This window comes from Cygnus olor, chromosome 3 (genome assembly GCF_009769625.2).
Source record: "Cygnus olor isolate bCygOlo1 chromosome 3, bCygOlo1.pri.v2, whole genome shotgun sequence".
Taxonomy (NCBI): domain Eukaryota; kingdom Metazoa; phylum Chordata; class Aves; order Anseriformes; family Anatidae; genus Cygnus; species Cygnus olor.
The window spans coordinates 60325482-60397200 of NC_049171.1; the positions used below are offsets into that span (position 1 = coordinate 60325482).

At 43.2% G+C, this 71719-nt stretch overlaps 2 protein-coding genes across 4 annotated transcripts; one reads left to right on the plus strand and one right to left on the minus strand.

Annotated features, from left to right (window-relative positions):
• Positions 1 to 4720: 4720 nt before the first annotated feature.
• TBPL1 (TATA-box binding protein like 1) lies at positions 4721 to 18948 on the plus strand. 3 transcript variants are annotated; one of them, XM_040552704.1, is made up of 7 exons: positions 4721 to 4914; positions 10857 to 11043; positions 11661 to 11743; positions 13594 to 13657; positions 15347 to 15450; positions 15545 to 15639; positions 18429 to 18948. In XM_040552704.1, the coding sequence occupies exons 2-7, from the start codon at positions 10909 to 10911 to the stop codon at positions 18497 to 18499; spliced, it is 552 nt and encodes a 183-aa protein (XP_040408638.1). In that variant the 5' UTR covers positions 4721 to 4914; positions 10857 to 10908; the 3' UTR covers positions 18500 to 18948. The 3 variants fall into 3 exon arrangements, with proteins under 3 accessions (XP_040408638.1, XP_040408637.1, XP_040408639.1); XM_040552703.1 differs by having other exon boundaries at positions 4721 to 4899; XM_040552705.1 differs by lacking the exon at positions 4721 to 4914 and adding an exon at positions 5299 to 5838.
• A 6787-nt stretch (positions 18949 to 25735) lies between these two features.
• Positions 25736 to 54752, minus strand: SLC2A12 (solute carrier family 2 member 12). The gene is given in 6 exon segments (XM_040553221.1): positions 25736 to 26019; positions 27246 to 27378; positions 29736 to 29747; positions 29750 to 29857; positions 46396 to 47718; positions 54462 to 54752. Coding segments are annotated over 6 exon segments (1791 nt in total). The 5' UTR covers positions 54580 to 54752; the 3' UTR covers positions 25736 to 25922.
• Between the last annotated feature and the right edge of the window lie 16967 nt (positions 54753 to 71719).

Below are 71719 nucleotides of genomic sequence, written 5' to 3' on the forward strand. Positions count from 1 at the left end.
GGGGCCGGACCACCGGGGAGATGGAAACAGGGAGTCTGAGAACTGCAGCTGCCTGCCCTGGGAGGAACATCTGCGAAATCCCGTGCTGCAGCAGGCGGGGAGGAGGAGTGGGCACAGGCAACAAGCGTTCGCAGGGATGCATGCACAGATAGCTGTCCCGCTGGATGGCTTCCCGGATTGCTGCTGCGGCACAGCCCTCCCCCACCAGAGATGAGGCAAAGACCATCGTGTGTGACAACAACCCAAGTGAGAGAGTGGCCTCTTGCTTCAGCATCCTGTTTCACGTGACGCTTTTTGATGGCCAAGCTGACCAGAAAGGTAATAGTTTTTCCTCACTGATAACATGTTCTTTTCTTCTTACACAGGGACTTTTATACCTCTGGCATATCAGAGTCAATGCAGAAATTAAATAGAAAACGACAGCTACCTTGGAGTATTTGCCACCACCTCATGACCATGCTTGTTTTGTTTTTTTGTTTGTTTGTTTGTTTGTTTTCTGTAGAAGGTCACCATTGTTTTACAGATGGGGGGAAAACAAGAGGCATGGAGGAGATGAGGCTGGCTGAAGGTGACACATAAACTTGGTATAGGCTTAGGACCAGCTCTTTTGGTGTACAAACTTATGAGCTATTCTCTTAGGCACTCTGAAGTCACCAGGTATCTTTGTTCTTCGAAATTCAACATAAAGATAGGATTGGGAAAGGCTTATGGAAGGAGCCTCTCTCTTAGGTTATACTATCCATACATACTGGGGATCTATACTAGCAAGTAAAACAGACTATGAGCCATTCTCCAACTCTGAAAACCAGTGGTGTAGCAGCGGTCACATCCACACATACCAAAGTTTTATTCCACTCTCAGCAAAAGGTGAGAACAGTCCCTGTTGGACTAGCACATGCTATTCCCAAACGATATTTGGACACTTTCTGGGAGAAAGTTAGAAGGCCAAAAGCATGCCGAGGACCATGCTAACAATGAAGCACTATTAAAAAAAAAAAAAGCCACATGCCTTGACCCTTATTTATCCATGTCGTTGTACCCTTAAAAGCTAGAGCAATAAAGGTCCTTGATGCCTTTGTCTCACCCCAGCCCCATACTCTTCTCATTTGTTTTCTAGATCAACCTTCTACCTTCTTGTATGGGCCAGAAATTCTTAGTGAGGACCCTCCTTGCTATATATGTCTGGTACCTGATATATTAAGACTACAGGTTACCAGAAGAAGAGGCCAAGTTCAAGAAAGAACGAAGCATAAGCTTTAAGCAAAATTATATCCAAAATTATGACATTGAAACCCCTTGTTCATTTGTTATTCAACTCTACTAAGCTCTCCAGTATCCTTTCCACTTGAGTCATATGTTACCTGGTGCCAAAATATGACATATGCCCTCAGAACAGCTCTTCTTGCCATTGCCAAGCAACTCCATTTTTACCTCATGCCAGTATCTAAAATTGAGACGTTCCCCAATTTTCAAGCCAAAAGGCTTGAAACAGTCAGCAGGTATGCTTTGAGATTGCTTAACATCCTTCCGCTGGGGTAGGAAGCAAGTTGGCAGGGCTTGTGGAGACCAATACTCCCAGATTGCTTGGCTCTAGCTACACATGTTGGGGCAGTGAGGCTGCTGAGGAGCCAACCTTCCCATCTTCCTGTAAACTTTGCTCCATGCTCTCCCTCACACCCACCAAGAGCTATAGTACCTTGTTCATCCCCGAGTTCTGCATCTGGAGCTTAAGAACATTTTGGTAAACAACACAGAGAAGGATGCTTTAAGCACTGTCAATACAAATTAATGCTCCAGGTTGAGTCAAAAATGCGTGACAATCCTTTGCATTTGGTCTCCGAGCATTGCCAGCCCTCACAAAAGAGAAATCACATTCTGGGTGAAGTATCTGTGTTTTCTGCGAGCCTGACTCCTGGGGGCTGCACGTTGCCATCTGCTTGCAAAGAAAATTCATCGTCATTCCTGATAATCCCAATTAACCAACAGTAGAAACAGATGCTGAGGAATACAAAAAGAAACTTTGTGTAACGGCTCAGAGGAGCGTTCACACTCATACAACAGCAGGAAGGAGCACGTGCTCTTGCTCCTAAGAGGCGTTCACAGTCTCACAGGACCTAAATATGGGCAACTCTGAGCTGTTCTTCTAATTCTACTACTTTCACCGTGTCTCTCTATTATTGCCAACAGGGGTTGGTAAGCATACACTGTAAATACCCTTCAGCTGTAGAGGCTGAAATTACAGATATGTATTTTATTATTGTGAAGTTTACTAAAGAAAAGCTTCATTGTGATCACTTCGCTTTTATTTTGGACTACTTCACTGCTATTTTCTTCATATTCTTGTATTATATAGTATAACTATGTTACGCTATATATATACAAACATTATATATTTTTCATATAAAATAAATATGAACATGAAAATATTTTATGTGTTTGTACATATATATATAAGCATATATATGTAAGTATATGTATTATAAAATTAAAGAGAACATTTGAATATTGTGAAGTTGGTTTCAGTGCCACTTATGCCAGGGAAGTAACAGTTTAACAGAGTACACTACTAGAATGAGTTATCTTATTGTGCATGGGCCACATCACCAGAGAAGTGTGAGAAAGCACACTTGAGTTTATAATTTCATCTGATAAATTAAGCCCTGGAGCAAAGGATTCCCTCTCTGACTGATCTCTTGCCACAGGTTTAAGCCCGTTCCCTGCTGGCCGCCAACTTGGCAGATTTCTCATAATTAACCAGTAATATCACATGCGTGTAGACGATGGTCTTTCCACAAAATATCATTATTGTGTATGCAAGATACCTATTGCTCCTAGATTTCTCCTCTTCAAACACAAGCGCTTGAATACAGTCTTCTGCACAGAGCTCACAGTCCTGAAGGCTCAGCTGTATAACACTCTCAGTTCACCGTGGGATGCCTCCAGGGGCCATCCAGCTTTCTTTTTCCACCCTACACTTTCCCACAGTCTGCCTTGCACTCCACCTTACCTGACTGCAAATGGATCCTGCAAAATACAAAAATCCAGATAACCAAGCATTTGCTTCAGTTTTCTGAGTGTTTTTTTTTTTTTTCTGACAAAAACCTGTAGTTAGATCTAACAACAATATGAAATTGCATCTTTGTTCACTTCCAGTGCTGTAATTACAGAACAAAAATATGTGCAGTATTCTAAAGTTTGGTTATCTTTACTTTAACCGTGTCAGTATCAATACTCCAAACAGCTCACAATTCCACACCACAGAACGTTCAAGCAGAATAAACAGCCTCCTTACACCTCCGTTTCCTCTCTGCTTTCCAGATAATGGACTGAGAGACCAAAGACACAGAAAAATGAAAAATCACATAGTAAGGAGGAGGCAGAAATGGCCTCTGTGCCTTCCCTGTGCAATATCATGGAAGTTAGAGTATGCAGTAGAAAGATAAGGACACAGATTCTGTTGGAAGGAAGTTCCTATCATCTCATTCACACTTGGGGAGAATGCTACAAGTTAGACAGCTACATCGAGCGACAGAGACCAGGAGGGGGACAACTTACATGCACAAGGTAACGGTGAAATGGACTGGGATCACGCTTACTGAGAGTGGGACAGCTAAAGACAACCAGCTTCATAACTGCATAGGTGTGGAATAAAATTGCAACACAACTGATGAACTGACATGCAAAATTAGGTGGGTGGCCAACCACCTTATTTGCATTCCATGTTAATACAGTCACAACTATTTGCATAACTTTGCGTATTTTCCAAATAAATATTTGGAGATGCAATCTTAAGCATGTCCTTGTCCAAACTGGGAAAGCTCAGGCTGAAAAAGCAACTGAAAGTGTGACACGGCAAGGGTTCGTTTCTTCATCAGTAAAAAAATTTCCCAATGTCCAGTGGTGACTATATTTCTGCAGAACACGTGCTAGGAATGTTACATCCTGAAAAGGGCAGCTTTGCAGAGGTATATAATGGATGTGTGCTTGCTAGAATACATTTTGCGTTGAACTTATGTGGACACTTATGTAAAAAAAAAAAAACAGCTGTCCAGTGAGGATTCAAGAAAAATGCTGTAAGTGTTGCTCCAAAGCGAGAACTCATTTTCCCTTCAGCCAGCTGAAACCGTGACCAGCCACAGGGTGGCAGCGCTGCCGCACGGCGGCTCAGCCCAGCCTGCTAGCTGGAAAGCGAAAGCTGGGTCGGCAGCGAAATCTGCCTCTAATGTCCTCTCACCCCTCTCGGGGTGAAAATGTGGAGTAATTACTCGTGACGGGCGAACTAACTAAGGCGTTACAAGGCTTAAATGTAGGGTGGCAGAGGAGAACACACGTTCCATAAAGACTGCAAAATTCAAGTTTGGTGCTGTTCCCTCTATCCTAATTCAGGTTAGTTCCTCTATCCTAATTAAGGTTATTCTGCTATCACTCTGCACACGGGAAGTAAATAATGACGGACCCTGTGTCGGGACAGCGCCAACCCTTAAACCCACACCCCCAACCTCTCACACCCAGAGACCGACGCCTTTATAAAACCACACGACTTTATTTCGTTATTCACCCCCGCTGCGCCACAGGACCTCGCAGCATCCCCCCCCCCCCCGGGCCCCGCCACGGCTGCTATCGCGACAGCCCCGACAGGCGCCAAGGCGTCGCGCCCCCCCCCCCCCCCCCCGCCACCAGCGCGTAAAGCGGAAGTGCGGCGCGGCGCGGCCCCCTTCCTCCCCTCCCCTCCCGCCACTTCCGGCGGCTGCTCTAGCCGGCGGCGCGTCTATGCCCGGGGCACCGGGGGATGGTGGTCGCGGCGGGGGCTCGGCCCAGCACCCGGAACGCCGCCGGGCGCCAGCGGCGGGTCGCCTAGCAACCGCGCCTCCACACCGCCGCCCGCCCGCCGCGCGCACGGTAACGGCCGCTCCGGTACAGCCCCCCCGCCCCGCCCCGCCGGTGGGGGGGGGGGGGGGGATGGCTGCGGCCTTCGTCCTCTTCCTTCTCCTCCTCCTCGGGGGGAAGGGGGGGCCCAAGCGCCCCCCGAGAGGCCCAGGGTCCCCCCCTGCCGCCGCCGGGCCGCGGGGCCTGCGCGGGGGCCGGGTCGCGGCGGGGCCTTGTGGCCGCGCTTTGTCTCCGCCGGCCCGGCCCGGTTGGGGTGGGATGGGGTCGGGTCGTGAGGCACCGGGCTGCCGCCCCTAGGGCTCCGGGGAGAGGGGGGCGCTCGGCTGGGCGGGGGGGAGGGTCCCTATGGAGGCAGGCGTGGGGCACACCTGCTGCTGAACAGCACGCTGTGTAACGGCCGGGTTTTAATTTTTCTTGCCTTTTTTTTTAGCGAGTTGGCCGCCTGGCCTCTTGGTTCGGGCTTCCAGCCGACCTAACGGCGATTTTCTGCTTATCGTGGGTAGCTAAAGGATTGTTTTCAGTGCTTGGCTTCAGGTTATTGCTTGGTATTACGAGGGAGGGATGGTGCTAAACTGCGGGCTGCTGATTCTCACTTTGGTCATGAACAGATATTTTTGATGAGGTCAGTCTGGGGGAAACGGCCTGTTTTGAATTGCCATCTGAAAACGGGCTTCCTGCTCTTGTTCTGTTAGCTCTTTGGCTTTATTCCTGCAGCTGGGTTTGTGCTGGAAGAGTCCAAGTCTATGGGGACACTCTAGTCTTAGCCAAAAGGCTGGACAGCAGGGTTGGGCATTTGTGCCCTATTTAGTACAGGAGGAGCCGATACCATCGTTCTTTTCATTGTTCTACTTGGATAAGTGTCCTCTCTAACCGTTTTTACACATATTTGAAAATTTTCTCCAAACTGTATTTGTCACAGTTCTGTCGGATGCAGTCATATGACCTCAGAAGGTGAGCATGTTGACTTCCAGCTAGCCTCTTGCTTTTGGGACTATTTATCTTGCCATTGGAAACAATAAGAATGGAAGTGTACACCTCTAGTCCAGTGTCTAAAACTTAGAAAGCTGTTTGAGTTGGAGGATATCCTAGACAGACAACAGTAGCAATGTTACCCTTACTTCTCAGGAGTCATCAGCCTACCACTGTGACTGTGTCCTGTCCAGGAATTCAAGCAGAATACACCTCCAGGGACCTGTTTGCAATGACCTGAACACTTTTTTTTCTTTTTAACGCATTCAGTAGGAGGATGGAATTAACCCTCTCCTGGTTCCCAGTGGGGTTTATTTTTTTTTATTCTCTGTTAACCTCACCAGAAATGCTTTGTGGGCGCTTAGTTTGGTGGATGCCGACTGTTGCAGTAGTACAGTTCTCCTGACGGTTGGGCTGTTGGAACAGTTTGTGGAGTCAGTTGGCAAACTGCTTGGGAGCAGGGTTAAAAATAACCAGTACAAGTTGCTTATACTTGTGCTGATGGTGAAAAAGGTGTTTATTAAGCTGTTCTGACATTAGCATAACCATTATTAGATACCCGCCATCTGCCTTCATAGCTCTGGGTTTCTCAGCTCAAAAGTGGCCAAAAGCTTAAAATAATTCTTTGTTTATATACCCCATCCTAGGTGCCTTTCCACTCTCTTTGATGATGATGGTGTTCATGGGTTGGTTTGCATTTTTTTTTAGGACAGAGCAAGCTGGCTTTTTTTTTTTTTTTTTTTTAGATTGTAAGATTTCAGTGCGGGGTGTGTTTCTTTGTTTATGTAGTTTTGGAAATAGTATGGCCTTGGTCCTAACTGGGGATGTATGGGTAATGCTTTGTTTAAGAACTGCAGTGCTCACTCCTTCGCTTACTCCTTCCGTGGGTATACTTCTTACTCTGAAGTGGGAAGTCTCTCTTGTTTCAGTGTAGAACGCGCTACTTTTCAAATATTCTTGAGGTTGGCTTTTGGTTTTGTTCTTATTTTTATGTTTATTACCGTGCTTTACCTATTTGCTTCTTTTCTTCCTCTTTTGTTTCTTAGTGGCAATATGCCAAGGATATCCCTGGCATCTACATATAAAAGAGAGAACAAGCCTTTTAATTTTCCTTGGTAAAATAGAATATTAAAAACTTCTACAAAGATGCCTTTTGCTTTTTTTCTCTCTTCGGATAGATTGTGTTATATTGGTTCAAGAGAACTTGAAATCAAAATTAGCTGGTTTCTTGCTCTGGAGAAAGTTGAATGAAATGCACAATATAAAAGAAGAGCTGCAAGTGTAGAAAAATAAATGATTTTATTATTTGTTTTAGCTCGTTACTAAATTATCAGTAACTGGCAAAACATACTTTCAGAAATGAGCTTTAGGCTGCCAAAATTCTAAGGTTCAAATGAGAGAACTTTGGGCAAAATTAATCAACACAACATAAGTTGAGCTCAGTAAAATCAGCTTAGGAATTTGCAAATCCGGAACGGGAAAGAACCAGATGTTTGGTTTCTACTCAGTCCCTCGGTTCTGCAAGTGTAACTGCATAAATATGGAACAGTAACAGGCATGTATGTCATGCTGTTGCTTGGTATCAAAGCGTCTGTGTAAAAGCATGGGAACGTTATTTTCCCCGTTTTGCAGATAGGAAACAGAGATGTAGGAATTCAGGTTTTGGGAAATAACAGAATGGGTCAGGGCTACCCGTGAGGGATACAGTAGGGAAGGCTGGGAGGGAGGAGCATCAGAGCGTCGCGTAGGGCTGCCGTGTTCCACCGGGACATGCTACTGGAGGGAAATAAAGAACAGAGCTGCTGTTTGCAATGAACATTGCTACACTATTATTTTTTTTATAAACACGTTCCTTGGATGTTTTTATATGGTACAAGTATTTCTACTTTTTAATCAATTAATTTTTGTTGAAGTGGCTTCTATGAATTTTGGTTTCTTTGAGACTTCCTGAAGAGAAGTAGCAGCGCATCTCTTCCATAGAATTTCTTCTTTGTTGTCAGTACAGCGTGAGACATCAAAATGAACACCAAAGGCAGAGCTCATAGCAGGTTATACTCAGTGTTGGGCAGAAGCATCCAAGTCTAGAACCATTTTGTTTTGCACAACAGTTCCAAACCATGCCTTGGAAGAAGTTAGCATTGTATTTTTGTGCTAAATGAGAATGGGCATATTGGATCCAAAACTTTGGGTGCTCGAGTTCTCAAAGAACGTGGGTCGTATTTAGCAGCAGTAAATAAGGAGTCTTCTCAATACAAATGAGAAAAACTTAATAATCAATACTTGAAATGTTCAGTATTTGAAATGTGTAACGGAAAAATGCTCTCGTTAGATCAAGTGACATTGCAGTAGAATAAAGGCAGAATTCTTAATTTTTACGCTGTACTCAGATACTGCTTCTATGACAAGTTATGTCACTTTTTAGCTGAATGTATTGAACCACAGTCTAGGATATTAGGTACGGCTCAAGTTAAATGTGAAGAGCTCCTCCTTACGTATCTGCTGTTTTGAACTTTCAGAACATGGCTGATGAAAATGGGGGGTCATTACTGTAGTATTGTGTAACTTTTCTCCCATTAAAATCCACACGTGTAAATTGTACTGCTAACCGAGATACGCTGTAATTGCTGAAAACGTCCTTCGAGACAGCTCCGCAGCATTTTAACGTTCTGGGATTTTCTTCTATAAATTCCCTTTGACGTTTGATCTTTTCCTTTTAAATTGTAATTTTCATCTCAATGGCTTTTTCTTTTGTCCTGAATGAGCAAGTGACTTTTCTCCCTGGATCTATTTAAGATGAGCTATTGATAGTTTATGGGGATGTTCTCAGACAGTATTAGAGTTTCCTTAGCAGCTAGGAACCTTTCAAGGGTCTTACGCATGATGGCATTACTCTTTCACAATGTCGAGGCTGCGTATGGCAGCAGAAGCTTGGTGCAGTGAGGGAGAGGCAGCCCGCTGGAGGTGCCCTGTTCTCTTGCACGCCGCTAGTTCCCGGATTCCAGTAAGTGAACTCGGCGAGAGCCAGGGTGGAAAACAAACGCCTCGCTCAGGATGCCGTGGGTTCCAGCTCCGTGCTCCACGCTGGCCCTGCCTGCGTGCCGTTCAAAATCTGCAAATGTGCTATCTTTGGAGCCGGTGCCGTAAATTGCTAACCCAATCTGGAGTAGTCCATCAAAACCAGATGGAACGAGTCATTTGTAGCTTCATAGGATTCATATAATTTTGAATTAAAAAAGAGAGAGATCTGGGAATACTAATTAGTTACTGTTTGTTCTCTTCTCTGCCTGCTTTCCCCCGACACCTCCCCACATTGCCTTTGGCTTTCCAGTTTTCTCTTGACGTTCCTTCATCTCTTTTCTGTGTTGTCACCTGCTTTTCCTTTTCTTATATTGGACAAGCCAGCAATTACAGAATAATTCTTTTAGCGGGGAGCCAGCTGCGCGGTAGAATAGGCAGCCGTCACAGCAGTTGATCAAGTACAATATGTACATCTGCACTGTAGCTTATTACTTCCCTAGTGACAGTCAGTTGTAGTCAAAGACGCACCTTGAGTGCGTTCTTGATGAGAAACTATGGCGTGATGTTTAGGAAGTCGTAGTCAGATGTAAATATTGATAATAACATTGTTAATTTTGTGTCTTGCAGATTTCTGATACGTAAGACCAAAATATTTATAACACTGTAAATATGTCATGTGTTCTTGATGCGTAGTCTCCTGCATCTGCCATGGCAATGACCACGTAGAGCATTTCATATATCTGACTTTTTCTTCAGTTTTGGTCTTTGCTTTCTGTTGGGATTTATTTGGGAGGAAATATTGCTAAAATTTCAGATGAATGGATCAAAAGCAGTCTGAGATACTATTGCCTCTGTCTCTTAGGCTATTCTCTGCTTAAATTAATTCTCCTGGAAGAGAGCTACGATTTTTATGTCCTTGTAGAAAGAAAAACTCCTTAATAAATTGCAGTATTTTGATACAAGCTGTTTTCTCTCTATACCAATGTTTTTGTTCTTTTTTTTTTTCCCCTCCTTTCCACAAATACCTCATCTGGGATTCATTTGCAGTGTCAGGTGTCTTGGCTTTGGTGTGCGTGCAGAACGGCTACCAGCCAGTCACAGCGTGGGCTGCGGGCAGTAGCCCAGCTCCCTGGCTCACCGTCCTGCTCCCCCGGGCGCGGTGTTGGTGGGGACATCACCCTTAGCGTGCACAGGCAGGCAGAACGGCTCCTTAGCTTTGCTGGGTGCACACGGGGTGGCCGTCCTGTGCCTTTGTAGGAACTCAAGCTGTTCCTCAGGAAGGTGTGATTCTATTTTTTATGTGAAGTACACACATTCTGCATGGTTCCTAGGCGCAGGGCGGAAGGGGGTGAGCTGCTGGGGGTCGGCGCAGGCTGCTGCTGCCCACAGGCCATTTTGTATAGTTCGCATTGCGGTGCTCTGGTCGGAGAGTTAGGCCACGAATGCTGGGGGAAGATGGGTACGCTGTGGTGGCAGGCGGTCTACAGGCTGCAGTTTATGTAGCTTCCTGGTTTCTGAGTTATTCAGCAGGCTCATCCACTTCAACACAAATTATTGTATCTCAGAATTATCGATTTAAGCAGTGAGAGAAATGCATTTTCCTGAGGTGTCTGATGACCTCCTCAAACGAGCTGAGGAAAGGTTAGCCTTTGGAGCTATGGAAAAAGTCTTAGTAAACTTCACAGCGTCCTAATATAGTTGCTAAGAGCTGTAACGTATTTAACCAGCAGGCTTAAAAATAATATATACATATACACTTTATGTCTGTTAAGTCTGGCAACATGGCTTCAAACAAGTAGCCTCCTATTTTATAGCATACAGGATGTAGACACCGCCCCCCCTCCACGCACGCAGTTAACTTAAATGAGTCAGAGTATAGTCACTTCTGCTTCTTGTCTCATTTAAGGGACGGATGTATACAAGAGCAGTGTTAATAGGCAGTTTTCTACTGGAATGTTTAACTTTATCATTTTTGTTCTCAGGATGTGATCTTCATGGTGAGCTGGTGGGAGGATTGAGTTGTAAATCACCCCAATGGATGCGGACAGTGATGTTGCATTGGACATTTTAATCACAAATGTAGTGTGTGTTTTTAGAACAAGATGTCATTTAAACTTGAGGAAGATTGCATTAGAGGGAGCAAATGTGATATACAAGCGTGATGTTGGGGTAAGAGATTTAACATACCTCAATTATCTGTTTTTACGTCTTGATATCCATGTGTGGTGGATAGCAAAGTTTTGTTTCTATACTTCTGTCTTGATAGGCATTGAGTCTGTCATATACTAAGCCTACAGTAAGGGGAGGAGGGCTAAATACTGTCTCAAAAGACTTCAGGGAGCCATTAGACTAGGGTCTGTTCAACTAGTGAGGTGAATATTAAGTGTAAGGTATGCAATGAGACCTCTTACACCTCAGGGTCTGTTTTGCCCCGCTAAAATTTCATGTTTTTTTCTCGGAAAAATATATCAATGAGGAGTCAACAGGGGAGAGTTATAATAAATAAATAAAAAAATCAGCATGATGCTGTGACTTTCAGCTTTTTATTCAAGGGAAAATATCTTCATTTAATTTATGTGAACACTGAGTCACTGGCTCAGATAGTCCACTTTTGTTTAGCTCTTCTCAGGAGCTGATTTTGTAGTTGCTGAAAGAGATGAAGAAACATTTCAAGACTTATCAAAAGTAAAGAAATATTATTTGCATAATGCTTGATTTTTTTTTTTCTATTTTGAAATTGAACTAACACCAATTCCCAATTCTTCCACTTTCATTTTCCTTTTTAGAAAGTATTAATGAAGCTTAGGAAACCTAGGATTACGGCCACAATTTGGTCCTCAGGAAAAGTTATTTGCACAGGAGCCACAAGGTAAGTCCATAAAGATCTTTCCTCTGGATGAAATTCATGTGTATTTTAAAACATAATGTTTATAAATGAGGAAGGTAGCAAGAGGCAGTGCTTGCCACTCTTAAGATTCCTTCATGTTATATCGTACTTAGATCCTTGCTAAGCTAAGTATTTGAGTGGAATTTTTCTCTGCAAAGTGTCTGCCTTTGACTGAATTGAAATCTTGAGCAACATCATTTCAGCATTCTGGGAGAACAGCAGGAAAAACTAATTTATGAAGAAAATCCAAGAGATTTCATTTCTGAAAATACACGAGTACAGGCTGGGGGCTGACCTGCTGGAGAGCAGCTCTGCGGAGAAGGACCTGGGAGTCCTGGTGGACAGCAGGTTAACCATGAACCACCAATGTGTCCTTGTGGCCAAGAAGGCCAACAGTATCCTGGGGTGTGGTAGAAATATCATTGCCAGAATTTTGAGGGAGGTGATCCTCTGCCTCTACTCAGCTCTGGTGAGGCCTCACCTGGAAAATTGTGTCCAGTTCTGGGCTCCCCAGTATAAGAGGGACATGGAGTTATTGGTGCGAGTCCAGAGGAGGGCTACTGAGGTGATGGGGGTACTGGAGCACCTGTCATACGAGGACAGGCTGAGAGAGCTGGGCTGCAGAAGAGAAGGCTGAGAGGGGAATCTCATCAATGTCTATAAATATCTGAAGGGAGGGTGTCAAGAGGATGGGCCCAGATTCTTCAGTGATGTCCAGTGACAGGACAAGAGGCAATGGGTACAAACTGAGACACAGGAAGTTCGGCTGAATATGAGGAAACTTTTCTTTACTGGGAGGGTGACAGAGCACTGGCATAGGTTGCCCAGAGAGGCTGTGGAGTTTCCTTCTCTGGAGATATTCAAAACCCACCTGGATGCCATCCTGTGCAGTGTGCGCTAGGTGACCCTGCTTGGCAGGGGGGTTGGATAAATGGTCTCCAGATGTCCCTTCCAACCACAACCACTCTGTGATTTAAAAACTCTCTAAGAATTACACTTTTTCTTTTTTTTTTTTTTTTTTAGCCAGAACTTAAAACTTGGGAAGGGATGACCTTTTTTGAGGGATGTCTCTCTTATTACTACATGAAAACTCACCTAAATTTAATTAAGTTATTTATACAATGTTGAGGGAATGGAAAGAGCAAATTCTTAGTTCAGATACACATGAATTTGCTAAACTGCTAATGGCTGAATTCCTGTAAGTTATGTCCACATTGTGGAGTAAGGGTAAGGTACAGTGGTAAATTTGCATGCTTTCTGTATATGATACCTCTCTCAAAATAGAAGGTGATTTGTCAGTGCTGACATTTAAATGATAGATTATTTTTTTTCCTGAGGCCCTGCGCATAATTTAACTGTACACTGAGCTTTTTCCCTAAACTTTATTTGGTGCTTCATACTAGTATGAATGTTCATAAACATTGCTTTCTTCTCTAAACCTCCAGGGAAGCTAACAAGCCCATTGCAAAGGAGAACAGGATGAAAAGTAATCGCCAGTTCAGGATGGCCAACTTCAGACTACCTTATTTGTCTCTTAAGAGTATTTAATATCATATATGATCAAAATACGGCTCCCACTGCAGCTCCTACTGTCTTAAGCTAGAGCTGAGTGCCAAAATATTCTTCAAATAGGGTATAAAAGACTTTATTTGAATATCTAGACAGTGAAGATAGAATGTAATATGTACAGTTGGGTAAAATTAAGGCTGTCCGTGTGGTCGCAGTTCATGCGTTACATAGTGCTCAGGCTACAAAATGAACCATTTACTATAGTATGTGTGCGCATGAGCATATGCTGTATTTTTGTTAATGCTAGATTCTTGTCTTTGCAGTGAAGAAGAAGCTAAATTTGGTGCCAGACGATTAGCTCGTAGTCTACAGAAACTAGGTTTTCAGGTAATTCTAATGAAAGAGGACTTGTGTTGCTTAAGCAATGATGGTACTCAATTTTTTAGAAAGAATAAAAAGTGAGGAAGTGTAACTATTTAGCAATCATCATGTTTTCATTCAGATGCCCTTTTTGTAGCAGCATACGTTTTCCAGATGCTGGTCAAAGAAATGTCTTATTTTGTGGATTTGAGTTTCATTTGGTGGCTCAGAGTTGTGCTTTTTCCCTCCCTAATGAACAACAAAACTTACTAAATGAGCCACCCACAAATGTTTCTTGGGTAGAAAAGTACCTTGAAAGATTTATTTGGAAGAAGTGCTGAAGGGTGTAAACCAAACTGTCATTTAAACACAGTTTTCCCTCATTTATGGTGGAATAACAAACACATGTCCCTCTCGTTTAGGGCAAGTTTGAACCTTGTTAATTGAGGGGGGGAAGTGCTGCTGTGCTGTGAGGTTGCACAGCTGGAAATAAGTTTAAAAAAAAAAATAGGGTATGAAACCCCTCTTTTTGTGGGTTTGGGTCAACATTACCAGTCAGAAACACCACTTGAACTTCATAGTAACAGTTTTGAATGTGAGTGCTAAAATGTGTAATTTTAAAACTTCCTGACAGTCAGTTGTGCTGTTTACCCACAGTTTAAATTTACCAACGGACAATTACCAACAGGCAAGGTTGCTGTCCTTTGGCAGGAGGAATCTAAATTTGATTATACTGCATAAAGGCAGCTGTGACAGGCTATCCCAGTAATGTTGCGTTAGACCCAAACAAAAGTTAGGGAATTTTATTGCTAAGAATGTATACGTTAGACCCAGGCTCTTAAAGTTGGAGTGAAGCATTGAATCACTGAGAGATGAACAGTGCCTCCAGGGTAGATGCGCCAAGTTTTATTATTAAGTGAGCAGTTTAAGTGGAATATGTTTTGAGGATTAAAATAATAGTTGACCTCTTATAAGGATTTGTTACTTCCACTTGTATACTTTTTTAAAATGTTTTGGCTGAGAAATTTTCAGTTCTGGCTGTTTCAGAAAATGAACAAAACTTTCTTCAGTGACTTTGCACTTCTTAACAGTGCCCTTGTTTGTTTTGGAGTTGTCTGTTGGCTCTTTTAATGTCATGTAAAATGGCTGTGGTCTGAGAATAACTGAAAGCCAATATTTTGAGGTAGGATTCAGAAAGTAAAAGACTGGAAAAATAGCTTGCCATACTAGACATTTGAAACAAAACAGTTTTTGTCTTTTATCTTATTCTTAGCTTTGATAAAAATGGTGTATAGCAGCAAGGCATTAAAGACACTTTTCCAAATTGCGTAGGATTCATGTAAGAATTAAATTTTTTCTTTGTTAATTCTGATGTCCCATGAGCTACATAATTTAGTTTGTTTTCAGTTTGGTTGTGTTTTAGTATAACAATGAGTTATTCCTGTGTCTCATTCTCAAAGTAAATTGTACTATAACCACATAGTACAAATGTGAAATAATCTAGTTCAACGGCTACTGTACCGTGGAAGGATAAAATAAGTGATTTGAGTCTATTAAGTACCTTTAGACTATTACAAATGCATCAATCACAAGGTTTTAGTTGTGAAATGACATTAAAATACTCAACTAGTATTCTTCTAATTTTTTTTCAACCCATACATCTCTGCTTCTCTGAGCTGAATTTCTAATGACATTCTTTTCTTCTCTTTTGAAAAGGTAATTTTCACAGATTTTAAAGTTGTGAATGTTTTAGCAGTGTGCAACATGCCCTTTGAGATAAGATTGCCAGAATTTACGAAGAATAACAGACCTCATGCGAGGTATGGTAGAATTTTAAAGAATTGTAGTCTTGGTATATTTCTTAAGCTTTTCTGTTTCAGTTCCAGACCTCTTACCTGTTATTTTGTCTTCTAGTTACGAACCAGAACTTCATCCTGCCGTGTGCTACAGAATAAAAACTCTCAGAGCTACCTTACAAATTTTTTCAACAGGCAGTATCACAGTTACAGGTATTTTGATGTCATAAATAAATATTTAACTTGCTGGGAATATTTAACTTTAGGGCTAGTCAGTTTAGGAGAAGAAGATATTCAAAACAGTCAAAAGATATGCCAAAGGGATCTTGTTTCCTAGTGCTTGTACCTAGTTTACTTTTGAGTGAAGTGGCCAGACAATTAGAGAAAGAGTTATTACTGGTAGACTTAAAAATTACTTTTAGTGGACATGGTCAGTTTTTTCTTTTTTTTTTTTTTTTAATAAAACAGAAGTGAGATAGAATTTGAGAATGCAGGTATTGTTTATTTAAATGTTTTCCTTTTTCCCCTTTTTTTAATCTTCATAATGATATACACTGCACTGCATGTAGCATCAACAGCACTTTCATAAATGCATATTTCCAAGCGTGAGATCTATGGAAACATGTGAGATGGCATAGTATTTTGTCATAACTGAAATTTACCAATATTTGCAATTCTTCAGACTTATGCTCGCTTCTGTTAAAGCTCATCTGGGGGAGAACCACTACTTGGGTTATAGGAATTAGTGACCTTTCTCAAGTAATCAGAGACATGATTGTTTTGGGTCTTAGAGATGCTACTGCCATTTTTTCTTCCTTCTATCTCTAATTTTCATTTTCCATTCTTTGCTGTATTTACTTGTGCAGTGTCCACCACAGATGTGAAAAGTCAGATGTGAGGAATACCTATTATATTTCCTGGTTCTGTAGTATTATCATTTGTTATCACTTCAGCTGGTCTTGTGGTTGGTAGAGCTCAACTACTGGTATTATATATCCCTACACTGCTCACATGTAGGGGTATTTATTTTTACATCTTATTTTTTTAACAAATACCTAAGCTTTATGGGGAATACTTATCATAATATATCAGGATTTATTTTTTTTAAGAAGACAAACTGTGTTAGACTTAATCTGAAAACGTGGGGCTAGACATCAAGGTGCTGGAGCGTCTCCAGGGAAGGGCAGCAAAGCTGTTGCAGGGTCTAGAAAACAAGTTTTATGAGGAGTGGCTGAGGGAACTTGCGTTGTTTAGCCTAGAGAAAAGGATGTTCAGGGGAGACCTTATTGTACTCTATGATTACCTTAAAGGAAGCTATAGCGAGATGGGGATCGGGCTCTTCTCCCAAGCACCAAGTGATAAGACAAAGGGAAATAGCCTGAAATTGTGCTAGGGGAGGTTTAGGTTGCATATTAGGAGAAGTTTCTTTACTGAGAGTTGCGAGGCATTAGAATAGGCTGCCCAGGGAAGTGGTTGAAGCCCTCCAGGGATGGTGACTCAAGAAATGTGTAGATGTAGAACTTAGTAGCATGGTTTAGTGGTGGATTTTAGTACTAGATTAAAGGTTGGACTAGCTGATCTTAGAGGTCTTTTCCAAACTGGATGATTCTATGATTCTATGACTGACAAAATAAAAGAACTGATAGTTAATAGGGAAAAAAAGTTCTATTAATTTTTCTTCCTCCAAAATGAGCAGTGAGGAGGATTATTATTATTAGTTTTTATTTTATATTCCCTGTAATGATATTCCAGTCTTTACATATCTTCCACACTACTCTTCAACATTACTTTTACAAGCTGTGTCTATTCATACTCCTGCTTTCTGAAGGCTTCCTCTTAAACTTGCATTTCTACAATAGTAGACAAATTGGAGGAAGGCAAAGAAATTGCCTAGAAAGCAAAGAATGTTCTAGGCAGAGTATCTTCCACTAGGCTTGTTTGAGTGATTAATTAACTCAGCTCGCTAAATTGGAAAATGCAAGAATAATCCTAGTCCATTTTCATTCTGACTGAGCTTGTAAATTAATATGTCTAGAATTACATGCATAGATAAGACATAGGTTATTTATTAGTAGGTTATTTATGATTTGGGGGAGCCATTTTGAACAGTTCTCTGTACTTGAAAGGAATTTTTGAAGTCCAAAGTGAGTTTAAAAAAAATGAGTTTGTAGGCATCAAAGCATGTGAGAAATTACTGGCTTCATTTAGCTACATCACCACACTTGTATCCAGGATAGTTTCTTCTGGCATAGTATTGCTCATTCATTTGAAAGCTCAATTGTTCATTGCAGAAAATGGTCTAGTACCATTAGAAAGCATTGCTAGGTCATTCTTCCTTTTCCCAAATGTTCATAAATTACGTTAGATAACCTTCAGCTGCCACATTCTGAGACAGTAACCATTCCCTGGCTTACAGGTGCTGTCCTGAGATCAATGGCTAGAGCTATTTGCAAAATCCAGACTGAAAAGTAACAGTCTATAATTTTCAAATATAAAATTTGCTTGAAACATACTTAGGCTAAATCCAGCATTATTTAGCAATAGTTTTTGTGGTGGCTATTTAAAAGAAGAGAGAAATGTTGCCAGATAGTACAAATTCCTAGAAGAGAATCATAAGTAAAAATACTTCTTCTACCTCTGCCGCTTAGCTTCTGCGATCTTCTCTGGTCTGACTGTTTAAACCAGTAAATTGCAAAGTATGCAAACTGTTAGGAAATGATAGTATTTATTTGTAGTTTAGCCACTAACCAGTGTAGAATATCTCGCAGATTCCATGCTAGAGTCGTCGTCTTTTAAGTTATAGTGGTAAGAGGAGCACTTTCTTCAATTGGGAGAAATGGGGAGAAGTTATTCTTGTCTACAGAATAAAGTTACAGTAGCCATAAATATTAAGGTTGTTTTGAAGATACTGTTGTTGTTTTAATTTCTGATGGCCTGATTTTTCTCTTCCTATTGTTTTTTCCTGTTTTTTTCCTCTTTTTTTTTTTTTTAATATTTCACAGGGCCAAACGTAAAGGCTGTTGCCAGTGCTGTGGAGCAGATTTACCCATTCGTGTTTGAAAGCAGGAAATAAATTTTATTATTCACCACTTGATGGTTAGGTTTCCTAACCAAGCACCTTTAAAGACTGCTGCACATTGGACTAAAAGCAAAAAGGAAAACTGGACCAACTATAGCAGAGGAATACAGACTCTTTTACTTGTTCATGGCCACAGTATAAACTCCAGTCCTTTTGGATTTTACTCTTAACAGTGCTGTATTGTAAAAACAGAAGTTTACAAGATATGAAATTGCTGCTTTTAAAAAGACATTCTATTTATTTTTGCAGTAATTTCTGTGTATTCATAAGCAAAGCTGTCACGATGTGCACTACCTTAAAAACATTTTTTTTTTTTAGTTTGAGCTTGTGTTTTATTTGTGAATAGTCTTTTACATTTTTGTATGCTGAATATTGGGCACCAAAGAAGCTGTAAAAGTTATCTTTTTCACCTGATGAATGTGCACAAATAAAAGTTTGGAAAATATTTCTCTTCATACCTGTTCTGTTATATTCCTTTCCCTTTTTCTATTACATTAAAATTGTATAGTTGCAAATTAATTTGAAACAATGTAGGAATAGTCTTTTGCTGATTACCTTCTGTTTCTATTTGTAGTATGTGTAAAATTTTGTGTGTGGGTTAGATTGAAATCTATAGTAGTTACATATGTTTATCCAAGAATGAAATTTGGTTTGTTCCCAGTTCTCTTAACTACATGCCAGATTTCAAGTATTTTCTTGCTGTTTAAAGAAGACATTTCTAAATATAAAGGTATACAACGACTGTTTTCCTGTAGATGATGAGGAAATCTTACCAACTAAAGAAGCTACTGTAGAAAAATTAACTGCCTTGTCCACCTGCTGGATGCAAAAGGAAACAAATTACTATGTGAGCTTCGGTATTCGGGAAAGTGTTGTTATGCTTCAACTCCGGAAGATGGTATGGTCACGCTAATCCAGTCCCAGCCTATTGCTGAATGATTAACACAGGCCTTTTCTACACTCTTGTTACTGTATAATGTTTTCATGACAGGAGCTGCCGACAAGCAATGAAGCTTGATTCTGGCATGTATTATTATTGGTATTAATCTTGGACTTGAAAGCCAGTAGATGTTTCTCTCAGTAAGTGCACATTTGAAGCAGAAGAGGGGTGAATGCTTAAAAGTAACTGCAAATGCTACTTTTAAAAAGTTACAATAAATATATGTATAAATGTATGTATGTCTTTTTTCCCTGACTGAAGACAAATGTGACACTATTGTGTGCTGTAGGTAATATACAGTCTTGGTGGGTCCTAAAACTGAACCGTGAGCTGTTTCTATACTAGAAGTCACCGGTTGTAGAAGAGAAGTGGAGGAATATCCTGCAAATGCCTAGCATAATGTATATGAGCCATCTGAGGGATGGTGTAGAAGTTAGGGCCATCTGCAGCGTCTCCATGCAGAAATTATGGAAAGGAAGGAATAGTATAGGAAATGCTCAATCAAACCCTTCAGAACAAAAGGAAAGAAAAACCTGCTGCAAGCAGTGATACATTAATAAAACCCTTTCTTAGATGTGTGAAGGTAGGAAAAGAGTATTTGTAACTATGAAATACGTAGAATTTGACAGTCATGAAACTTATGATAAAGAGCACATAAAGGCACCACAGCACTCCTGACAGTAATGAAGGTTTTGTGAAACATCATACCAGTGGACCAATTCCCATTAAATTCCCCATTAGGGAATGCTAATATTGTATTATTACAGTTTGAGAAAGAAGAAGGTATTTGAAAAATGAACAAAATTGTAATGGGTTTTCCAGTGATGAAGTGTGTTCCTAAAGTGATATATGAGAATTTGGCTGTTATAACTGCAGTAGGTATAGTAGGTAAGGCTTTGCTCTTTTTCTTTTGGATCAAATCACAAAATGCTTGAGTGCTACCAGTGAGATTTTATGAAGCATGTGTGTCTCCTAAATTTATATGAAGCAAGAGGAACATTGTTGTTCTCTTATTAGTACAATCATGTGGTGTGAAATCTGTCTCATTTAAAAAAGAAAAAGTAATAAACCAAGGTATTAACAGTCAAGAAGGCTGGTTAGCTCGATTGGTTAGAGTATGGTGCTAATACTGCCAAGGTTATAGTTCAAACCCTCTGTGGCCCATGTATGATTTTCTGCACCTGGACCAGAACAATATTAAACACAGGGACAGACTGGGAGTGGCTGGGCAGCAGCTCAGCAAAAAGGAACCTGGGGGTGCTGGTCGATAGAGGGCTCAACATGAGCCAGCAGCGTGCCCTGGCAGCCAAATGGCGTTTTGGGGTGCGTTAAACACAGCACAGCCAGACAGTCAAAAGAGGTGATTCAACCACTATATTCAGCGGTGGTGCAGCCTCACCTGCAATGTAGTGAGCAGTTCTGGGCTCCACAATATAAAAAAAAGGCTGTCAAGGTCCTTGAAAGCATCCAGAGGAGGGCAACAAAGCTGGTTACAGGGCTGGGAGGCATGTCCTGTGAGGAGAGCCTGAGGGCACTGGGTTTGCCTGCTCTGGAGAAGAGGAGGCCCAGAGGTGACTTCGCAGCTCTCTGCAGCTTCCTGAGGAGGGGAGGCACAGGGGGAGGTGCTGGTCTCTGCTCCCTGGTCACCAATGTCAGGATGTGTGGGGACGGACTGGGCGTTAGGGAAAATGTCTTTACCGTGAGGTGGTCACACACTGGAACAGGCTTCCTAGGGAGGTGGTTGATGCCCCGTGCCTGTCAGTGTTCATGAGGCATTTGGAATTACGGCCTCGATAATATGCTTTAGCTTCTGGTTAGCCCAGAAGTGGTCAGGCAGTTGGACATGAAAGTCTTTTTAGGTGGTCTTCCAGCTGAACTATTCTATTCTGAACTGTTTCTTTTGAAGTGTTTTCTTAGATCAATGCTAACTTTAGTTCTGTTTGAGACCTTCATAACAATTAATAAGGGAGCGAAAAAGCATGCTACTGAACTTGCAGACAGGTAGTATTGAGAAAAATAATAATATCATATAAAAGATTTCTCAAAATGTATGTTCCTATCTCCAAGGGATCCTCAAACTATTTTTGACAAATAAGCTTTAAAACCTCTGATGATGAGCTTGGTGGTGTACGCTTTACACTTATACTCAGGGATATCGCCGTATTCCCATCACTGCTGTAAAATAGTAAGTCCCAGGCTCGAGCTGCAATAAGCATTGCTGCTGCTGCTGCTGCTTTCTGTACACACGCACCCCCAGTGCCTCTCTTCACACTCAAACATACCTGTCAATCAACCAGCTCTTCCTCAATGGCGTTGTTTTCCAGAGTTCTGCCCCATTTGCTCCTGGGTTCTCCACTTGGATCACATGCAGATCTCGGCACGGTGCTCAGCTGTGGCACTAGCAGCGCCATAAGAAGTCGATTTCACATTCCTTTGAGAGAACAGCCCGTTCTATTTATACAACCTACTGAGGACTCGTTTTTGCAGTAGAATGAGAACTGACTCATTGCTGGCTTGTGAGTTGTCATAGCCACTAGATCTTTTTTTTCCGCAGTTTCTAGGTCCCTTTTATCATCCTCTGACTTGCAATTAGGCAGCATAACTGGAGAAATTTGCATTTACCCTTCCAGAATTATATTCTGCTTTTTTCAGACCCTTCTCAGTAATTTACTAAGCTCTGAATTCTAACTCAGTCTCTCTCTCTTTAATATTGCCTGCAAATTTAATAAGCATGTTCTGTTCTCCAATCCAGTCCATTATTGAAGATAGAGATTAATTTTAGATCTGGAACAATTTTGGGAGGAATGCTTCAGAGATCCAGGGGTGTGATTTGTAAGACATCCCTTTTTTCCTTTGTATTTTAACAGTCAATGGGATTGTGACTGCTAGCTCTGTGCCATCAGATGGGCAGGCTCTGTTATAAAAGACCAGTACAATTAGGGCCACGTTGTCTATAGGACTATAATTAAGACTAAAGCCATAACAAATAAAAAAGCCCTTGACTTCAGCATCATTGCCTTTTGGAGGTACCTGAAGCTGTTAGGGTCTCTGCAGTTAAACCAGTCTTGGAACTACGCGTTCTTCAGAAAGATGAGTTTTACTTATTTATTTCTGGACTAAGTAGTTGTGCATGGGGAAAGTTCAGAAAAGCTCACTATGAACCCAAAGAGACAATTTCTGAGTTATTTTTGTGAGAACACTTACAAAATTTATTACAGCAGAGATTTATTTTGGGTGCTGTGGTGCTGAGCAAGATTTCACAGACACCCATTTCCGTCAGTGTGATGTAATAGAAATTATAAACCAGCATGGGCTTGGATTACATATGCAAAAGTATGCTATCTAGAGACAGCTGTCAGAAAACAGCACCAACCAGAGCAAATGAGGTGCTGTTGGAAATGCTGGCAATCATGGTAAATCCACAGACCAGGAAATGAATGAATTTCCTGCAATATGCTGTCACTAAAAATACATTTTATTCCTTGATTTGGTCTCGGGTACTTGTTAGTATGGGATTGATGTTGATAAATGAGCAGCTTATTTGAAAGACCCGCAGTCACCTGAAGATTTCTTGTGAAGCTGATTTAGTGTGTGATACTGAAAAGCATCTACCAGCAGATAGAGAGGTTTCGGTAGACAGCAGTGCTAAAGAACTGAGGAAGGTGCTAACACGCAGAACTCAGAAAATGGTGGGTTCATACTTCGTTTTTTTTGACAATATAACTTTCTAAGTGTTTAGGGCTGACAGTGGAACTTGTAGAATTTATAAAAAGAAAATGTTGGTGTCGATCTAAGAAAAAAGCTTTACGACATTAGCAGGTCCAACCTGCAGCTGCCCTTTGAGAACATCTTTTAGATCTTTTGCTTTTTGCTAGTGCTTACTAGGCTTGACACATTCATTTGGCACTGCATAGCACCAACAGCGTATCCCATATTTTATTATTCTTTCTATTTCAGTAATAGAATGTATTGGCTTTGGTTTTGTTTTGTAGCAATAAGGCATTGGTATTTTTCAAAACTATTCTTCACTTAGGCCTGAAAAAGAAATTCAGGTTGAGTATCACATTGTGAGCTGATCCCCAAAGTGTGAGCATTCCAAAAACAATGACAAAAAAAAACTGTGTATGTTTTGGCCCCTTTCTGATTCTTGAATTTGTCATGCCTCCAAGACATGTGAAATTTTCATGTTAAAAATAATAATCAGCCTTCAGTGCATAACACATCTATACGTAAAATCTTCTGCTGCCCCATTCCCTCCACTGCCAGAGTCCATTTTTGACTTCACCTCCTCTTGCATTTCCAAAGCCCTCCCATCTTCTGAGAGCCATGCCTTCCTCACCCATGGCTCCAAACCCAGCTCTCCCTGCACTGCTATGAGATTTTTCCATGGGGTCTGGAAAGAAGGTTTTCTGATGGGTTCTTCAGTCTGAGTCACCTGCAGCTCAGGTGCACAGCCCCACTGTCCAAGTGGCCTGGGTGTGCTTGGGCTCTTGTTGCTTCTTACAGACTGTGTCAACAGGACCTACAGGTACCCTTATCACAAGATTTTACTTAATTTTTGATATGTTGTATATGCCCTGATCTATATCTTTCTGAGCCTTATGTACTATTGTACTCATTCCTGAAAGCAGCCTGGTCTTGTGGCACCCATGATGATATTGTGAGGACTGGTGGCTCTTGGATCATGACAGAAGAAATAATGCATCCATAATCCAACCAGCTAGCCAGTCACCTAGCAATATGGTGGAAGAACTTCTTCAAGAGTTCTGCTTGCTTTAGATGGCATGGGATCTGCTTAGTTAAAAATCCTGCCTTGTGATGACCATTTGCCTGACCTTTACAACGAAACTACCAGAAGGTTGATACTGGTTCCCTAAAAGCTAATGCAGGAAAGTTGTGGCACAGGTTCAGCCAGGAGGTAGCTAAAGGTGCCTACCAAGGCACTTTAGTACATTTAGCACCAAGGTAGCTACATTTCCCATGATTTCTAGTAAATCTTGTCCTTGACTTCAATAATTTCTTTCCAGATTTTGAACACATGCTCATTGTACGAATAGATGTGCTCCTCTAAATTTCCGAAGTTGGTGTCTAGAAGGGTGACAATGTTAGGAGATAATCCAGTCTGTTCAGTAGTAAAACTTTACCTAGATCAGTAAGTTCCTTTGGTGCAGGACACAGTCAGGTGGTTTTAATGCTATGAGACAGCAAATAAAGTGGGATCATGTGCTCAGTCCAAAGTAGTATCTGCACTCCAGCTGACTGTGTCAGTCTTGATTCCTCAATTAAACACTCGAAGAAATGCTGCTGTGTGGCTACAGAGACAGGCAGCATACTTTCAAAGTTTCTTCAGGTTCTTGGGCCATTTATTTATCTGCTAATAAATATTTATATACTGGTCATTCTGCCACAATTTATTAACCTTTTAGGAAAAAACATACAAGTTGTTGATGGTTGTGTAATTCAGGGTACATTTGCTGAGCAATAACCAAGAAATAAAGTGATGTAAGTTATGATTCGCAGCGATGACAGTTTCAGAAATCCCTTTGTGCTGCTCTGAACCACGCAATTCTCGCTTTATGAACCGAAAAGTCAAAGTCTAGTGTGCCCTGTGTTGATAAACAAAAAACTTTTGGCATCAACTCTGGTGTCTCCAGCTTCCAACTTTCCTGGGGCTGGAAGCCAAAGAAATCCCATCTCAGCTTCTGTAGGGCCACCCTCAATCTAGAATAACTGATGATGCAAGTTCCCCCACATTTAAACAGTTTGACTGTTTGATTTCTGAGGAGTATTCCTGAGGTCACTAAGTCCTGGCCGTAAACATCCCAAGAAATTCTGTAAAATTCCTCTTCTACGCTGTATTGTCACTGGGTTCTGATGAATAAGATTCTTTTTCAAGTACTGCTAAACTCAAGCCTAAATTCATTCATAAACAGACCATACCCAGTTGTTCTGCACTGCTATCACCCTTTACACTTCACAGCTGTCCATTTTTGCTCCACGGTGTTGACTTCCTTCATGTATGGACAGAGAGTTGTTAACCTTTTTCAGCCCCTTTTTCACTAGGCTAAACTGACCAGTCTTTGGAAGCCTCTTCCTCAAAGACAGACAGGTTCTTCCTTCTCCGTGGCATCCCAGCAGCTCTTTGCACCTCTGAGCTCTTGCTGAGTATGGACAACAAGAATTGTGCATAACACTCTGGTTTCTGTTCACCTGCCGTGTGCTGGGGGAGAGGAACCTCAGGGGAGGGAAGGGATTCTGGTTCGAAACAGACAGAGCCTGACATTCTGGTGTGTTATTAAACTACAACAATCTTTAATGTTGGCCATCAACTGCCACCGACAAAAGCTTTACTAAGAAATGAGAGATTATCCTGCGTATAGAGAAGATACCATGTACCCCATCGTAGTGTCAGCATTTATTTATTTTTTTTTTGTCTGGTATCAGCCTTTTGGTGAAGGCCACCCTGGCTGCCCCAGTCTAGTAGAATTGCTCTTTCTCTCCTTTGGGAAGTTCCACCGGCACCAGCTTCTCCCTGCGCTGGCCCACCCAGCACAGCGGGGTCTTTGCGTATTTCCTGGAGAAGAAAAGGAAAAATCGAGACAAATTAAAAATTTCCACTTAGTGCAGGGGACAGAGCGCTCGCCTACCGCCTCGGGCTCGGCTGTCGGTCAGGACAGCTACCCACAAAAGCCCACAACCGCCCACCACAGCCCACAACAGCCGCGGTCCCTAGGCCTTTGCTCCGGGCCGCCCGCCCACCAGGCGGCGCTGCCGCCGTCGCTCCGGCCCCGGGGCGCCGCCGCCGGGAGGCCCGGCCAGGAAAGGCCCCGGCTCCGGGCCTGCGCCGGTGGGGCGGCCCGGGGGTGGGGGGGGGGTTCCCTGCGGCAGGCGGGCCGGCCCGCCGGCAATGTTGTTTTCCTTGTGGTTTCTTTAGCCTTTTATGCTGGAGACTTCTGAGGCTAGTCCAAAAAAGCAGGGCACATAGGAGAGTGCTGCGTTTTAAACAGCAGGGCTGCGTCGTCTTGTCTTTATATATTTTTAATGGCTAAAAACAACTGAAAAGGATGGGGGCAGCATCACACTGATAATAAAAATCCCTGGTTAATTTAGGGTTGATGACACCTGCATTTGGAGGTGGTGAGTGCACAGCACATGTATCAGCAGCAGACCATTTAATTCTGTTCTCCAAGTGGCTGTGCTGCTCTTGTTGAACAGAAACGAGTGGAGTCAAGTCACACAGAAATAGCCAGAGTGGGTCATGTGGAGTGGCACTTGGCACCCATCGCCACCACCCTATCACTGCTGGTACCCTTTTCATTTGGAGAGGTGGGGACACAAAACACGCTGGAAGGACCTTTGGGGAGGTTCAAGCTGTTACTGTCAACAGAGCCCCAGGACTCAGTAAACACACAAAAAATCCCCCATCTAAAACAGCTATCAAAACTCACATAGAGTCTTGAAGTGCTGGAGGTAGGGTCTCCCTCCTTCCCTTTTCCTGCCCACAAGCCGAGACACACAGCCCGAAAGGACGCCGTTCCCTCCCCTCTAGGAACACCAGTCAGCAAACATGCTGTGCAGTCAAGCACTCAGTAGCAATGCTGGAAACCACCATCTCTTTTGGGCTGGTCCTTCAGTAACAGTAAAATGTTTGGCCACAGAGATCAGTGTGTGCAAGCTCGAGCCTTGAGAGAACCTGATTTTCCCCAAAATACCAACTTGGTTTCCTTTAATGTTAGTGCACAGCACTGAAAGGCTTTGTCTCTCTGGCACAGCAGGGACAAAGACATGCTTGGTACTTACTCTTTAGCCAGTTCCATGGATATTTGCTCCAAAGAGCATCCTTTCGTCTCTGGTATAAACACAATAACAAAAGCCAGGGATGCGAGGCTCATTACTGTGTAAATGAAACACACCCAGGACAAGCCAATAAGCTCTATAAAGGAAGAAAACATTTTTATTTAATTTTCAATTTTTTTTTCCTATTGCCATATTTTTATAGAATACAGCCACTAACACAGGGGAAGTTAGAAAGAAGTAAGGCCCTCTCTTGGCCCTTTTATTTTTGCCTGGGTATAATTTGAAAAAGAATGATGCTTTTGCTTTTTCTAATAGTCCTTATGAAAGAAAACTGAGGAGCCCACACTGACCCATTTAGCATAAACCCATTGATTTATTTTGTTTGCTGTCACTCTGGATGAAAACTGAGCAGCCATTGTTGCTGTTTCATGTGAGGGCACCAGGGGTCACAAGCGCCTTGAAATTCCACCCGTGTCTGGTTTTGTTGCAAATTCTTTCACGGAGCAAAAAGAGCATTTTTTCACACTGCGGCAGTTGTCTCCAGTTAATCCTCCCAGCCTGTCAGTTCCCAGGATTTCCACTGCAAGCCGTGGGTTCTGCCTCAGAAAGTGTCCAAAGACTTAACTCCTAATGGGGCCAGCCAAGGACTCGTGGGTTTTTGAGTCTATGGGGGCAGACACGTCCTCAGCCAGAAGGGATGGACTCTGCTGCCACTGTCATGTACTTGGACAGTCCAACATGCATAGGCTGCTGAAGCTCCCTTAGTTTTCTTCCCTGCTAAAACTAAGCCAGAAAGTTGAGACATTCATCAGTTGTGCCATGAGCTAAAAAATGCAGCTGAAGCTGCTGTTCTAGTCAGTGTCTTCCACATCTGGTACCTGCTGGCCACAATAACTACCACATAAATTTGCTTGAAGACAGAATTTCCAATTCTGCCTTTCTGCTATAGGCTAGGAACTTATATTAGCTTGAAGTTACACTTTCATAAATCCAGATTAGATCCAGCTAAGCCAGTGGAGTTACTGTGGATTTGCATTTGTTGTAACTGAGACCAGAGCAACAGCTAGGTGTACATTAACAAGCAATGCTGCATGACAGGAGGGGACCTTCAGGTCAAACAGCTGATGCTGAGGACACCAGGTATGCACTGTCTTTTTCTGGGGATGTTTCCTTAGCTCTGGTCTGTCCCAAGGACTGAACAAGTGTTGACAACTGGAGAGCATTCATGGTTCATTTTTCATCTTGGTTTTGTCCAAACGCAGTTCAGGGCTGCTCTGCGATGCAAACCTAAGTGTGGTGAGTGGGGACAGCTGGAAGAATTGCTTCTGTGGGGGACCCTGGACCTAGCTACAGAACTGGTGTAGACACAGTGAATTTGACCTGGCATATTTTGTCCTAATTTTTATCAAGAAAGAACTGATTTTTCTTTATCTCTCAAAAAATGCCAATATGAAACCTATTTTAGTCATAGATCACAGTATTAAATAATCCATCTCAAAATATACATACCAGGGTGAAATCACCTGAACTCTTTGTGGGTCTCATAACAATTGCTTGTCTGCCTCTGCCTCTGTTGCTGAGTAACGCAGAACTAAAGAAAACCTGGAAATTCGGTGCCCTTATATATTTTGACTTTCATCACATATTTTCTTCAGAGTTGAAAACCAAAATTTGCAAAACTAGAAAACATTATTTGCCAATCAATGAATTTCAAAGCTGGCATTTAACCTTTTCCCCTGTTTATCTTTAGATTATAAATTATTCCATGGTAGTCTGCTTTCTCAAATTAAAACACAAGACATTTTTACCATCCAAAAACACCTTTTTCTAAATGAAAATTTCTCAAAGACAGGACAATCCTCGAAAATGGATTGATTGCTATGGGATGGTCTTTTTTTTTTTTTTTTTTTCCTGAGGAAAAAAAAAATGTCTGATCCAAAAAGCTGTGGTCTGATCTAAAACAGAACTTCCACTGACTTCATAAGGAGCAGGACTAAATCCTAAATATTGTGTATTTTCAACTTAGTAATGAAATGTTGTTTTTAAAAGCTGGGGTTCCCAGCCCACGGGGCTGATCCTCCAGGTGCTCTGATAGCATTAGTCCCCGCCATGATCCCTTCCTCTCCCTGCACCCTTAGGAGCCCTGGCACAGATGCATGGCAAGCACACAGGGTATAAAGAAGCCAAGCGGTTTTGGTCCAGAGCTGCTTTCCAGTCTGGCCACACACATCACAGGGGTGTGAAGGGGAGAAGGGGCTTCCACTAATAAGTACTGCATTACTGTAGGGTTCATGGGAATGGCAGAATTGGTAGCACAGACTCGGTAAGGTGTGGAGGAGGCAGTGAAGTGACACCAACAAATGGCACCTGAGTGGGTCTCTGAATTTAGCCCCTGGGACACTGGCTGCAATTTTAGCAGTGATGTTTGCATAGGAGAGATTTGTCATGGACATGAAGAGAATGTCAGTTCAGGAGGACACAGAGAAATCTTACCGGTGACAGTCAAAAAGTCAAGGAGATGAGGAGGTTTATTCCCCAGTTCATGCTGGATGTCAAAGCCATGGCCCGTCCTCTGAGCCCGCCAGGGAAAATTTCACTCAGGACCAGCCAAGACACTGAAATGGAAGAAAAAGTATAAAATATCTTTGAAAGGATGGCTTTCCTTGCTGTACATTCAGGTGGGTTCAGATGGAGCCACCTGGCAGGATAAGGCAGTTTTGGGGAGGTGTGTGTGGGCCCAGCCCCCCAAGGCCCACCCCGAGCAGAGCCAGCACCAGGACATCGATTGTCCCCTTCCAGCACGGGCCTAACCCAGGAAATGTGAAAGGCCTGGGGGAGGTGAGCCTTGACAGCACGTCTGCAGATGAAAGGGAGTGCCAGCTGAATAACTCTCCAGTGACATAATGCTGATGGGGCCAGGGCAGCAAACCAAAGTACTCCTGGGCCTCAGAGCAGTGCTGGGTGTTTATGCCACCTTATAAATCAACCCACCATGCCAAGGCACGTCTGCTGTACCAGCTCCCTGCTACATATTAATGGGATCACTGAGGGATAAATGAAGACAGAGGTCCTGAGTTTTGGCTCCTTCATGTCACACCACACCACAGGTGATTTCAGTGCTGGTGTTTCTAGTCCACAAAAGCAAATTTGGTCATGTAGAGCTGGCTGGGTAGCCACCTTGATAACAAGAGCAAGAAAAAGAAAAAAAAAAAAAAAAAAAGACTCCACATGTCTACACCATTCCTGGTTATTAGGATAAAGAAACCAACCAACACATCTCTAGTTCATAAACACGATTAATCAACAAGAAGTTGCTCTGTGGAGAGGTCGTGGGCTAGCAGACAACCAGCACAATAGCAAAGTGCATGTGGATGAACTGCATCTTCAGGCCCTTGGACATTATAGATCAGTCCTGTGTGATATTGTTTCAGCAAGATAAGTGTTTCTGCAAGATAACAGATGGGTGTTTCCTCAGGACAGGTGCACTGGCCAGTGAAGTTACATTGTAAAACTGGACCCTGTACGGCCTCTGTCACGTTGCATTATCCCTTTCGGGGGCTTTTAGGGTTCCTGTGTGACTGTACTGGTGAGAGTAAGAAAGAAAAAGTCCTGTGGAAGGAGACTATAAAGGACCAACTGAAAGACAAAAAAATAAGCCTCTGAGCCTTGAGTCAACAGAGCAGATTCAAGCAATCTCAGCTCTAGATGTCTTTGTACCACAGATTCAAATTCAACAATAGTTTTTGGAGCTGACCCAGGGTTTTTGTTTATTTGTTTGTTTCTTTTTTGTTTGATTGTTTGTTTTTTAAAGAATTATAATGAGGTTCCCTCCCACACTGGGAGACCTGGCAATCTGGTGATGTTAGTCCAGAAGTAGGAGTGAGAATCAAGACTGCAGTGTGTACCAGCCTGATGCTGTTGCACATAGCCCAGTGGCACGCAGTCATCACATAGCAATAGCTGTAGAGAGTTCTCTTTTTATCTGGCTTGGATCACAGCAAATTTAATGCACTCACTGCTAACAAGGCAGACTTTCCGCTAAATAAATGCTTTAGGCATGTTCTATGTTGTCTCTACACAGGATGGAGGGAAAAGAAGAAAGTAAAGCTGGCTTCAGAAGGAGGCATTCCTCAGTGTCAGGCCAGCTAGTCCTGCTCTTGGGGACAGCATGTGGCTGAAATGTATGACGCTGCAGCACCTACAATACCACGCACTTTTGCAAGGACAGACTGGCCCTTTCAGGATAAATCTGATTTGTCTAGGGGGTTGAAACACAGTGTTTTCCTGTTAACAAACCCAAATACTTGAGCATCTGCATCAGCCAGAGTAGTGTTTAGCTGCTATTATTTCAACCAGCTTGCGTAGTCCAGACAGACCTCGCCAACGTACCAGGTCTGTTCTTCATGTCTGCTAATGGTATCTGCTTCCTCTGGCATGCCCCTGACCTCTGCTTGGCTAGCTAGGAGTGGAAGGGATTTTTCCCCCAAAGAAATAGCATTTGTAGAAATCTGACACTTATTACATTCTGTTTATCCCTTTTCCCAAGCTGAGGCAGCGATAACGATCGATTCTTTGCTTTTAGCACCTCTCTGGGATTGTTTTTATTATCTGGACCATTGCCAAAAAGGAGCAGCTGCTGTAGGTACAAGAGGGTATGTGGCTTTCTCTTGGGGAGCCAGGAACTAGGCTCAGGCTCCCATTCACAATGACTGCTGCTACCCTGCGCACGCGGTCCCGTGGAAATTTAACCTGCACGCTCCCAAAGTCACTGCAAAGAAAACTAGGTGCTGCACTTCCACCAACCTAAGCAGCTACATTTTACAGGGGAAATCAACCCGACCTTGAAAACAGTGTCCAAGTAATGCCCTGCAACCACTGCAATCGCCTCTCTGTCTGCTACGTAATCTAATATTATTGCAGAAGGACGCTGCAGGAGCAACCACACTGCACACACACGATAGTTTACGGTGTCTGCTTTGGCAGCCCTTGGCTGCTGTTCATGGAATGGGTAGGGAAAGAGCTGGTGCCTTCCAGTTTAGGTGGGGGTAAGAAATGAGACTAAGGGCTCAGCATGAGACTCTGCGCTAATTTCAACAGCCACGGGATTTGTTCAGGCAGTGGCTGCAGGTAGCTCTCACCCTTACTGATGTGTAGGGAATTGTATGTTGACAGTAGTCAAGAGAAATTGTACAGTTGAACTGTCTTTTATTATGGCAAAATCTGGAGAAGAAAAGCAACCCATTGCATATGCAGATGTAGTTAATTCAAAGAAAATATTGCTCTGGATCAGAAAGCTGTCAACTGTTTGAGTAAGTATTACAGAAACTCGATGCACTGAAATACCTTGCCCAGATAAGGAAGAGCAGATGATTCAGGTATACCAACAAACACTTGACCAGGAGGGTGACATTCACCTCTAAACAAAGTCAGAGAGACTCTAAAGGAATAATAATAATGATGATGGTGGAAGATTTCAACTACTCCCATTCAGGCTGAAAAAATTGCATGACAGAGCACAGTGTTGGGACTACATAGATGATGTTTGTTTGTTTTAGCAATTAGCCTGATAAATAATGAGAGAATAAAAGCAAATCATGCTATAATGCTGAGCAGAAGTAGTTCAAGATGTAACTGTCACAAAGATGCTCTGTAATATTGCTCTCCAATACTTTAAAGGGGGCCTACAGGAAAGCTGGGGAGGGATTCTTTTTAAGGAGTGTGGTGATAGGACAAAGAGTAATGGCTTTAAATTAAAAGAGGGTAGGTTTAGATTAAATATAAGGCAGAAATTCTTAACTCTGAGGGTGGTGAGTCACAGGAACAGGTTGCCCGGGAAGCTGTGGATGCCCCATCCCTGGAGGTGCTCAAGGCCAGGCTGGATGGGGCTTTGGGCAACCTGGTCTGGTGGGAGGTGTCCCTGGAACTGGATGGTCTTTAAGGTCCCTTACAGCCCAAACCATTCTGTGATTCTATGATTCTATGAATATTGACTATAGCATTTCAAATCCAGTATTGTTGTAGGAGTTGAAGATCAAAGACCCTACCATATTTTGTTTCAAAAAGGGAATGGTATTAGAATCAGCATGATTTCTGTAAGTAAATTAACAGGACAGTCAGGGTAAGTACTGTAGTGGCAGTATGGAGAATGCTTAAGTTACCTGATTAGAAGCTTAATCTATATATACAACCAAATAAAAGAAATAGCTCAGCACAATTAAAAAAATGAGTGAAGAAAGCTGTTAGAAATAGAAAAGTGCCTTCCATAAATGTGTATGTTGTTAGAAATAGAAATGTACCTTCTATAAATGTGTACTCTGTGCACAAATAAAGCAAATATAGGATAAACGCTGAAAAGTTACTTGCAATGCCACAACAGGCAGACAAGTATTTTAAAAGTCTGCTGGCTAAGAGGACAACAGGCCAGAAGCAGGAGCATCTACCAGCTTGTGTGGGGGGAAGTGCTTCAGTATCTTACTAGATCTTTCAGGAAAGGGAGGTGAATGGGCATGCAAATCTTACTGATGGTACAAAATTAGGGTAATTCAGGGTAATAAAAATGAAGGATTGTAAAGAATTGCAAATGGATCTCAAAGTATTGATACTTTGATGAAGCAAGACATAAAATTCCCCACATCTATCAACACATACTCCCACAAAATATCACCACAAGCAAGGTAAGAGCTATGGAGAAGAGCAGGCACCAGCAGCACACCAGCACAACACCAGCCCTGCCCAGGGGAGATGTGCCGGAGCCCTAGGGCTGGCTCAGGGACATCAGCTCCTGTGAGGGAGGTGTCATGGGTGCAAAGAGGGGCTTAGCAATTACTGGGGAGGGAACACAGAATACTACAGAAAGTATTACTGTGCTGCTGTGCGTGCGTGTTGTACCCCTGTGTTTGACACACTGCAAGCAGGTTTGGTCAGCTCAGGGGTAGATGAGCCACAAAGAAGGGTGTGAAATGGGCCCTGCAAAGGGCAATTAGACAGCTGAGGACTCCAGCTTAGAAAACATGCAGTGAAGGGAAACAGAGTTGGCATTTATGATGTTGTGAATGTGAACAGAAGAGAGGTTTTCTCTGCGTTTAACAGCACACGAACCAAGAGAAGCTAAGTGGTTTGAGCAGGGACAGCTGTTAGAAGAGACAGGAGGATGTTCTTCAGACAATGCGTATTTCAACTCTAGAGCTCACCTTCACAGGATGCTTCAGATGTGAAAAGCAGTAATGAGATAAAAGGATGAAAAGTTGGATGTTAAAACCTTGTTTCTCTGTATGTGTGGAAAAGGATCCATCAAGGACTATTAAACAACAGTAGAAAAAAATCTCCAACATTTTTCTTGGAGTCCCTTAACTAGCCAGAAGGACACACTGTACATGCTACATGTGCCTTCCCTCATGTATTTTCTCTCAACATCTGCTACTGGCTACTGTTGGAGACAGGGTAACAGATTGGGTGGCCTTTTTCTTTGAGCCAAAATGGGCAATTTAATGAGCTTTATATTTGGGTCTCAAGTAAAGAGGTACCTCAAACCCTCATGTGATCTCTTCTTTATTCTATCTATGCAGCAAATAAAATTAATAATAATGATGATAATAATGATGAAGATGATGATGATGATGATGATGATGATGATGATGATGATGATGATAATAATAATAATAATAATAATAAATCACAGACATATCAGAGAAGCAGAAACATCTGAGAACATCTGAGAAATACTGTGAGCTTGAGGGTACTCAACATTCAAGTAAGGTACATGAATGAAAAATGTCCTTATTTTGACCTCGCTCCTGCCAGGAGGCAGAAGCAAATTGGAAGCTGCTCAGCAGATCTCATTAATGAAATATTAGATTCCCTTGCTATTCATTTGCTGCTTAGCATTTTTTTTCCTTTCCTGTACCTGTATTGTGCGAGAGCAAGTTCCTTGTGGTGAGATTTAGAAGCAGCTGTTGGAATAGTTGAAAGAATTCAAGTTGCTGAGGTACAAACTCTGGAAAGAGATTAAGTGGGTTTATGGTTTAAGAAAGAAGTAGGTAAAAGTACGTAAGTCTTTGAAAGGAGAGGAATGGGTTGTTAGCAACAAGAGGTCCAAGGGAAGATGAGGAAGGGATTATCCCACCAGCAATGCAGGCAGACCCTCTAAGAACACATAACAAATTAATAAACTTGAGAAAGGATGCAAACAAGCAACTGCAAAGCTGCCACAAGAAGAAGGAATGCAAAGGACATGGCTTCACTGAGGCCACATTTTTTTCCAGTCTTATCACACACACACACCGGATTTTTCAAGTACCTGGTTTCTGGACTGAAATTCTGCCCACAGTTTTTTTGCCGGAGGCCAAAGCAAACAATCCCGACCGGCCTTAAAAATGCCTCCACTTAATAAAGGCCATTTGTCTCTCTGGCACTGCCCCATGACATGAGAGTGAAGTGGCTGCTCAAACTTAATAACTGATGAATATGGAGCAAATGCAAGCCTGCGTTACTTCGGAGAGCAGGTGAGTGGCCAGCGGAGTGCTTGCCTGCCAAGGGTTAAGTCAGATCTCAGGTCGTGTGTGTGCACATGAAAAGGAGCTGAATACTTCTACTGCTAAGAGATAGGAGAGTCAGGAGAAGCCTCAGTTGACCACATGCCTCTGGCTCTATCTCACAACATGTACCTCATCCTATGGCTTTTGAGGTGCTTGAAAGTTTGATTATTGCTTCTCTCTGAGCAGCTTTACGACTCTGGTTGCAAGATGCCTGACACCACAGATGATCCAAAAGCAGCTGGTGTGCTGTGGCAAAGTTTAAGTTTATTTTCTTTAGGTATACTACATTTCTATTTCTAATGGTTAACCCTTTGGGCTGACTTCCTGAAGTAACACATGTTAAGACAAGTGGGATTTCATCCTTTTATCTCCAAGGATGTAGTAAACTACATAAAAACAGTTATCCACAGTTGAGACTATTTGCATCACTAACAGACAGGCCGAACACTTGCATGTGCCTTTTTTAAGAAGCCTCACGGCAGAACAGGGAATTCACCCTTCACTTACGACTCCTCCAGTTCATGTTCAAGCCACAGGAAGGTTTTGGGGGAAGGGACCTCATTTGTGAGACCAACGCACTGCCTCCTTCCCCTCTTGTCTGGGTCATTTGAGGAGGAGGGCAATGAAATGTGCATCATTTCTGATTTTCCCCAGGCATCCTTCCCCCCAAACCTCTTTTTCAATAGTTCAATATATTCTTAAGTCTATTTTCAGTGACCTTCAATTACTGTCCACCTACTTTCATTTTGAAAGAATGGACACAAACAACAATTTTCTTGTATCGGTGATTCCCACCTGGATGATTGCTGGGCAAGAACTGAGAGAAGTATAAAGATGTAGGAGTAATAGAATTGTCTCAGTTAAGGTGATTTGGGATCCATCTTGCCCAACAACAGCACTCAGCAGCAAATATATCAGAAGCATGCATCATCAGTGTAGATAGATAATAATACATTAATCTTCACCTCTTTTCAGGTCCCCTAACAGAAGCTGATTTAAACTGATACACAAATGGTAATTCTGTTTGCAAATGGATTTCACAGCCACTGTCTCTGTCTCTCATCTGCTGTTGTGTAGGCACTCATACTTACCCATCAAGACAGAACAACTTTCAGGGCAAGCAGAAGGGAAAGAAGAGAGAGAAAAAGGAAAAATGAAAACAGGTCTTCAAGGGAGAACATGCTTGACTACGTAAATCAAATACTGTCATTCAAAATGGCCTTTTAATTAAAACCCGCAATGTGTATTGCTGTTTGTAGGTGTTTATTTGTTCAGAATATTGAATCCAGGATAATCCTCTCAGGCATTTGCAGAGGAATGACTGCGGAAGCCAGAGGCTCTAATCCACAAGGAAATTGTGCATGAATTAGTTCTGATTATCACATATTTCACTTCTAAAAAGTATGGAGATGAGAAACTACTCATTTGGGGTGGGGTAAATGAACCTGTTTTTCCAGTATCCAAGGGCCCATGTTGGGCCTTGAGGGGGTGCACCACAGAAAAGAGCTGTTGGGACACTGCAACTAGGGGCAATTTAAGCCTTTGCTCTTGCAAAATAGAGATTTGTGCACATACTTCAGAAAGTTGCAACTGGAAAGGGTAAACAGCCTTCCAAAACAGTGATTTGTTTAGTGGGAGGACTGCCGTGATCCATTTTTTAAGTCCCTCGCTTCACTGCTGCTCAGGCTTTGCTTTGGTTTGTGCTGGAGGGAGGCAGCAAGGAGGAGGTTTCACCCACCACAAGGTGTCTTTCAGTTCAACTTCATTCATAAGAGTACAATTTTCTATGCTTGGAGTTGATTTTCAAAGGCAACAGAAACTGGGTACCTCCTTGTGTCCCCCTTCCCTTTGAGAAAATCTTCCTGGTTTTCCTCCCAGAGCTCAGTGTGACACAAGACTCAAATGCCTAAGCAAAAAAACGTCACCTAACTCCATGCAATGACTTTCCTACCCAGCCATCCCCTCTGCACTTTGGCTGCCATTCTCCACCTTCCCCAGCAGTGCCAGTAAGCTACATGATTGCACATTTTTACCATTCCGATAAATTTTTTTCATACTTAAAAAAGCTTGTTTAAGTTTGATGATCTCTGCAAGTGAAATGAAATGCTGTCTTTGCACTTGAAGTCCTCTAACAGCTCTAGTTTTTGCATGAAGCTGGCCCAAGATCAGGTTGCCTCTAAAAATTTCCTCCAAGCCCTCTCTCCAAAAGGAAACTGCTATTATGAAACTTGACATATGCCCTATAAATTTTTTCATGGATCTCATTGTCACAGTGCTCTTCCCTTCAAGAACATGCTCAAGGAAAAATACTGTAAAATCCTTCATTATCTGTGATATGATTATCAAAGGCTACTATTATTTACCGAATGCTTAAATGTAACACTTGACCTACAACATGAGAAGGGCAAATTTGGCTCATGATAGGCAGCCTTGATTAGCATATGAAAGCTCATACAGGATGGTATGTGAGATCCACTTGACAGTGAACCACTTTGCTGAAGATAATGCCCCTGTGGAACAAACAGGGATTGTTAGGTTCAATTACTGGTTAGTATCACAACAATACTTATTATGTGATTTTTTAAAGTGGGTCTTCTGGAGGTAAAGCACTTCATTTTAGCCAGCAGCTACTAACAAATCTGAATAGAAAAGGTATTTCATAAGTATAGCTAATTTTAAGCACTGAAGCCATTCCTCTTAAGTCAAGTAGCTCCTTTGTGTCAATAGGTTTATTAACATACAGCCATTAGCAGAGACGTATCTATATAATCAGAGCACCGAGATCGGAGTATTGACTCCAATCACTGTTTAAATCCAGCAGAGTATGCTGAAAACCAGGGAGCCATCCACCTTTCCACACAGTTCTCCCAAGGCCAGATTTTGTGCTCAGCAAGGGCAGGTTGAAGCCCTGTCATTACAGAGGCATAGGAATATAGGCTGGGTCATGGTGTTGTCACCTTCTCTTTTCACAGTGCTAAGGGCTCTGTTGTTCAGAAGGCAACGTCCTTGGCCTGATCTGCTAAGACATTCCTCATTTGTAGACTTGAAAGTACAGTTATGAACAGGAACATGGAAGTTGGTGAGAATGAATTCCAAGATTTTAGTTGTGTACCACAATGTGCAGCTGAAGTTCAGTCTCGGTGTTGAACACGGCTACTCTGCTCCTTGCAAAACAGAGCTCTGAAATAATTAAGGAGAAAACTCTTGCTGGCATTTCCATGTCTCATCACTGCAAAAACATCCTTGCCTTATTATGACATTTTTTACACTTAAAAAAGTCTCCCATACCTGTAGATCCTGTGAAGTTAGATAAGATTAACCTATTTGGCTGATACTTTAGAGCACATTTCCTACAAGCTGAAATCCTACAACTCAGCATCCAACTATCCAAAAATATCTTACACATATTTCACATTTCACTTCTACTAATCATACCATAAAAACACAAACTGTTTCCTGAGTGAAGTGACTTGCTATCAAGGGACTACAGATAAACCTTGTGCAGGACAAGGCAACAGGACTAGTGGGCAATTCACAATGCTTTCTTTATTTTTCATTTTGTCATGCCTTTTCTTTCTGCTGCAGCTTAGTGCAGACACAGTGTGAAATAAAGGCCACACAAGGCACCATTTGAATAGCTTGGGAATAGTGAGCCAGATGAATGCTAGAAGTGTCATATTGAAACCACACGTATGCATGCATTCAGTGATGATTCAGCACAAATGCAGAGTGCTAGGACTCTTGTCTTAAAATAAAGAATCCAAGATCATTTTTAATTAACAAAAAAAAAGACTTTCTGTAGTGATTTGCAGTGAAACATGCCCATTTCCCAGGCTTATTTTTCTGGTTCAGATCCAAGAAAGCATTTAAGTACTTGTGTATTTTGAGCACTTGATTTAATCCCTGCCACTATCTCCTTTTCCAGAGTAAACCACAAAACAGTGTAAAATTGATGCTGCTCATTTATGTGAAATTTAAGGCCAGGCCAGAGCTGCTCTGCAAAATGTAGAAGCTCGAAAATAAAGCATTGCAAACAAATGTCATGCAAGGCAATGCCGAGCATGAATGCCTGTTAACATTAAATTTATGTGCACTATAAACTAATACAATAACCACATGTTTTGTAGAAGTCTGAAATATTGTTCTAACACCAGAAATATTGATGTGAATTCTAGTCGCCCCTACCTTTTACCAGTGTTTTCCAAGTTAGAGTAAGGCCATATGGCTTAGAAAGCAGAGGGACAAACAACTAAATCCCCTGACAGTTAGAATTTCCATACTGACAGTTCTTTCCCGTAAAGTTTTCCAGTTTCTGGTAGGGCATTTGATGACCAAGAGTAGGTCCAGGAGCATTTTGTTGCAGAGAAAAAACAGTCCTATGTGGTCTGGCTCAAATGGGTGACAGGAGATACAACCTCTGTGGTCAAGTCCCTGGCCTGCTCAGTGTCATATGTGAAACCAGCTTTTTCTGGGTTTCTTACAGATGCATATAGTGACTGAAGAGAAAGACACAGAAAAGGTTCTGTGTTTAACCATGCTAATGAATCTTTCTTTACCTCAGGTAGCCAATTAATCTATGAATCACAGTGACAAAGTCCAGCAGACCACATTTGCTTCCAGTATGATTCTCTGGGCTTTCAGAAAATGTTCCAGGTCTGCATTTTGGCTTGCTTAATCTGATAAAATACATAAAGAAAGACTGACACATAAGATTGCATAAGGAGTGATAGGGTGAAAGAGGGACTTGGTTCCTTCATCACCTCCACAGATTTCACTTTTCTTGCTAACCCTTGAATTTTCATCATTTTTCCACCTTCCCTACTGTCCCCAACACAGGTATAAAACTTTGCATTTGGATGACGTTAACAACTCACAACAAAATGTAGACACAACAGGTGGGTTTCACATTGGACAGCCATCACAAATTCTAATTTAGCTTCCTGATCACCCTAAGCTCCCTCAGTAGCCACTGAGGAAAGGAGGCCTGCTCCAAATGGCAGGTCAGAGAGCAGGGCTCTGAAAGGCCCCCATAGTTGGGGAGAATATTTCCTTCTGTTGATTGTATGAGGAATCTGGCTCTCACATCAGTTAAATGGCTAAGCATGCTGAAACATATGTTCCATTTTAGGTAAAAATTAGTTCAGTTTTAAAGCATCCATTCAAGCTGATATAAATTTAACTCTGATATACTCAGTATGACAAATCTGCCCAGATTTAAACTAGGAACAGGCATCTGCCAATCCGAATTAGGATTTCATCAGTAAATATTTGCTCCTATGATTTGTCCTCAACAGAGATCTGTCTTCGCTGATGTCCCCATGTGGGGTTTGTTCCTCACGGGGCTGACAGCCCCACGCAGAGAGCTGCCACTGCAACAAGATGGTGCATCTCAGCAGGGCTTGCCAGAAAGCGTGGTCATTGCTCCCTCTTAGTGAGGGGCACACGCCAGGGGACATGAAATCACAGTCCCTCCTATGGGAGGAATTTCATCAGTGTGAAACTAGGAACCCAAGGGCATCTTGGTGGCTTGCCATCTTTCCCCGCCCTAGGATCAGATGGGTGCTCAAACTTTGGTCCCACACATCTCAGATTTAACTTATTCCACTCTTTAACAAGTCTTACCACTCTTTAACAGGTCTTAATCAATACCAAATATTGCTAGTCTTACAAGCACCTACTTACAGGAGCTGTGCTTTGATGGGACTATAAGAGCTATGCAGAAAAGCAAGGTTTGCCGTAAGTTCTAAATCCTCCCCTATGGTCCCATTATGCATTTTATTTGTCCATCATTAAACAGAAATTTTATTATTTATTTATTTATTTATTAGATTTTATATCTATCTGGATGGATATATGTGTTTTTTTTTCATGCAAAGCCCCGAGATCCATTCCTCCAGATGCCGGCACTGATCCCTGCTGGGAGTGTGGCATCCGCAGCTGCCTGTGTGCTGGGTGGACTTTGAGTGCTCAGGGTCAGGGCATCCCAGCAGCTCTTGGAAGTCTCACAGAAGAGGGTCCTGTGATGACCTCCAAGAGAACTGCTCTGAGAGTTCAGTCTTTGGCTCTGGAGAGCCACTCAAAGCTGCCTGCAGCTCAGGGACATGCAGTAACAGAACATTTTCTGCCCTGGGTCCGCAAAGAGATAAATACCTATGGAGTTTATGCATCTAAATGGTTTTGAGGATGGCTTCTGTCAAAAAAAAAAGCCCCTCAGTCCTACGTGTAAAGTACTTTCACTGATTTCCACACTCTCAGCATGAACTTCAGGGACGTCAGCGGAGCTGATGCAATTTGCACCAGCAGATTATCCTGACGTTTATTGGCCAGCTGCCTAAATAACTTCGCAGTTGTACAGAAATCTGTTCGAAGGACTGGTAGGGGAGGAAGAAAAAGCTCTTTTGAACAAGGCACCAATGCTGTAGACTCAATGCAAATGCATGCATTCAATATCCCTCTCGATAAAAGTGTTCCCCATTCCATGGCAAAAAAAAAAATCCCTGTGATCTGCGTGGATCTCCTCTCTTGAACTGCATGCAGGACTCCCGTGTTATATGTGAAGATATACCTGAGATGTGTAAAGAGACCACTGGCAGGTCCTCTTTTTTTTTTTTTTGCTCTTATATTTTTTCTGCTAGAACAAATTCAAGCCTGAGAAACAGATGCCCTTTGGGCCCAGACTGTGTTAGTGCTGAGTGAGTTGCTTCTGGGCTCTGGACTTGTTGGAGCCCCTCTGATTTTTGTTGGATGGAGAGGATTAATTCCAGAGCACACTGCATTCCTGTATTAATGCGCTACATCTCTCTTTCACCAGCTTATTGGTGAGGTCAGCCAGTGCCAAAAACCTGGGCTTATGCTTGCAAAGACCTCGGTGGATATATAGGAAAACATGGAAGCAAGTTTTCCATGCATGAGTGATATTTAGCTTTTGATCCTAAATGATGCAAAAGGAGCAGATCATTTGACACACAAATCTGAATTTTCATTGAGTCAGTGAGGGAAGCATCAGGGTTCTGGCCACCTGCTCCGTTTCAGGAAGGCTGAAGGTGCCCTACAGTTCTTAAGCAAGAAAACTCTCCTGCATATGCTCCATCTGACTCCAAGAGTCCCACGTTTACAGCCTTATTTTGGAAAATAAGTCTGATACTCCAGGAGTTTGGCTTTCCTGGCTTCTGCATCTTGGTATGTACCACCATACAGTGGTGACCAGTGAAGGAGGTGACACTTCTTTATGAGAAAGGACCACTATTTTTGCCCTCCCCCCAAGTGTTTTGAACAGAGCACCTGCAAATGAGATGCTCTGCAACTATTTCAGTTAACTCTGTGCCATTTAGTGAGTGGTCATATGTGGGCCTGGCCCTGACTAGAAGAATTTCTCTGTGTTTTCTTTATGTTAAACTCTTTTTCAGGGCCACACCTAGCTTTGGTGACTAATTGGTGATCTACCTCCACGCTGCACTCATCTCGTTCGCCTGCACTCACTGTTTCTGTGAGGCTGAGACTTCTTGTGGCCCCAGCAGCCTGCCCCCTTTGCAAACACTCACTGAATGCAGCACAGAGCCTCCATCGTGTTCCTCGCCCTTCACATAGCAGCCAGATTGAGATTTCTTGTGGGCTCCACAGATATCTTTCCCTGCTGAGAACAATTCATCCTTGTGTCACTTTTCTGATATAAAGCAAAGGTAACTCAAGACAAAGATGTGTGTCAAGTAAGTCCCCTTTGTAGCTGCCTGGAGGTGCTTCTGCAAACACTGCTGGAGAAACAGCGTGTGCTGTTCTGCAGCATGATGCAATACTCATTTGTTGCACCTACAAAATGTCCTTACAATGGTGTGAAATTGAGTGTGAACAAGCAGTTGGATCACATTTCATCAAACATAATTAATCCAAAACAGAGCAACAGAAATGCCCCTTTTATCTTGCCTAGAGGTTGATGATATAAACACACAGCACCCCTGAATCAAAAAAAGTGACTAAGCAGATGCTCACCTGCCTGTGAATTCTTTAGTAATGCAAAAATGGCTTTTATCTCTCACTGTGTGTTTATGAGCATTCATCAGCATGCTGCCTGAGTGCTTTGATAAATGGCAATAAATATATTTAGCGCGTGTTTGGTTCATTAAAAAATCTATCTACTTCATGTAATTTGGAGACAAAGGAGGAATCATGGAAAAATGCAATATTTACAAATACCTGCTGTGCAAATATGGATTGTAACTAGCTCTTTGACTAGAATCCCCCAAAAAAGGAAAGAAAAGAACAGGAAAAAATAATTTATAAAAAGATGATAGAGCTCAGATTGCAAGCTCTGCCCTATGAAGAGTGTGCTTTTTACCTAATGGTGCTACACAGGCTCTCCTTTATCCCTGCAAAACATCAGGCAGGAAGGACTCAAAATAAAGTGGCTGAATTTGTTCCAGAAGTGGCCCAGTGGAGAGGAGGGGAAGAACAAGAACCTCTCTGCAGTTTGTCCAGAAGACCCTGATGAGATCTTTAGATCACAAACAGACACATCCCCAGCACCGCCGCCACCCCAGCCAGCAGAACGGGCAGATGTAGCACAGAGCAGGAGATGTGAGCACTGAAAATACAGTGGTGTGGGGTGTCAGTGCTTCTGTCCCCAGGCATCACCTGGCCGTGGCGGTCGGTGAGTGCTGGAAGCAGCGCTGTAACCCCGATGCCTCCTCTCTCTGCAGAGCAGACAATGGCGGCTGGTCTGGTCCAGACCACAGACCAGATTTAGAGATGAATAACATAAACATGTTAAAACTGTTTACTTTATATAGGCGAAGGGGCCCACTTGTTCTTTACTCTAAGAAAGGCACACTGAGGATAAGAAATCTAGGCTTTTAAAACACATTCAAGGATTTGGACTCCAAGCAGCAGATGTTGAAGGCTGAATATGAGAAACAAACCAAAACCTCCTTCCCAACCCAGACTATCCAACCACAAGAGATCCTTTGCAGATTCCAGCAACTTCTTGATTTTCTTACCCTTTGAATTTTCTATGCATTGCCAGTTTTAAATGAATGCTGTATTTTTAAATTCAGGGAATTGTCTCGCAAGTGTGTGTTTGTGTTTTGAAATACCTGTATTTCTCCTGGACCCAGCCTTCACTTGCTATGCAGATGGACCATGGCTTAATTGCACATGATTTTAACAAGCTGCAGCTGAGATGGTGCCTGTTTTTCCCCATTTGCTGTTTGAGACTTTCTTGACTTGTGCTCACAGTCAAGAAAGAGGTCAGAAAACAAACACGGGCCTCAAAGACTTCTCAGATTAGCCTGGCACACACCTTGGTTTCCATAGCCCCCAAGGAAGCAGGCATTGTTATCACCAGCGTCACATCGGGCCAGCCCAAATGACCAGGAGCACATTTACGGCCAGGTCAACAGGAAAGCAGCCTTCAGCAAGAGTCCAAAACTTCAGTCCAAACCTGAAGCTGTGCCCCTGCCCTGAGGGTCATTAACTGTGCCTTTGAAACACCCAAGGAAAAGCTCAAGTAACATTTTCTTTTCAGGGCTGCACCCGTGGTTTTGGACTTGTGTCACTGAAAGCAGAATCTAGCCTCAAGATGGTCTGCAAGGGAGGGAACAATGCTGCAATAACACAGCCAAGCTTGCTGCCCTGGCAATGAATGTTTATCTCATGCAGCTCTCCCAGTGAGCAATGTTTAAAATAAATAAATACTGCAGGGGAGTTGCTGTTAGTGCAATTGTTGGGCTTTATTCTTGTGGAAGCTTTTTATCATAATAGTGCAGCAGGAGTACAGTGTGTTTGCAAGTCAAGTTTGAGCCAGGGCACAAGAGCACATAAAGTCAGTTAATAAATAATGGACTCTGTGCATGTGCTTTTTGCAATGTGGCTTAAAAAATCAACCCCTTCAAAGTACAGTAATATGCAAGTGCTATTAAAACAAAACAAAACAAAACAAAACAAAAATATGAAGGGATTTAGTTCCTAGTGCCTGGGAATGGCACAAATGTTCTCCTCAGGAGAAGTGTTTCCTCAGCAAGTATGACAGCAGCTGCAACAGTGCCTCCGTTGCACGGCGACTCTCCTTCATGTTCTTCCATTTCATAGAAGCATGGGTAGTGATCACGATGATGATGCTTAAGTTTGCTCATGAACTATGATGCCTTATATTTCTTATCTGTATCTGAAGGCTGTTATACAGTCAGGGGGCCAGGTCCTCAGCTGGACTCAGGCACGCTGACATTTTGTGGATTTAATGGTGTCTTACTGTGCAGAGGTCGAGAGCTCATCCTTATCTTGGGTTTATGGGATAGCAGCAGTAAAAGCCTACATCTTCACCTTCCCCGTGTAACAACACAACAGAACATGAAGAGGAAAAATAGGCAGGAGCTCTGTAACTTTGCTGTACAAAGCTCATACCAGTTTCTAACTTTACTGTAAGTGAACAGTTAATTTCACTGAACTGAAGGGAGATAAGACCATTAACCTTAAATGGGCAGGACTTCTTCCCAAAAAGTACACCTCAGGCCCACCAGGACAGTCTGTGATAATACCAATGTGTATTAGCAGAAAACACTGTCATCCCAGCACTTAATTCACTTATAAGTAAATCATTACAAAGAATTAGAAAAAAATGAAATACTTACTTGGTCCAAGACCTATGGAAAAGGCAGCAACATAAACAAGCAGGCTGGCCAGCGAGAGCCATTTCAGGACAACGGGAACCTCCCCACTTTCTGTGTGAGACCCCATCGTGCTTTTGCCTTCTGCCAGGGTAGTCCTGTTCAGTTCTCTTGTCCTGGCGACATAAGGGTTTCTGTGTGTGTCGAAGGAGAGTCTTTCTGGTGAAGCCATACTAGCAAAGAGGTCCTTGAGACTCCCATTGGTGACACTAGTGAGGTTTCCTGGTCTCTGGAGATAGGAATCCTCCGGAGACTGGCTTCTACAGACATTGGTGAAGTTCATGTGTATGTTATGATTCACTAAGCCCATAGTGACCAGCGATACTGCCATAACAGAAGAGCCAATACACAGAAAAGTTTTACTTCCTACTTGATCCACAAAAAACGTAGCTGGGACTGTGCTGACCACTTTAACCACTCCAACTCCAGTAGAAGCCAAACTGGCGGCTTCATTGCTCTGGAACCCAACTGACTTCAAAACAGTTGATGCATAAAATAAAATGTTGGGTTGCCCAGTTGTTTGCACAAAAAAGACTAGTGTGAGCCCCACCAACATTCGGGCCCTCATGTTGTTCTTTGAACGAAACAGGTCCAAAAAGCTATACTGATGTTCGTCTTTCAGGGAAGACTTGATCAAAGTGAGTTCTTTAGTAGCATCTGAAGTTTCTCGTAGTCTCTCCAGTATTTTTCTTGCGGCTTCATCATTATTTTTCATGACAAGAAACCGAGGACTTGGTGGAAGAAAATACATGGCAATAGCCTGCAAGGCACCTAGTGGAATCACAAGGCCAAACATATACTTCCAGCCGTGAGATACGCTGGCAAATGCGTAGTTTGAAATATAGGCAAAGAGAATGCCTATCACAATCATGAGTTCATTCAATGATACGAGAAGGCCTCTTTTGTGCTGTGGGGCAATCTCAGCAATATATACACATGTCGCGATTGATGATAATGATATGGAAATACCTATGGCAATCCGTCCCACAATAAGTATCCCATATGATTCATAGGGCAGTAAAATCAGACTTCCCAACACAAGTAAAGAAGATGCAATAATTATTGCAAACCTCCTTCCAAATCGGTCTATCAGGAATCCACCAGTAAGGGATGCAAATAAGGCACCAAAAAGAAGGGAACTTACAACAATTTCCTGCTCTTTGCAAGAGAGTGCTAATATGCTGCTCATCTGAAGAAGTGCTCCAGAGATAAGACCTAACTCATAACCCATCAGAAGTCCACTTACAGCAGCAATGGCAGAAGATAGAAATGTAAATGTTCCACAGCCTGAAATAAGAGAGAAAAAGAAATTGATAGTGTGATTTCTGCAACATTCTGACAACCAGTAAGAAGTTTTTTTGGTATACCAGTCCTAAAAGTGTTTCATTACTTTTAGGCAGAAGTTAGGTACGTACAAACCCAGCAGCAGTGGCTATATACAATGCTGTGTTTGAAAAAAAAAAAAAATATATATATATATATATATATATATATATATAATTAGTAGTATTAGTATTATTAATAATTATTATAATTATTAGTATTTATATATGTAAATTATATATGTATATATCGTTTTTAGTTCATGTAATTACATATCATAATAATTAATGCTTTTAGGTTCCTCATCTTCCTAAACAAAAGTCAATAAGATTTTGGTTGGGCCCTAAATAATCAAATCTTCTGCTTCAGAACATTATTGCAAAAGGCAACATTGACAGTGTAACCTTCTGGTAAGAAAGCAATTTTTGCCTTGAGGCATTCTCAGGGTTTTTCATGTAATGAGTTGAGAGACTCTTGTCCACCCAACCAGTCTACTATGGGCAATGAAAGCAATAATTTTCCAGCCAAATTTCTTCTACCTTGATTTCAATCAGTAGTATGATAACCCCTCACCACTTACTAATTCCTTTGCTTTATCTGAAGATGCCATGATGGCTGCTGTTACCAGTGATTTATTTTTCTTTGCCATATGAAAATCTATGCACTGACAAACAGGCTGATCCAGACAGCCAAGATATTTGAGGGAAACAAATCTTTGAGGTACAAATTTCTGAACTATCTGGGCTTTGCTCATCACTAATCTCATATTTTTTGGAATATCAGGATCAGATATTTTGCATAGTTTAGGTCAGCTACAATGTCAGGAATAAAAAACAGATGGTGAAAACCTAAACCAAATGGAGATTATATGTCTTTGAACGTCCACTTTAAAATAAACTCATTTTATGCAACTATGATTCGTTGTTTATTGTTACAAGATAGATTTAACTGATCCTGCTCTGCTAACTGTGAAGCCTTTTGCACCCTAAACTTTGAGGAATATTTTAGTTTGTTATTGTTGGTCTTGTTCATTCTCCCAGTGTGATTTTCCTCTCACCATGATGTTGGCTGCGACACAGCTAGGAAAAGAGTAAACTGACTTCTGATTTCCTGCTTAGCTGGAGAGATAGCATGTGTCTGAGGAGAGGTAGCTTTTGCAGCATAACAGAGTCCATATTTCAGTCAATTCTCCTGCAGCAAGTATTGGTATACGGCCCAATAGAAAATTAGGCATAGACTGTTTATTTTTAGCTTATTTTTCTAAGGCATTAAGGCTCTCTGATCACGCTGACTGCCTGAAAGTACCTTGTCAGTAACTTTTGAGCACATTGGCGAGGATCGGTCCCATTTAAGAGAGGATATTACATTTCTGAAGAAAATCAGGCGAGGGGAGGCGGAGAGCGGCCTAGCAGGATATCTGTAGTACTAAAACAAACAATGCCAGAGCCTAGGCCCCGACCCTGGAAGGGGGCCGTGTATCCAGCTGCATTGTTGGCATGGTCTCTAGCATGATTTTGCCCCGCGCCACCTCAAGCTCTGCTGACAATTCCCGGACACAGCCTGGCTGGTGGCACAAGGCCACCGTCACACCCCGCAGCCAGCCCACAGGAGGCCAGGTTATTTTGGAGGGTAGCAGAGCTTAGCTGTGTGGGCATAAGCTATGCCTCCAGGGCCAGGGGATATGTGTAAGCCCGTTAAAGATGGGTATTGCCTATCAGCTCTCCTGCTTGGCCCTCGGTTTGCTCTTTTAGCCAGGCAGCAGCCCCATGTTATTTAGCACCCCCAGTATGCCTCAGCCCTCACTGCCCCTGCGCTAGGCTGGCGGGCAGGCCACAGATGGCAAGAGACCTGTGAAAGACACATGGTTGTGTATGTGCATGAGCATGGTACTTGTTTTAAACAGAGGTTAGCACGTGGGTTATGGCAAGGTATGCATGCAATATTTGTTTTATCATTGCAAAAACTAATTCTCCCTCCCCTTTCTATTTTTGACATGCCTGCTTGCTGTGTATCACTAGCTCTGGAAAATGTACCCTTCCAATAAATCCTGATCAAAAATCAGGGCTGATGATACAACACTGTCATATTACTTTTATCACAGTTCTCTGCCCAGACTACTGCTCTGTGTTGATACCAGTGCTTGCTTAGATAGCCCTGTATTTTCATCATTGACCCATTTAACCTAAGATTTTGGATTAATCTGTATATTATGAAGCCAAAAGGGACCATTGTAGTCATCTGGTCTGATACTCATGAACAGCACAACATAACCCTTTGGACACATTTAAATGTCTTTTTATTTGAAGTAGGTCATTAAAAATATTAAGCTTTGATTTAGAAAATGCTAGTGGTTGAAAACCAATGACTTTAAATCGTACATTGTCCCAATGGTTAAGTGCTTTTATTTCAAATTATCTATAATTTATTTCTAGACCTAATTTCTGCATCTTTGACTTCCAGCCATCAGATCTCACTCTCCATTTTCCTGCATGTAGCTTTGTTCACTGAGAACAAAATTATAGCCTGTCATCAAGTCATCGCACAGATGTCTCCTGGTTAAGCTACTTAGCCTGCGAGGCTTTACAAGTTTACCAGTCCCTTAAGTATTCAAAGCTCTGTTCTCTGAACTCTCTCCAGATTATCAATTTTAATAAATTGGGAACTGGACTCAGTGCTGCTGTAGTGGTTGCACAGTGCCAAATGGGAGTTTCCAATTCTTGTCTTGCTCCTGGTGGAGATTTTGCTCTGTACCGATCAAATGATTGTCAGAGCAGTGTACAGGAGCTACAAGTTACTCTCCAGGACAACCCATTTCTTCTATGACCAAGTTCTTTCCAAGGCACTCAGTGTATTTTCTTTGGATATGGCCTAACCTTTTACATCCTAACCAGGAATGAAAATTACTTTTCATTTGGCTGTGTTAAAACACATAGGCATGTTCAAGTTCCCTAACTGAGAGAAAGGCAGCATCTCTAGATTTTTTCTGTAACCATTTGCAAAAAATAGGCACTTCTAGGTATTTTAAATGGGTCAGATGCCTATTTCTCTCCATTGACTATAAAAGGAATCTGTGTTGCTTGCTCAGATGCAGATGTCTAAAGTTAGCTGAGAGGAACCCCAGACATGACATTCGCTTGCAGTCAACAGGCCAAGCCATCCTAAGTTCATTCAACCAGTAATATATCTCATTTATTAATCACCTATTACCTTTACCACCCACAAATCTTCTAAGTAACTGAGAAAAATGTTAAGTAACAGAGGGACGAAAACTGAATTTAAGGATCTCCAGAAGAAACACAGCAGCCTGGGCAGCGTCTCCTATTTATACGCTGAGCTCTGTGTCCTGCACAGCTTTTAATTCTTTAAATGTGCAACCGCCAGTTTGGTATGGTTCCAGTTTCTTACTCAAAATGACAGTGCCAATTCAAATATCTTAAAGGAGTCTGCCACCAGCACTGTTCTTTACAACCCAGACTCTCCTCTCCCCAACCCATGGTCCTCAGAGCAATGCAACGGAGGTGATTATTTATTTGTAATCAGAGAGACTGTGCAAGCTGGAGATGGAGTTTGGATACCTGGAATTTGCTAGGGAAGCACTCAAGGACATATACACTTTTTGCACCTCCAAGTGCAGCAGCTTGACAAATGTCTTCATGTTTTTTACTGGATCAGCTGGTACCCTTGTTGGTCTGCTGGTGACACATGCCCATGGTGGTATAGAAGTAGCTGCGGGCTGTATCTAAAGCAGACCCCTGAGTGGAAAGCAGGTTCTGATGTAATACAGAGGGAGACAGATTTTCTTCCTGCAATGGTGGCAACAGACTCAGCAGCTAACTTGTCATTCCCAGGCATTATTCTGCTGAGAAACATTCTTATATCATTAGGAGGTTTTGCTGTAACTGATGTACCTGGGACCTGCCGGCTCAAAACTGCCTGCTAAAATAAGCCCTGAGAACTCTGCTCAGTTTTACTTTGTGGTCTTCCTCCAGACAAAGTTCTCTTTGACTTCAGCATATGTTTTGCTTTAACAATTCAAGATAAAGCATGCTGCAGTAGTTGTACTCACAGTCCTTTTAAGTGTCATTTTTAATGATGTTGCTGGCAGTTCTTATGCATTAAAAAGAAAAAAAAAAAAAGTTTCTTAAAATGTATATTCCTCTTATTTTTATGAGATGCCTGCAAAATACATGGCAGTATGCAGCCCAGGGGAACAAACTATTTTAATGATGGCTTCCAGAGAAATTTCTCCTTCTGCCTGCAACAAACCCCATGGCTAACGAGTGCATGGCTGGTATGTGACAAGTGATTGGAAAGTCTATTATTTAGTTTCTCCATGTAAACAAAATGGTTTTTCATAACTGTTACTCAGGTCAAAAGCAGCACGACTTGGCAAACAAACTTATCTTCAAGAACATTTGCTGGAAATGTTTATTCTTTGTTCCTGAAAAGGAGAGCAAGAGCAGTTGCAGTATAGCAGCGTACTGCTGATGGGACTGGATGGGGCCAAGCTAGTAAGGGTATGCTCACTTCTACTTATTTTCAAGAATGTATTTGGGAAAATGCAGCCTTTCTGAAGGTGAAATACTTGGTCTGCACATGAGCTTCATGGGCATTACGGATAAATGATCTGTGCCAGGAAAGATTTGCAAGCAGTTCAAGCTGGGAAACAATGCTCTTTCCCCCTTTCATGTGCAGAAGAGCTGTGAGAGGTGTCTGCTCTTTTCAAATCCTCATGACAGCACAGTGCTCCACATTAGTCCAGATACTAAGGTTTCTTTGGTGCAGTTTTCCCTTCCCTTCTTTCAAGAGAACATGAAGTATGTATATAGAAAAATGTACTGGGTTGGAGCAGGGAGAGATTACTTCTTTATGTAATCTGTGCAAATGCATCTATTTTACTAGGAGGGGAATTCACAATCTCTTCCTACATGGTGCCTCCTTCTGTTGACTTCAATGTAATTTGAGGTGAGAAATTTCTCAAGTTGGGATGGAAGGACATTGTCTTTCAGGAAGAGAGATTATGGTTTTTAAGTCCTTGGAGATTCTTTGATATATTTAGACATTTGTAAGGTGAAATCAAGCTCTGTCAATCCTTGGTTAATAAGCACAGGTGAGAAAATAATGATGAGTTGGGTTCATTGCACAGATTTGAATCTACAACATAGATGATTATCCCATTTTCAAAATAGCTCTTTGACAAACATGACTCCTGCCATCCAAGTACGAAAGGCCAACCCAAAGCAAATATTTTGTAAATTGAGCTAAAAAAAAAGGCAGAAGGAAACTAATGCATCACACATTCTCATGCATCTAAATTCCTGCAATGGTGGGAGGTATTGTGTACTTTATGTACCATAAGTCTGATTAACGTATCGTGTAATATTGAGATTTCAGGAACAAAAATGTCCTGGAATTGATGGAAAGATAGGGCAATGCAGAGCCTGGGCAGACCCAGCCAGGCCGTCTCTCCACCTCTCAGCGCTCTGCCCTGCATTTTCATTATGTCAACAGGCAGCCTGGCCCTTCATTACATTAAACGGTTTCTAGGCTTTGTTTTGTTATTTTGCAGTAAGAATCAACAACTTCTTTTAATTCCTAGCAATGTGATTATGAATTTCTCAGGTTACGCTTATTTCTGAGGGTAAGGCCAAGTGTGTAACTTGCACATACTCTTCTAATCTTAGCCCTTGCACTGCAGTCGCTTTGCTGCCTGTTTATTGTAACTGCCATGCTTCCCTTTGATAACGCCATCCTGTAGCAATCTGCATTGCTCCCCCATACCCTTAGGTAACGTTAAATACGTCTGCACACCAACTGCCTTTCTGTTCTTCATTAACCTCTGCTTCCTCTGCTCCCAGGTGTCAGCAGATGTTTCTGGACTGATCGTTACTGCACTCCGACAAAGGATTTGTGCCTGTGCTATCTGAGCATGCACTGGTTAGTCAGTTCATTCATTTTTACGTGAACAAAACTTGCTGAGGACATCATAGTCATTTCTGGCTTGCAACAGTGCTTTCCTGTTTGGGCACAGCTATCTTGTGGGTGAGAAACGTCACATTTGTGTGTCATTTTCATTTGATCTTATTGCCAGTAGAAAGGACCCGAGATGCAAAACCACACTGTAACTTAAAAATGCTGGCTGGGGGTGACAGCAAAGGTGAACGGATATGAAATCTAGCTTCAGCACTCAAAAAATCACTTCAGAAGAAATTCAGCAGTTGATTTCTCTGTGTGTCAGCACAGAAACCCTGCTCCCTCATGAAATGCTAGAGTAGAAGGGACAGCAGGGAGTCCCTGTCCCCCCACCCCAAAAATTGCCCCAGCATGAGCAGATGTCCTGCTCACGTGGCTTCCTTGGATTTCAGTCCCTAGGGCTGAATCGAGCACACAGGGGTTGGAGGACCTCTCTTATCCCAGATGTGGTGGGTTCTCTGTTCAGGTGACTGATCCGTGTGAAGGAAAGGATTTACACCGCGGACAACCCATGTATGAAAGGTGGGCCTTGAGGGAAAGGTATCACATCTGCCTTGACGCAAGACTAAAGCTGACGTTCCCCTCCTCGCTCACGCTTTCCCCTCTCGCTCTGTGGGAAACCGAGGCAGTGGGTATGCCCGGAGTCCCCAGGTAGTGCTGTGTGGTTTTCCCACATCCCTGCCAGCTGCTCGCTGCTGTTCGGCAGCAGCCAGCCCCCGGCCCCGCCACCTTACCTGCTGCAGCTGGCAGCTGGCGGAGGTGCCCGCTACCTCTGCCGCCCTCCTCATCCTCCCCTGCTCCCATCTTCTGGCACTGCTGGCCCAGGTCCTCCGCGCTCTGCCCGGGTACCATCACCGCCCCCGTGCCCTGCTTCGCACCTTGGCCACGGGTCCCTCAGAGCGCAGCCCTCCTGCCCCGGCTGGCCAGGGCAGCCCGGCTTATTTTCCTCATGGCAACAAGTTGCTGAAGCTGGCTGAAACCAAATGCGAACCGCAAAGTGGTTTGTGAACAACTTTGTTGCTATTTCAGAAGGCTTTGCCCTTTCCAGTGACACAGGCTGTTGCTATTCTTGGGAGCCTATTGCAGGCGAGGGGAGGGCCGTCTGTCGGAAGTATTGCCCTTGCCTTTAACAAATAGTTGGAGACATCAGACGTTCAGGCACAGCTCGGTGCACATTCCTTACCCACGAGCTTCAGGAATCTCCCTCTAGCTCCTCTCCCTAATGCTCACACACACGTTTTTTTAATAGGCAAGGCACACGGGGTGGGGGGCTTTGGAGCGTTTGCTGTGTCAGCTAAAGTTCGGGCACTGAACGCACACACGCGGTGTCACTTCATTCTCGTGAGTCACGAGCAAGTTGTGCTGAGAAATAGCAGTGAGGAATGAAAGCCGTGTCGGTCCTCTGCACTCCAGGAAGGTAGGAGTCAGGACGTTTTCATGGCATAGATGCGCATGCTATTTTATAAGCAAACACAAAGGCAAGCCACCCTCTCTCCTGTAACAATCGTCTGCAGAAAAACTGAGATTGTCTCAGTTATATAGAGTTGAAGGCTTGGTTTTGAGAGCTGATGGAGGCTGCTCCGTCCCTAACAGCTTAAGTGGAAGCAGTGGCCAGGGGTGGACCACACCAGCAGAGAAGGCAACAGCACAGGCAAGAGAGCTGCCTACGGGGCTGCCTGCCCCATCCTGCTCCTGCCCCTGCTCCTACTCCTGCTCCTGCAGCCGGTGCAGGAGCCTCTGGGTGCTCTCAGCAGACTCACTGGCCTCAGTGAGGCGAGTTGTCCAAGTTAACGCCGGTGGGAATCACTGTTGTATAATTTGGCAGCACTGCAGGCTCCTTATTTGTTCTCTTTCTTTCACGTTTTGCTGTTTGGTTTGGTTGTTTTGTTTTAATACACTAATGCCTGCTGATAGCATGGGAGGTGGGAAGTTGGTAGCTGTCGCAATATTTCCAGGAAGTCCTAAACATTTTTTCCTGAAGTAGAGCAGACATGATATGCAATTTATCAGTGTTTGCTTAACAAGAAAATGTGACAAAAGATGCTGTTACTTCCCCATCTGACAGCTACGTTCCTGTCAGCTTCAGACACTGGAGCAGTGGGGACGCTGCAGGAATACCAGTCCCAGCGGGTTTGGTTTTGGGAGCACCTTTGGTGTAGGGATAAGTGAGTCAGGCTAGCTCTGCTCTCATGTGTGACATATTTTCCATGTAAAATACCCCTTCAGATGGTACGGGATGCTTTCCAGGCTAGTAACAATTTCTTGCCGCTTCCGGAGAGATGTTGCTTCATCATCTGCTACATGCAAACAGTCATTGTCAACTTTAAAGAAAGCATTATGATGTTTGGGAGTAAATGAGAGGCTGTCTAGGCTGGGGAAGGAGAGGAAGTATTTCCAAAGATTAAACCCAGCTGTGACAAGATTCCTCTGTTACAAAGCGATGTGTAACCAACCTCCTCATATAACCCACAGTTCTGCTTAAGCACCCCCTCTCTGGAAACTCAGTTAATTCCAGATCTACACAGTTGTTCCCACTTCCCAAATATCTTTATGTGCAATGGTCCTGGAGAGGTCAGAAAACTGCCGTGTCCAGGCACTTGCCCTCGGAGAATGCTCTCCAAGGAGGATGCCTACTGGTCCTGTGCGTAATTCCCACTGCCTACTGAGGACCCAGGAGAAGAGAGGTCAGCTGAGTGTTGAGTTTAATGGCAGGTTCAGCTTCACAGAGCAGGGATGAGAGGCTCGCTGGCTCTCAGGGAGGTCTGGCAGAACGAAGGGAGGAATGCCTGGTGGGGTGTGAGGCATCCTGAACAGCCTGAACTGATGACAGACTTTCCCCACCTCATGCTGTCTTAACACAGGGGTTACTCAGGTATTCTCAAATGTTAAGTTTGTGCTTGTGGATTTACACAAGCTTCCATGTAGACAATATGTTCCATCCTTAGGTAATCAGATATCTGAGAATTGACTCCTTAGTTTTGCTATTATTTTTTGCCATCTACTTAATGGTGGGCTGCTTTGCTGGAAATTGGGACTGCTGTGTGAAATTATTAAGATGAGCTTGCAGCATGGCATCTGTAGGACTAGAAGTATCTATCACTCCTTCTCACATCTGTGAAGGACTACAGCCTCTCTGTCCTCTCACTCCCCCCTCATTCCACCCAGAAATGGTCCTGCAAACCCATATCAAGACTGCCTGTGCGTGTCTCCACTCCCTTCACAGTTGTAGAGTGTCCTTCAGCTGTGAGCTGAATCAGTTTCAACAGCTAGAGGCTATTACTAATTTTGACAGAAGTGAGAGGTGTAATGTGACTGCAGCCCTCTAAATGTTCAAAACCTCCCCTCTAAATGTAGTCCTCCAGCTAAATATACTGGTTATGTACAGCTGCTAGCACCTATATACTTTGGAAGAACTTAAAAGCTTGTCAAGAGCTTTTAAGAGCATCAAGAGCTGCATCTTTCCTGTCACCAAGAAGCATACTTGTCATCCTGAGCTGAGGAAACTTTAAGTAGTGAACATTAAGTAAATACACCAGTGAATTCCAATATATATTTTTTTAATGCCATGGGGAAAATAAAAACTAAAAAGATGTTTTAGACAAACAGTGGGATTTCTTTCAATTGTGTTTCAGCCTGGAGTTCGGTGCTATCTACATCCCCCTCAGAAGCTAGAGCCTTGCCCATTTCCCCTGCCTAGCTTTCCTTTAATTTCACGGTGCTTATGCCAGCTGCTGCACAGAGCTTCGCCCCAGCAGTAACTTCAGGAAGCAGCCAGCTCCCACGCGTGGTCAAGAAGCCAGTACAGGGCATGGGCCATAATGGCCAGACAAAAAAGAAGGAAGGCACTGGGGGGGTTGGCACCACTGAAAGGGTGGAGGACTCTGCAGGCAGCTTGAGCCTGGCTGCCCAAGGCGGTGCTGAGCTGCCCCTACACCAAGGAGCCTCCTGGGCTTTGACCTGCTCCCTCAGCTGCACCTGGTGCCAAACACACTGTGTTAGGAAGATAAATGCTTCCCCACATAAGGGAAAAACTTACCCAGTGAGAGGAAATGTGAAGTATTTTATGCTAAGATCTGCTGGTTGTCGTGGAATTGACAGGAGGGATTTTTTTGTGGTGTTACTGGTAGCCAGCTGATAGTGAAGAGCCACAGCTCAGCAGGTGCAGGCATCTGGTTTCACAGTTGTGGCTGGAAAGCTGAGGCGTTAATGTTTTTGATGTTTACTGGCATCCAAGAAAAGGGACTGTAAAAAGGCTGGTTGAGGCCAGTGAAAGCAGACGGAGGGAAAGCAAATAGCTTGTGCTAGTCCTGAAGCCAAGGCAATTGCACAGGGATTTCATTGGACACAGCAAAGGTGAAACACTCACAGGTAGTCCCCAGTGTCCTCGACCCAAAGCCCTGTGCTCCTCTGTTTTCTAGCAGAAATGAACAAGCTAACAACCAAACAGAAGTCCAGTACAACAGCCACAAAAACAGAGTAAGGTAGCAGGGGTGCTGCCAGAGGATTTGCAAAGTGGGAAAGCATTGACACCACTCTCCCTCTCCCTGCTGCGTGGGCAAGGAGACCTGCTGACATCAGGAGCAGGGAACGCTCCAGAAAAAAATGCCAGACACCAGCAGAGGCGGACAACAACACTCCAAGCAGTATAAGCAGCTGTTCCACAACCGTGCAATTTGAGGCTAGGCAGAGGGTCATGCCGTTCAGGAGAAAAAAGAGTGGAAAAGATAAAACAGCCCAAAACAGGAGAGGGTCAGGAGACGAGCCAGTAGTGTAACAGTGACATGAGATTCCTCTGTTTTGTCCAAGTGCAGTTGGCAAGAAATCATCTTTTCTGACATTTTCCCAATTCCTTGCTTTCAAAACGGACTGAAGAGTTTATAAATAGAAGCATGATAAGGCTGGAAAAAAAAGATAACATTCCCATTTAAATTGCTGAATAATCTGCCTGGAAAATCTGTGAGGCTGGGGTGCACATTTTTTTCTAAATTCTTTGGTACTGATTCGTATTTGTCTGTGTTTCCAGTGATTTAATACCTCAAATTTGGGATGGTGGAGAGATGGGAAAGTCAGCATTATGCCAATAGGAATGCATCAGGATCTGAAGGGCTTTCTGAATCAGTTTTCTCGGGCCATTTTTATGCAAGGTTGAATAAAGAAGATCTTATTTCCTTGTAGATTTTATGGCTCGTGGAAAGAAGATAATGAAATTCTCCCAATTCATTTCTTCTAAAATGTGGAAATAAAGATTTGGAGTGAAACTATGGATGGCATTGCTTGACACATCAGCTGAAGTTAAGTTTCCTGAATCTGTTTGCAAATGAGGTTCATAAGGTAGCCAGCATGGGACAACATGAGGGAGGCTGAGAGGAAGACAGGAGGAAAAAGGCATGGACAGAAAAGAAGGAAACAGAGAAAAAAAAAAACATATTTATTCCAGAAAAATAGTACCAAACTAAAAAAGCACTAGTGGCCTTTCCCATTAGCGTTGACGCATTGACACCCACATGCAAGGGGGAAAGAGTGCCAAAATTCCAGTCACAGAGAAACAGAAAATTGATTAAAAAGACAGAGAAAGCTATCTTCAGAAAATGAAATTAACCAATCCTTAAGGAGCTGTGAATATAGAAACTGTTGTTACTGTTACACAGTAAATGAATTGCAATTCAGAGTTGGCTGTGCAAAAACCTTTTGATAAATATAAGATGAATTTCATAAATGCAGTACTTAGGTTATGTAATTTGCCTCATTTTGCAAATGAATAACTCTAAATATATCAATAAATAGATAGTGCCAAGTAAATAAATGAATTAAATAGTCTGATGATGTACAACAAATTCGTGTCAGAACTGAGAATACAAGTTTTCTTCATTTCAAGTCCTGTTTTACTTACCAAGTCATTCTCTTTGTGTTTAGTTCTTACTCTTTGAGAGGCAGTGATTTATACCAATGTATTTTTATCTGACTTTAGAAAAGTCTTTCAGAAAAGTTCTTGACCCTTTTTGATAGCACAAATAATAGATAGAGTCCAGAGCTTATTGCATTTCACAGCTCCCTCCAGTGCCTGAAGAACACCTGACTCACTGCACAACTATTTATTCCTGCTGCTCTTCTGTTAGCATTGTCTTTAAAAAGGCTCTTTAAAAGTGCAACATGGCCAGGGCCAGCAACTTTTAGAATTATGTTTTGGCAAAAACTTAAACTGAAATTATGAGCGGGAGGTTGGAAAGTACAATACAAAACGAAATGAGCTGAGAAAATGAAATAAAAATTGTATTTTACTTCATATTTTTACTTTCATGTCAGTGTAGCCTTTCCACCAGATAAAAGGAAAGGTCTGGTAACTTCTGGGTAACCTGAAGAGCCACATGTAGTAGTCGCTGAATAACATCTGCGGTTTGCAATCACACCCTGTTCTTTCCTATATGCTTCAAATATTTCACATGTACCAATTTTTTAATAAAGCATAGAAGCATCAGCTCCACACATTTGAAAGAAAGTGGCCCATCTGAAATAAACTCACGATAAATGAATGTCAGAAAGTTTTGAAAAAAATGCTCCTACAAATGTTATCCAGTTCATTACCTTGTGGGAAATGGCAAAGCAGTTTCTCTACCTAAACTGAAAATTTTGACATCTTGACTTCTTTCTTGCCTGTTTTTGATATAATCTTCTGGAATCAGCATAGGAAAAAAAAATAGGCAGTATGAAACAGCAAGAGATGTATCAGAGTTACCTTTCAAATGTCTTTTATGAACACCCAGCACAATGCTTCGTGTGCTCAGGGTGCTTTCAGCCAGCTACCTCTTTGGCAGAGGCTGAACTCCAGATTGGCCTCAGGGGACGCATTTCGGAAATAGCACAGGGGAAGGTCAGAGCCAGGACCAGGACCAGGGCCAGGACCAGGGCCAGGACCAGGACCAGGACCAGGACTAAGGCCAGGACCAGGGCCAGGACCAGGACAAGGGCCAGGACCAGGGCCAGGACCAGGACCAGGGCCAGGACCCACCTGGTGCAGCGCCTGCCTGTCTGCAGCCCCATGGCAAGGATTGGGCCCATGTTGGAAAGATAACATCTCCTCCTGACTGAAGTCAGGCAGTTTTTAGGAATTTCAAAGCAAGGTACCCCAGAATGGAAGCCCTTTACATCACTGCTCTGTGGGAAAAAGGTGTTGCTGCTTCCTCATGTGATGAATTGTTAAAAATGTGTAACGTGTTGTTCCCTTTGCCTGTTGTTCTGGTTAAGGAAAGGGATGCGGAGTGCTAAGAAAAATGTGAGCCACTACAATGTATTTTTGGTTGCTGGGAAACATTTTCTCCCACATGGAATATGTCAGTAACACAGGAAATGCAGTCATTTTCATGGTTTTAATTATTTCCACTGAGAAAGTGTTGTATTTTCTCCTGAAAATCTTGCTGTTGCAAAAATAAACAACTAAATGTCATTAACGCTGTGCTTCAATGTCTTGCTGTTTTTTAACCACAATTGGCAACCTGGAAGGAGTTTTACAGGCGCTCATTAATACCAAATGTCAGGGTAAAGCTTTCCAAAGCCCATCGAAATGCTCAGACCATCGTAGGCAGATGGGGAATAAGACCAGCCTCCAACACGCTTTGCCAGGAGGTGTCAGTGCTTTGGAGGAGGCAAGTTCCCAGGGTATCTCCCTTACCACACAAAAAGAAAAAATAGAGCTTTGCCAGCTCTTATGGACATGTTGCTGCTGAAGGAGGTTGCTGTGGGGTTTGCTCTCAGCATCCCCACCCACAGCAGGAGAAATTGAGAGCTCCACAGATGGGGCAGCAGCTCTGGTATCTGCCCAGACGACAAACCAGAAGCCGCTGAGAAGGACCTGAAGGATTCTGCCTCAGGATCCACCTCTGCATTTGCACCCACCAAAATCCAGTATTTCAGTGCCAGTGGGGGAAACAACCGGCTGGCAGGGCTTTGGCAGGGTAGCACCAGGGAGGTTTCCTGCCCCAGCTGTCCAGCCCCTCTGCCTGGTACGCACTTGGCTGGTGGAGGGGTCAGGGAGGAGCGGAGATACTGTGTGCTCGCTTCTCACTTTGAAGAAGAAAAAGACGATTTATCTCAGTCACTGTGAGGAGGATCGAGGGCCAGCTGCCCAGCTCCGTGACCCTCTCAGACACCCACAGGCCCAGTGAGCAGGTGCCTGCCGCCCGCCCTCCCGCAGCACCGGGCTGGTTGCGGCCTGCTGCAGCTGGGAGCCAGCAGCAGCTGCTCCGGAGCTTGTGCTTTATTTGCTTTTCTAAAAGCCACAGATACGTATTGCCTCTGGGGCAGCTGATTTAGTGTTCTCCAGAGTAGGTGCAAGATCTCTCTAGAGAATATCACAGTAATTGTCCCTTTGCTTTACCAGCATGACTTTTACAAATGGTGTCCCTTCACCCCAGGCGGTGGGGCTGGCTCCCTCCCTGCCACGAGCCTGGCAGCAGGCACCATAGCCGCTGGGCCAAAGGACCTGTGTGAAACGAGACGTCAGCACCACGACCTCTCCACAGGCTGAAGAAGTCTTGTTGCAACCATTTGGCTACTCGTTGGCTTGAGCTGCTGCCCTGTGAGCAACCTCATCTAAAAGGCACCCCTCTCCCTTCCTTCTCATTCAGATTCAGACTCTGTGCTGCTAAATTTGGCTTAAAGCTCCCTGTTTCAGATCAGCCACTGGGATTCATTGTTTAAAATCCCATGGAAAAAATACACGTTGGCAAAGGCCAGCATGCTGTCAGCAGTACAGCATGTGCCCTGCACAAAATGCATGGTGCCTTCAGGAGCCACGCAAGGCACAAGAAAGCTTTTGTGAGTGCAGAGTCAACAGGTGGGGTTACCTGACTCAGCTGAAGGTTATTTTCTCATCACAAAAAGCAATCAGAAAACAGCACAGCACCAGGGTGGCTGCTAACTTGCGGCTGCCTCTATAAAAGCAAGGGAACCTGCAAGGGTCTTCCTGACCTTCTTTAGAAAGGCCAAGGGCCTCTTTTCCTTCTCCAGCCTTATCACAGAGCAATCACACCAATCTCGCTGATATTTGTGGAAGCTGCTGAGAAGTTTTGGCATTCTTCTCTTCACATTTTCCCCTGCTAGGCAAGTAACTTTAAGCATTTCCTTCATGCTCTACTTCCTTTTCTAAAACCTTTCCTTTCCTAGGTAAATGCACTGCCCAAAATAAGTTTCTTCTTCCACATCTGTGACTCTCCTGAATTGCACCTGGTCTTTCTGCATGAGGTGTCTGTTCTCTCCTGATGAACAGCTCTGAAATTTCAGTTGTGCTTCAGCGAACACCCCTTCACACCCCCCACATACACACACTCAAGCTTTCTGCCTCTCAGTTCTCTGCCTTCTCTCTCAGCCCACTGAAGAGGCAGAGCAGCTACAGAAGGGAGGAGGGAAGCTTAGACCTTCATTTTACTCCTGAAGAAAGTCCCCACTCAGCTGCAGGACATCTGACTTTTAAACATCTCTCTCTGTGGTTTAGGGTTTTTGGTGACTAACAACATATTGAGAGATGTATATCTATAGTTATAATTGTAGGTTTTGGAGCCCTTGCAAGTTCTAAAAGGGGCCCGGTCTAAAACTGTTGGACACATGCCACCGAAATCAGAAGCAAAATGTTAAAGCACCTAATTCCTGGAGTCTTATAATTATCACATCTATGCAACCCACCCTTTCAGTGATAAAATCTTGAGAGCCTGAGTTTGTTCAGCTTCATTCACAGAAACTCAAAAATTGAGAATATGAACATAAAGAACTCTGTTTTTTTTTTTTCGTTTTTATAAGCCATGTTCTCTAGGTCAGCCTTTTGATTTTGACTTTCAAAAAGGTGTAAGAAGTGTTTAACATTTTATCTTCAGCTTGAATATACATGACATTAAAATTGAGGATAAGCAAATTTATAGCTAGAAGAGATTTAATCCTTCAGGATTATGGTTGCAGGGTACTCAGAACTGTTCAGACCTTGCACCGTTGATGTGGCCGGGACAGAGTTGGGCATGCACCCCAGAGACAGTGCTCAGGCATCACACCTTTGTAACACTCTCATGACAGTCCACTTATCAATTTGCCAGTAAGAAGGGAGGGCCTGAGCACGGCCTGAAACCCCTCCACTCAGTGAAAATCCTCCCTACCAAGTGACACGCATGCCAGTGTTACAGCTGCAGCAGCGCACACAGCTTCAGCAGCGTCACCCTGACCTGATCTCCAACATGTATCTCTCTTAAGCTGCTAAGAGGCATTGGGAGCTCAGGACAAGAGCTACCTTCACCATCAAAGTTTGTCAGATCTGGCTTTGTCTCAGATAACTGGTGAGAAAAGTGAGTGGTATTTGGAGGCAGTTTCTTGGAGAAAAAGCAGTTGAGCTACACTGTACTGTTTTGCACTGCATGGTAACTGCAGCTGGCCAGGTGCAATGCATGAGCTTGCAGGTGGTATTAACCAGGCTCTACTTTAGCTGAAGAGACTGCACAGGCCCTCAGATTTGCCATGGCTGCTTTCAGAGACCTCCTGCATCATTCCATCCCTCCGCTTCATCCCTGAGTGACTATGGGTCAAACAGAGGTTTGATAGCTGTAGGCTGCTGTGAGGTTCTGAAAGGAGAGATCTCTGGGTGGCCCCAGACATGGATGTGGCTCCTGCCCAGGCTGCATAGCCCTGTGCACCCTGTCTCCTGCCCTGGGAGATGGGGAACATGGAAAGCAATCTTACAGCCGCCTCAGCAACAGTTGTGTTGTGCCCCTCTTTGGCCCCCTTCAACTGTGCAGGAGAAGGAAGCAAATATCTGTTGAGGCTGAGTCTCCTGATGTCAAGATAGGTCCCTCTCAATGAATCTTATATTTGTGTTCTTTACATTTGAGTACTGCATAGGTTTATTTCATGCTCAAGGACACCTAGAAAGACTGTTATAAAAGGCAGTTATGCAGAAGTGGGGAAAACCCAAGGACAGAGACTATTCATGCCTCTGTAACTCAGCTCTTTTGTGTATATGTACAATACATTGTTTAATACCATTATTGCATACAGTTTCTTTCACACGCCCTCACCTTGTTCAGTACATAGAGCAGATAACGTTTAGCTAATAATCATTTGGTGGTCTGTGTTACATCAGAGCTCAGACTGCAAAACCATTGAGCTTGCTGCTACCCTTATAACCTACAGTGTTATTCAGTATTTTGATTTTATTTGTTTTGTTCCAGTCTGTGGTTCAAAGCTTGTAAATGGAGATAAGCCATCACGATGATATGGTAAACTTCTTCCCTATAAAATCCTAGATGGTACTGTAATATATGTAAAAAATTCAAAAGCCTGAATTAACCTATCTTCAAAGCATGTTAATAAGATGAGTAGATAGCATTATCTCTGTGTTGGGGTTGGGGAACTGAGATATATTATTCAGAGTTCAAAAATCTCTCTTAAATTCAAGTGCCCAGTCTGAGAAACCTAAGATCTACCCTTGTCATTTAACATTAAACAAGTCTTAATACACACAAAGGCAGTTTCCACTGACTTTGTTTGCACTTGGGAGTCTTGAACAAAGCTGAAAATAAAGTTTCAGGATCCCAGCTCATGAAAAGTGAAAAGATAAGTCTGACAGCATCCTCTGTAGGCCATCTAGTCCATCTTCCTGCCTTAAGAAAAGGTCAGCTATATCAGTCTTCCCTGGATATATCTCTAGTTAAATTGTTCCTGTCTAACCTGTTCTTAAAAATCCCTAAAAATAGAGATTTCACAGTCTACTCAGGCAGGTCATTTCCAGTGCCTAATTATGCTCCTTGTTAGACTGATGTTTAGACTGTGCTATAGCTAGTCCATCTTTTATCTTTCTGTCCGCAAGGGACACGAAGAACTGCGTGTTCCTCTGCTCTTCGAAGACACTGACTATCTGCTGCTGGCCCCTGGAGTCCTCACTGGCTCACAATTCTCTTTGGGGAACGCTGCCCAGAGCTGGACACAAGACGCCAGCTGGGGCCTCAGGGGTGCTGAGTAAGGCAGAAAGATTTCTTCACGCCTCTTATGTGTTGCTTTTCTGTTTATATGTCCCAGATGTGATCCTCACATTTCTTTCAACAGTGCCAGTGTTACTGCTGGTGAATAACTTGGGGTACAGTACTACCCCTCGTTCCTTATCTGCAGAACTATTATCCAGCCCATCAAGTCCCATTTTGTAAATTTGTAATCAATTATTCTTACTTAAATGTAAACTTTTGCAGTCCTCCTAACTGAATTATTTCCCACTTTCTTTTCAACTCACTACCCTAACTTTACTCCTGCCCTTCCACATGCCTGCAGCTACCCTACCAGCTGTGTTGTTTGTCGTCTCCCACACAAATTTAATATGCACATCCCTAATGACATAAGTGGTGGAACAGAAAGCAGAAAAGAGAAGCAGATCCAGGAAAGACCATTTTGGAAGCAACAGCAGATTTTTGTCCATTTTGACAATGATTTGTTGGTATTTCCTCAAGTAGAGTTCCTACTGTAATTATTATCTGTGCATTTAAGAAATGAGACATCTACAAACATGCAAACTCCCGCAGAAAGCCTGGCATAAATGACTTCCCCAGCATCACATTGCAGCTCCGTGCTGCAGGCTGGGGCTGGAGGTTGTCTTTTATCTACCTCCAGGCTGTGACATTTCTTTGGTCCTGTCTGTGGGGCAGCAGGATGGGGGCAGCTCTCCCCTCCTAACAGGGACAAGGGCAAGGTCTCAGCCTCCAAACACCAGGAGCTAGGAAGGGAGGACGCATGCATTTGCTGAGGACAGCACCTTGAAAGACTTCAGCTTTTAAGTTCTAGCATGCCTGTACATGTCTGAAGTCCTTATTTAAACAAACCTAGGCAGGTTTTTGCAGGAACAGGAAAACATACATTCTTGATACAAAGGTTACCCTTGCTAAATTTCAAGCCATTGGTAGGAGGCAGAATGGGGGAGGAGGACGTGCCAGTAATACTTTTGCAAGTAGATATATTTTCTATCATTGGCAAAATCAGATTTTTTTTTCCTAGCATTGTTTGTGGAGAGAACACTGTTTACACTGAGATTTGCTGCAAGCAGATCTTAAATGCAGTGGACCTACTGCTCACAAGGCTGTGGCTGAGCAGGGTTTTCAAAGCCATGACAAAGAGAGGCCAGGGGCTGCAGAGGTCGGGTGCTGCACCAGGCTGCCACTCTGTCCGGGAAACATCAAAAAGACCTGGGCAGGCTACCAGGGAGCCTAGGACAGGATGCTCAGCCAGAGAAGGAAAGAGCAGGAACTGACAGTCAGTGCTCAAAAGGCCTCAAAAAAACAAGGCATAGCTGTACAGTTACAGCCCAATTACATTTGTTATAGCCATGGGCAGCTACTGAGATTGCCTCGTGTACCTATGAATGGAGGGAAAAAGGCAATCCCTAATCCCTGTCTCTCCTGCTAAGTATATTAACCAGGTTTTCATGTATTTAGTCATCAGAAACCCTGTCCACAGCCAGCTGCAGAGTGGGTACTCGCAGCAGCTGTCCCCACAGGACAATTTTTTTTTATTTTTTTTTCCCCAACCAAATCTGTTTCAATTTAGTAAACTGGCAAGATCCAGGAAGCAAAGCACCTAGCACCAAAAATCGGGCAGCTGTATTAATACAAAGTGCCACTTGATGTGCCTCAGCTGAAGGCCTGTCTGAGAGAAACCCCGAGTTCTCCACCCTCTGGCCATAGGGAAGAACAACAACGGCAAACACGGGGATTCAGATGTTTTGAAGGAATCATCCACTACGGGTTCCTTCCTTTTATCCACACTCCACGGTTAGATGTGCTATATAAATGTCACGTACCTCCGTTGTGTTAATAATGAGATCATAATCTTCATGCTTACATGCATCCATCCGTACTGGGAGCTCCCAGAAGCAGGTTTCACAGTGTTGGTTTGTGTTTCTTGAGTACAGTCAAGCAAAATAAGTTTCCATTTTATGGGGTTCAGATTAATACAGTTTGAAAGAAAAAAAAATCTATTCCTTTTAATGGGGATTTTTTGGATCTATCTTAAAAGAACAAAAGATGTCCATTTTTATTCCACTAGATGTCACCAGCACAATATTTTTATACAGATGACTGTGGGAAAGCAGAACTATTCCAGTTCAAGAAGTTCACTTAAGACTTACCAGTATGATGACTTTGGTCAACTAATCATTCTGGAATAACTGGTAATACCAAACTGCTTTGGAAAAAAAAAAAAATTCACACTGATTTCTGTTTTGGAAGATGAGTATTTTTTCTGGGGGAAAGAATAAAAGTCAAAAATAAAATCTTTAAGTCATCACTTTAAGGTTGAGAAAGTTGGAGTTATTTAGCCTGGAGAAGAGAAGGCTCCTGGGAGACCTTATAGCAGCCTTCCAGTACCTAAAGGGGGCCTACAGGAAAGCTGGGGAGTGTTGTGATAAGGCAAGGGGTAACTAAAACAGAGGAGATCTAGATTAGATATCGTAGGGTGGTGAGGCCCTGGCACAGGTTGCCCAGAAAAGCCATGGATGCCCCATCCCTGGAGGTGTTCAAGGGCAGGCTGGATGGGGCTTTGAGCAACCTGGTCTGGTGGGAGGTGTCCCTGCCCATGGCAGGGAGTTGGAACTGAATGGTCTTTAAGGTCCCTTCCAACCCAAACCATTCTGTGGTTCTGTGATTCTAATTCTGTAACAGCGTTCATGCCATAAAGGATAACTTAGAAAGCTGGATCACACCAAAAAAAAAAAAAAAAATTACACACTGAGCATTTATTTTGAAGTAGCTAGGCCACAATTAAAAAATGAAATATCCACTAATAAGAAAGCAAATCAAAATAAGGATTTGAATTTAGATTCTTCACCCCTTCTTCCCTGCTGTCAGCTTAGTAAATGAGGACCAGAGAGGATGTTTTGTGGCAAGATCCATTAACACAGATTTGGGATTAGCTCTATAGCCACTTCGAAGTCTGTAACAGTTTTTGGTAGGCTGGCAGATGCCCTTGCCTGCAGTGCCTCTGCTATATCCTCAGGGCAGCAGTGTGGGGATGCAGGCTGTGACTGCAGCAACAGCTTAAACCCTTAGGGACACACTCAGTCAGGCACCGCTTTCCCTGTAGTGCCCATTCACTGGGGCTTGGAGGCTGTGCTCAGCTAGTGGTTGTCACATCCTAATTGCTGGTGGCGTTGCAGCTGGCTAACATCAAATTTACTGTGGTACGCTATGCAACACATAAGCGATCAGAGCCAGGGGTCGCAACAGCGGTTGCTAAATCAGCTCCATGTCCCCAGCACATCTAGTGACAGGAGCATCCCAAAGGGAGCACCGAAACTGCCTTTCCCCTACAGCAGTCTGAGGCCTCCCCCAGCTCCCTTCCTGCAGCACCACAGCAATGTTGCAGCCCACTTTTCTTCCCCTGGGGCTGCACTGTGCAGTTATCTCTCTCTGTGTCGCAACAGTGTCAGGTTCAAGCCTTATTAAACCCCTTATCTCAAGGTCTTAGCACGGCCTTGCCTTGACACCTCATCCTATAATAGGACTAGGCCATTACTTCAGTTGCTCGAAGGCTGTATTTTTTCCATGAATAATGAAATTTCAGGCTTCTGCGTGCTTTTCCAGAGGGGAACAAGGCCACCACACATCCTGCTGCTCCAGGAGATAAGGGCACACAATAGCCCGCAGCCCTGCCACACGGCCCCGAGCACACCACAGGGAGCTCCACCTTTGCTGCCGGACCAGGTCAGGGGCCAGGCAACGGGAAACAAAATGAGTCTCTTCCCAGAAAGTCATCCATTGCTCGTGAATCACCTGATATCAACGGTAAATGCAGCTGCCAAACTTTGTACAGCTCCAAGCTTTGCACATGAGCAATGGCTTGCATAAACTGCTTAATTTCATGGGCATCTTTGCAGATATTTCCCTCCTCCGTGTTCTGCCCCCAACTCTTTGAAAACTCTAACCCCATTTTTCTTTCTATTCTTTAGTCCGTTTTGGGGTCTACCCACATTCCCAACTTCATCTACTCTATGGCTGTGCTCCACCAAGGAGGTCAGGAGACAAGGGGCCATGTGCTTGCCTGAATCTAGGGCCCACTACAGCCCCTGTAGCTACGGAGCAGTTCAGCTTCTGCCTGCAAGAGAGCAGCAAGAGGTGTCAGGTAGCAAGTGAGTCATAATGCCACACCAAATGTGCTGACTACATTGCCTCTGAGTAAGCTGTTTGCCAAAAAGTAACAAACCTCACTCCTTGCAATGTCCAACTGTGAGGAGAACATGGCAGCGAGCTAGAGAAGGTGGCTACAAGACTTCCAAACATTTATGGTAGCAAGCAATGGGTTCAGCCATCAGGGACAGCAAAATCCCCCACATGCTTAGCTGGGCCAGTCACATGTGGGATGGCTCAAACAGAAATTGAAGCAGACTCTTCCCAGTGCTCCGCTATGCACCACATTTTCAGAAGGAACAGCTAAGCCACTGTATATGTGAATAATTTTGTTCTTCACAGCACTTGACAGGTATCAGTTACCTTTAATCTGTGGCAGCTAGCACCTCTCAGCAGCAGTATCACTGCAATGAAGTCTATGTAGTTTAGGAAGAACCTGATAACGAGCACGATGCTCCTCCAGTTCTCCTCTCAGTCCTTGCCAGCATCATTTTTGCCCTTGTTCAGAGGCCAAAAAAACAGTGTACGTGGCTTAAGTAAGACTCTGGGATGGAGAAAAATTGGCCTTTCACTAAACTGTGGATGTTCACCCTCTTGGTAATTGTTTTTGCTCACCTTTAGCTGCTTGACTACAAATCACAAGTGGCATGGAGAGGGTGAGCAGGGAGCAATCATTCACTGTTGCCTTGATACAGTAATTCTAATGTCATCAACACCAGAGACAGAAGGGAGATCTGGGAGCAGACAAAGTCTGTGGCCGTAGCCAAGCACCCACGCCATCCTCCCATGGCAAGAAGACATAGCCTGTGGTGTGTGACCTGGCACCCATTTTTCTTGTGAATCAGCAAAGAAGGTGAGAAGTCTGTTGCCAGCAGAAGGTATGATGACAGGCCAGGGAAATGTACTTGGTCAATACTTCATCTAGCGAGCCGGAATATAAACAGTAGTGAAGAACACTGTTCACGCGTGTTGTTTCTGCATAGGCTCACTACTGAAGTGAGCACCCCATGTCCCCTGTAGGTTTGCTGAGCCTAGACTGAAAGCCAGGCTGTCACGCCTTGCTTGCTGCTGCAGTCAGAGTTAACTAGGATAAGCACTGATCAAGCTAGTGATGATCCTGCAGCGAAATTTAATGTAGATTGCCAAACCCAGCTCAGAAACAGAACACGTATTTGACCAGCCATGCAGCCTGGCAGCAGCCCCCTGCAAAGGGCTGGGGATGTTCCCATCAGCTTTTTCAGGGAGAGCAGCCTGCAGGCACCTTAAATCTAGCTCAAGGATGCCTGTGCACTCATGCAGTCACATGTCAGCTGCAGAGTGCGCATCCTCCCAGGGTCAGGCTCAAATTAGGGGTTAGGAAATAGGATTTTTTACTTCTAAAACATAATACCACGCCTCCTCCTAAATTAATAGCTGGTAGTTTTGTCATGTGGCTTTGCATGAATCCACAAGGTAAGAGCTTCTTATATCGATTACCTGGAGTGGAGAAAAGCTGTCCAGTTGTGCAGCTCTGAGCATGGTTGAGGCAAAAAGGCTGAAGACAAAAGTACTATGCTCAGAGTGAGAAAATATCAGAGTACACCTCTGCTAATTTCAAAATGCACCTGCAATTAGTGTTTGGTGCCCATTTGATGTTTTTTTTTGTTTGTTTGTTTGCTTGTTGGGTGTTTTTTTTTTGTTTTGGTTTGGTTTGGTTTTGTGTCTACAAAATCTCTTTTATTCTGCTACGAGCATAAATTAATTTATCACATAAATCATTATGGAGATGTCATTAATGGGCTTAGATTTGGGAAAATCAGTATTTATTTAATATAATTCAATAGTTTATATAATCTATTTAATAATTTAATAATTTA

Excerpts from the sequence above, each read along its gene's own strand:
- TBPL1 (XM_040552704.1), top strand. The coding sequence starts at position 10,909 with ATGGATGCGGACAGTGATGTTGCATTGGACATTTTAATCACAAATGTA. Across the intron at positions 11,044-11,660 it reads TATACAAGCGTGATGTTGGG|AAAGTATTAATGAAGCTTAG; the intron begins GTAAGAGATTTA and ends TTTCCTTTTTAG. Across the intron at positions 11,744-13,593 it reads ATTTGCACAGGAGCCACAAG|TGAAGAAGAAGCTAAATTTG; the intron begins GTAAGTCCATAA and ends TTGTCTTTGCAG.